General features: G+C 52.4%; 2 protein-coding genes across 2 annotated transcripts; one reads left to right on the top strand and one right to left on the bottom strand.

Annotated features, from left to right (window-relative positions):
• Positions 1 to 27,988: 27,988 nt before the first annotated feature.
• LOC144248540 (olfactory receptor 14C36-like) lies at positions 27,989 to 28,974 on the bottom strand. The gene has a single exon (XM_077790650.1). The coding sequence runs from the start codon at positions 28,919 to 28,921 to the stop codon at positions 27,989 to 27,991; it is 933 nt and encodes a 310-aa protein (XP_077646776.1). The 5' UTR covers positions 28,922 to 28,974.
• Positions 28,975 to 40,655: 11,681 nt separating this feature from the next.
• Positions 40,656 to 63,683, top strand: LOC144248539 (uncharacterized). The gene is made up of 3 exons (XM_077790649.1): positions 40,656 to 40,664; positions 41,079 to 41,838; positions 63,205 to 63,683. Exons 1-3 carry the CDS (start codon positions 40,656 to 40,658, stop codon positions 63,681 to 63,683), a joined length of 1,248 nt encoding a protein of 415 aa, XP_077646775.1.
• Positions 63,684 to 70,345: the final 6,662 nt, after the last annotated feature.

Below are 70,345 nucleotides of genomic sequence, written 5' to 3'. Positions count from 1 at the left end.
CTCCTCGTCCTCGTCCTCCTTTTCCTCCTCCTCGTCCTCCTCCTCCTCCTGGTCCTCCTCGTCCTCCTCATCCTCCTCCTCCTCGTCCTCCTCCTCATCCTCCTCCTCCTCGTCCTCGTCCTCGTCCTCCTTGTCCTCGTCCTCCTCCTCGTCCTCCTCCTCCTCGTCCTCCTCCTCTTCCTGCTCTTCCTCGTCCCCCTCCTCCTCGTCCTCCTCCTTGTCCTCCTCCTCCTCTTTGTCCTCCTCCTCCTCCTCCTCCTCCTCGTCCTCCTCCTCCTCGTCCTCCTCCTCCTCTTTGTCCTCCTCCTCCTCCTCGTCGTCCTCCTCCTCCTCCTCGTCTTCGTCCTCCTCCTCCTCTTCCTTGCCTCCTCCTCCTCCTCCTCCTCCTCCTCCTCGTCCTCCTCCTCCTCATCCTCGTCTCCTCGTCCTCCTCCTCCTCGTCCTCGTCCTCGTCCTCGTCCTCCTCCTCCTCCTCCTCGTCCTCCTCCCCCTCATCCTCATCCTCCTCGTCCACTTCCTCATCCTCGTCTTCCACGTCCTCCTCGTCCTCATCCTCCTCCTCGTCCTCCTCCTCCTCGTCCTCGTCCTCCTTTTCCTCCTCCTCGTCCTCCTCCTCCTCATCCTCGTCCTCCTCGTCCTCATCCTCGTCCTTCTCCTCCTCGTCCTCGTCCTCCTCCTCGTCCTCCTCCTCCTCGTCCTCCTCCTCCTCCTTCTCTTCTTCGTCCTCCTCCTCCTCGTCCTCCTCCTTGTCCTCCTCCTCCTCTTTGTCCTCCTCCTCCTCCTCCTCCTCCTCCTCCTCGTCCTCCTCGTCCTCGTCCTCCTCCTCCTCGTCCTCCTCCTCCTCGTCCTCGTCCTCTTCCTCGTCCTCCTCGTCCTCGTCCTCCTCCTCGTGCTCCTCCTCCTCGTCCTCCTCCTACTCATCCTCGTCCTCCTGCTCCTCATCCTCCTCCTCGTCCTCCTCCTCCTCGTCCTCCTCCTCGTCCTCCTCCTCCTCGTCCTCCTGCTTCTCGTCCTCCTCCTCCTCATCCTCATTCTCCTCGTCCTCTTCCTCATCCTCATCCTCCACGTCCTCCTCGTCCTCATCCTCCTCCTCGTCCTCCTCCTCCTCGTCCTCGTCTTCGTTTTCCTCCTCCTCGTCCTCCTCCTCCTCATCCTCGTCCTCCTCGTCCTCATCCTCATCCTTCTCCTCCTCGTCCTCCTCGTCCTCCTCGTCCTCCTCATCCTCCTCCTCGTCCTCCTCCTCCTGGTCCTCCTCCTCCTCATCCTCGTCCTCCTCCTCCTTCTCGTCCACCTCCTCCTCGTCCTCCTCGTCCTCGTCCTCCTCCTCGTCCTCCTCCTCCTCGTCCTCCTCCTCCTCGTCCTCCTCCTTGTCCTCCTCCTCCTTGTCCTCCTCCTCGTCCTCGTCCTCTTTTTCCTCCTCCTCGTCCTCTTCCTCCTCATCCTTGTGCTCCTCGTCCTCGTCCTCGTCCTAATCCTCCTCCTCCTCTTTGTCCTCCTCCTCCTCCTCCTCGTCCTCCTCCTCCTCGTCCTCCTCCTCCTCCTGCTTCTCCTCCTCCTTCTGCTCCTCGTTTTCGTCCTCGTCCTCGTCCTCCTCGTCCTCCTCCTCGTCCTCCTCCTCCTGGTCTTCGTCCTCCTCCTCTTCCTCCTCGTCCTCCTCCTCCTCGTCCTCCTCCTCGTCCTCCTCCTCCTCGTCCTCCTCCTCCTCTTTGTCCTCCTCCTCCTCCTCATCTTCCTCCTCCTCGTCCTCCTCCTCCTCGTCCTTATCCTCCTCGTCCTCGTCCTCCTCCTCCTCGTCTTCGTCCTCCTCCTCCTCCTCCTCGTCCTCCTCCTCCTCCTCCTCCTCCTCCTCCTCGTCCTCCTCCTCCTCCTCCTCCTTGTCCTCCTCCTCCTCATCCTCCTCCTCGTCGTCCTCCTCCTCCTCGTCCTCCTCCTCCTCATCCTCGTCCTCCTCCTACTCATCCTCGTCCTCCGGCTCCTCATCCTCCTCCTCGTCCTCCTCCTCCTCGTCCTCCTCCTCGTCCTCCTCCTCCTCTTTGTCGTCCTCCTCCTCCTCCTCGTCCTCGTCCTCGTCCTCGTCCTCCTCCTCCTCCTCCTCCTCCTCCTCCTCCTCCTCCTCCTCGTCCTCCTCCTCGTCCTCGTCCTCCTCGTCCTCGTCCTCGTCCTCGTCCTCGTCCTCGTCCTCCTCGTCGTCGTCGTCCTCCTCCTCCTCCTCCTCCTCCTCCTCCTCCTCCTCCTCCTCCTCCTCCTCGTCCCCGTCCTCCTCGTCCTCGTCCTCTTCCTCATCCTCGTCCTCCACGTCCTCCTCGTCCTCCTCCTCCTCGTCCTCCTCCTCCTCCTCCTACCGCTCCTCCTCCTCCTCCTCCTCCTCTGAGTGTGGTTCTCAGGATTCAATGACTCCAGGCTTCCAGGAACCTGGAACTCTGGGATTCCATGGCTCTGTGACCACATGGATGGATTCAGGACTGTCTCCAAGGCCACAAGGGAACGTTGGTGCCAGCGGGAGGGGCTGCAGTGCAGGGGCACCAACAGCTGAGAGGCGACTGCAGCTGCTGCTGCTGCTGCTGCTGCTGCTGCTGCTGCTGCTGCTTGTGGGGGTGCTGCTGGCAGGGGCAGGGCCCTGGTGTGGCTGAGCGTTCCCATCTCAGCCTGCGAGCTCCTGGGAGCTCAGTACAGGGCCAGGACTGACACAGGTTGGCACTGCACTTGAGGACAGACACAGAGAATGGAACGTGCCCAGAGTGGTTCCAATCAGGTCTGTGGGAAGGAGGAGGGAGGGAGGATGAATCCTCTGCCCAAGGCTGCCGAGGGAAGGCTTTGGGAGGGAAAGCAAGCCTTGACCTGACACTAAGTCTTTCAAGGGCTCAATTGCCCACGCTGAGCAGGATTTCATCGCGCAGAACTGACAGGGCCAGATCCAGGGATGGGGAGGACATCGAGGCAGGCTTCAGCTGAGCAAATTCTGCAGTGCTGACAAAGAGAGAGACTACAGCCAGGTGAGGGAGGCAGGTGGAAAAGGCTTTGTGCCGTCCCTGCTCAAAGGGGATCCTCACACAGCCCTGATGATCTGTACATAGGAGAAAACAATGAACACAAAACAACAAAATGATAAACTGCTAGTAACCACAACAAGCCCAAGTTCCCTGAGGTGGGAATTGGAGCAGGAGAGCTTGAGGATCTCTGGGATATCACAGAAGAACTGGCCCAGGGCATTGCCATGGCACAGGGGCAGGGAAAATGTATTGGCAGTGTGCATCAGAGCATTGAGAAAGGCACTGGCCCAGGCAGCTGCTGCCATGTGGGCACAAGCTCTGCTGCCCAGGAGGGTCCCATAGTGCAGGGGTTTGCAGATGGACACGTAGCGGTCGTAGCACATGATGGTCAGCAGGAAATATTCTGTTGCAGTACAGAAAAAAAAAAAAAAACTTGTGCAGCACATCCTGTGTAGGAGATGGTGCTTGTGTCCCAGAGGGAATTGTGCATGGCTTTGGGGACAGTGGTGCAGATGGAGCCCAGGTCGCTGAGGGCCAGGTTGAGCAGGAAGAAGAACATGGGCGTGTGCAGGTGGTGGCCGCAGGCTACGGCGCTGATGATGAGGCCGTTGCCCAGGAGGGCAGCCAGGGAGATGCCCAGGAAGAGGCAGAAGTGCAGGAGCTGCAGCTGCCGCGTGTCTGCCAGTGCCAGCAGGAGGAAGTGGCTGATGGAGCTGCTGTTGGACATTTGCTGTGGCTGCACATGGGCACCTGTTCATGGAGAAAGGACAGGGACAAGTCAGGAGAGGCTGCTTGAAGCCAAACCTGGGCCATTCCCTGCAGCCTGTCCTGCTGGGACTCACCCACCCTTGTTCCTGCTCTGGGAAAACCTTCACCCAGGTCCCTGCCTGAGCTCCAGTTGTGCTGGCTGAGTGTGCCAGGAGCAATCAAGGCTGTGTGTGGGGGCTCTCAGGGAGCCATCCCTGCCCTGCTGCCCTGGGTTTGTGGCCATTTGGCAGAGGGACAAGGCTGGATATTCAGGATTTTTTAGGGGAATCACTCCTACTGCAGAAAGGCTTGGTACCATCTGCACTCCCAGGTCAAAAGGATGGAAGGAGATGGTTTTAGGAACTGTGTTCCTACCTACACACCATTTATGGTTCTCTGAGGTCAGAAATCCCCAGCTTTCCTGCTGCACTCAGAGTTTGCCACTGAGAGATGTGAGAGGCAAAGGATTCCCTGTGGCTGAAGGAAGGTGAGGGGCTGGATGGGCTTGTTCCCCCAGCACTGCTCTGTTCAGCCCCCTCTGCTTCCCTGAGCATCTCCCTGGGCCTGGACATCCCCTCCTAAGAGGTGCCTTGTCCCTGCCAGCGCTCACAGAGCCCATCCCACCCTGTGTGCCCTCAGCCCACCCTACAGAAACCTGCCTGTGTGCAGGGCCCTGGCTGGGGCAGGCTCTGTGTGCAGCTGGGCAAGGGCAGCTCAGGAGAGCCCTGCTGGGCCCTGCAGAAGTGATGCTGCTGCTGCCCAGGGCTGAGGAGTGGCTGAAGGCCCTTTGGGAGGCTCCCAGCAGAGACACTGACCACCCAAAGTCACAGTTCTGGAGTCTCTGTAAATGTTCAAACTTTCCTTTGATGATCCTGTGTGTCCCTTTCAACTCAGAATGTTCTGTGATTCTGGGATTACAATTTCTGTTCTGCTTCTCTCAACCCCCTGCTGCCTATAATCAAAAGACAAAAAAAGAACCCTTGCAACAGTGTTAGAACAGTAAAGTAAAAACCATACCTTTATTGGAAGTTTCCAGGTGTCCCAGTGAGGATGAGGAACACCCAGCCCCTGATTTCAAAAGTTCATTAAGGTTAATTAATTAGGATATTTAACAGGAATGTCCAGTAGGAGATTCAGTTGCCCCAATTCCACACCCCTGGATCAACACATTCCAGTAAGTCCGAGGACTTCTTTGCCCCAGTTTTAGTTATGACTGTTCACATTGTGGTCAAATACCAAAATATTCTTCTTGTATACACTCTTCCTGATAATAAGACGATACAGTATTTCAGGAATATATTTAGACAGTCAATTTATTGTACTAAAATCTAAGAGAAAAGTAGGAAACATACTAGTGTCAGCAAAGATTACAGTTACATAAGTACATAATAGTAGTTTGATAAAGCTAATTAAGAGTTTAATGGAGCTAAGTAAGGATTATAATTTTATAATTATAAAATAGTAACTTACAGAGCTACAGTATATGAAAAATGTATAAAAAGCAAAAATCTTTATGTAACCACCCCAACATTCCCATCCTGCACCAAGCAGGAAATAGAAAATACTCTCAGGAAAGCTCCTGACCTTTACAGCAATCCCAGGCTTACCTCCTTTGGGAAGTGTCCTCTGGAGCTGTGCCCAGGCTGGTCTGGAGCTGGGAGCAGCCCTGCCCCAGCCAGCCCCTCTCAGCAGCAGCACCTGCCCTGCTCAGGGTGGCTCCTTCCCCCCACAGCTCCTGGCCAGCGCTGGGAGCAGCTCCAGGGCCGGCTGAGAGCTGTCCCTGGCAGGCAGCAGAGTCCCTGGCCCAGCACAGCGCCCTGGGCTGCAGGACCCTGCTCTGCAGGACAGCCCTGGGCACCCCTGGCTGCTCTGCACAGGAGATGAGCAGAGAATGCACTCACAGGGTCTGTGGGCATTGGCATGTTCCAGCTTTAGGAGATCTCTCCAGGAGCTGCAGCTGCATTGTCCTGCAGCCAGAGGTTCCTGTGCCAAGGGCTGGCAGTGATTCTGCCCCAGGCACTTCTCAGCCCCTTCCCAGCCCTGACTGATTGAAGCTCTCTGTGCCTCTGTGCTGTGCCCGCGCTGGCTGCAGGCAGTGCCCCAGCCCTGCTGGGCTGGCAGAAGAGCTGCTCAGCAAGAGAAATGTGCTTTTGAAGCTCTGCTTGGTTACCAGGATCACCCTCTGTGCCAGGAGCCTGGCCCAGCTCAGCAGCACAGACACAGCAAAAGGACTTTAATGACCCTCTGGGGCTTTGTGCTCAGGCCCTGAACATCAGGCCCTGAGAGGCAGCTGCAGAAACCTCTGCAGAACTCCAAGTCAGAATCCAACTCCAAAGTTTCTTGGACTTTTAATGTGTCCCACTGAGGGACACAACTGAGAAAGTGTCCCCAGGCCCCAGGCAGAGCAGAGAACTGGAGGCACTGATGGCAGGTGGGGACAAAGAGAAGCCAAGTCTTGGTGCCCTGGGGCACAGCAGGGTCTGTGCCACCAAGGGCTGTGAGGAGACACCTTGTCTTGAGGCCCTGGGGCCTCCTGGCACAGCCCCAGCCAGGCTGGGCACTGTCAGCCCCTGGTCCTGCCCTCAGCATCCCCCCATGCCCACATCCCAGTGGCCTCAAGGATCTGCTGGAAGGAGTCCCTGGGGAGCCTTGGTCAGGAATGGCTCTGGGGGCTCCTTCATGCTCCCAGGGACTGCAGGTTCTTCAAAGGACTTTGGCTTTTGCTTTTGCCTTGGAGTCTCTGAGAGGTTTATGCAATCATGGCCTCCAATTATCTGCTGTAATTAGTCCCGGGAGAGGCTTTGTCAGGAACAACACTCAGTGGGGCCCATTATTGCTTCAAGGTACTTCAGTTTTATTAAGGTACTTGGTGTTTGCCTTTTTATACAGACTCTGTGAGAGGTTTGTGCAATCATGGCTCCAGTTATCTGTTTTAATGAGTCCCTTCAGAGCTTTGTACAGGCACTCAGTAGGGCTCATTAATACTTTGAGATTCTTCACTTTTGTAAGGTACTTTGGATTTTCCTTTCCACATTGAGAGTTCTTTGTGCCATTTTGAGTTTCTGAGAGGTTTTTGTGCCATCCTGGCCTCCAGTTCTCTCCTCCAAGGACTCCATGAAGAGACTGTGGTATAGATGAACCTTTGTGGTTCCCATTAATGCTTTAGACCCCAACCACTTTGGGGTTTTCTTCTGACTTTGACTCTGGGAAAAGTTTTTGCAATCTCCTCTCAGGCCCTGAGGTTCCAGGGCTCAGCTCCAAATGCACCATGGGGCTCATTAGGGTCAAGTATGTCCTGACAAACCACGGGTCTGCCTCAATTTCTCTCTGCTCTCGTACAGCTTGTCATTAAGTTTCTGTAGTGATTTTGGGTCATCATTTTGAGATTTCTCGGCCAATGCTTCAATAGTGTGGTGGCTAATTACCAGTGCACTCACTAGAATATACTTACTATTTCCTGCTGTGACATAGGATTAGGAGAAAGGCAAAGTAGTCAAAAAATATTAAAAGGGTATAAATAAATTGTATTAACAATAACTAAAGAAAGAGTAATAAGAATTACAACAAAACTTTCAGAACACTTCCTCTCTCCATACAACCTGACAATGTAAAGAGACAAAACCCAAAATTTTCAGTCAGTTTACCACCTCTAAAATAGTCTTTCTTCACTTCACTTAGGGAGAGAAGTTCCTCTTGTTAATGTTATGAAGACTTCTCCACAAGAAAACAGTTATCTCATGGCTTTTCATTTCCGTGAGTAACAGCTGACTGGAAAAATCTGCAGTCATGAAGTCCCTCCCATTTTTTCACAGCTTTTCCCACAGTTGTGTTTATGGGCCATGTCAGCTTATGGGGTATTAGTATAAACATGAGCTGTTTAAGAGCAAAGGTTCTCTTCATCTATTTCTGAAATCATCATCTCTGGGAACAGAGATCTTCTCTCCCTGAGGACACAGGGTCTCATCACTCTGCTGTCCTCTGTTCAAACTTCTCATGGGATCACAGCTACTTCAACATTAGCTTACTTTAGCATGGAGGCCTTTGCTGAAACAAGTCATCTCCCCATACTTTTCAATGCATTATAGGGAAAAAGATAGTCTGATGTATCCATTATATCCTTCTCCATAGCTTTAGCAGAGGATTTCAGCCCCAAGATCAAGGCATCTCCTCATCCCTCCCATCTGGGACTCAACTTCCTCTTCCCTGCCCTTGGTGTGTCCATGTTGCTCCTCTGTGTGCCTGCCCTGTGTCCTTTTCTCTCACTGGAGGGAGGATGGCAGCACTGGCAGAGTCAATATCTCCCGGGGCTGCAGATGGTTCCGTGAGCCCGGCCGGGCTCGGTAGCCAATTCTTGTTTTGGCCATGGTCCCTGGACATGAAGACCAGTTCTTTTCTATAGGAATGAAGGAACAGAGCCCCACTGCTTTTGGGGCAAATGAGAAGTGACCACAAGCGGCAATGTCCAGCCAGAGCTTCCAGATTTTGTTCTTAGAGATACCCTTGAATATAGGAAAGATTTTAGGCAGAGTGTCAGTTTTGGCAATGGGCATCTGAAAAGACGGATGGTTCTTTTCCATACAAAGGAAACAAAGGAGCCCCATTGCACCAGGAGTTGATGAGGGGCAGCCCTTGACATCCCAGCATCAGCCAGACCTGTCAGATGGCCACTGGAAGGCCAAGCCAGCCAGACCTGTTCCATGTTCCCTCGGTTCCATGTGGCCCCACAGTGTCCCAATGGTCCCTTGCTTCCAGGAGGCCCTGAGGTGTCATAATGCCCCTTTGGTGACCCCAGGCCCTGAAGGGTCGGAGTGGTCTCCATGGTTCCATCAGGCCCCACAGAGTCATAATGGTCTCTGGGCCCATGAAGCCCCATGGTGTCACCATGGCCCCTTGGTTCCATGGGCTCCAGTGGTGCCACAATGATCCCCTTGGTTCCATGAGGTGCCCACAGTGTCACAGTGATCTCCATGGGAAGGAAAGAACCGAGCCCCAGTGTGGCAGGGGCAGCCACCAGAGACCAAAGCCATCCAGACTTGATGGTACTGGCAGATTTTGGCTGGGAGCAACCCTTGGATATAGGGAATTTTAGAGGTGGGATCCCAGTTTCAGATATGGACACCTGGAGAAGGACAGTTTTTTCCATAGGAAGGAAAGCACAGAGCCCGAGTGTTTCAAAGGCAGAAGAAGAAAGGGGTGGCTCCTGGGAGGCTCAGCCAAACAGACCTGTTCTTCCTGGCATCATTTGTCATGGAGGAATCCTTGGATAGATGGAATTTGGGAGGAGGAATCTCAATTTTGACAACAGTCACCTTGAGATAAGGGACAGTTATTTCCACTGGAGGGAAAGCACCAAGCCCCAGTGTTTCAAAAGCAGATGAGAGGCAGCTCCCAGGAGGCCAAGGGCAGCCAGACCTGTCTGTCCTGGCAGCTTTCACTTGGGAGCAATCCTTGGATGTACAGAGTTTTGGAGGAGGAATCCCAATTTTGGCCATGGCACATGGAGGAGAAGGAGAGTTCTCTCCCATAGGAAGGAGAGCCCAGAGCCCCAGGGCTTCAGGGCAGGTGAGAAGCAGCCCTCAACATGCCAAGGTGGTCAGGTGGTCTCCAGGAGGCCCAGCCAGCCAGACCTGGTCCGTGTTCCCTTGGTTTGGTGGTGATGCCTTGAGAGGCTGCCTAGAACAGAGCCAGGCAGTGTTAAAGGAATAAAGCAGGTATTTATTAAAAGGCCTTCAAGGGATACACCTTGGGCAGTACAAGAGCCTGGCCCTGGCTCCATCGTAAATGGAGTCCAGGTCACAAGTTTTCACTGGGGCAAACAGGGAGATTTGGTCTGGCAGGATGTGTAAAACAATCTCCTGTGATATCTACTTGTTCTCACACAGAGCACTTGGCTGCAGGGACACATTCCCATCGCTCCTGCCCAGGTTTCAGGATTCAAACACTGCTGTCCTTCCCAGGAGCTGTTCCTTCAGCTGCCTTGGGAGGCCTTTTGGCCTCTGGACCCACACTCTGGCTCCATTATTAGCACTGCTGGATCCAAACCCTTTATCTCCACCAACAGCAGTGATTTGAGGTGGATCTCCTTTTTTCCAAATTGTTTTAAACACTGACAATGTCAGTAATTGTGCTACCCTGACTTGGGTTTGAATAATCCAATCTTGTTCACTATTGTTTAACTAAATTACTTTAATTTTCCCTTGATAATCAGTTCCTCCTCCCATGACATGAGCACTTTGCAAGGCCAAGCTCCAGTGAGCAGTTACCAAACCAAAGTGTCCTGGAGGAATCTGGATTCCTGTTCCTGTATTGCTAACTCTCCTTTGCTTCTGATTTATCCTGACTAATTCCAGTGGATGAAGGTCCAGCCCTGCAGCCTCTGGGCTGGCCCTGCCAGGGCCATCACACCCAGAACAATTTCCCAGGCAGTCCCAGTCTCATTGTCCAGGGCTGTATTTGCACACTGGGAGCAGCCATGCACAGCCAGGGGGTTTCCATTTCCCCAGGGCCCATTGTTAAGGGCATGGAGCACATCTGGGACATGGGTTCTCCATGGGCACAGGTTCCCAGCTCCTCATTCTTTAAGTGCTCTTTGAACAACCCCTCCTCCACCTCCTCCTCCTCATCCTCCTCCTCATCCTCCTCATCTTCCTACTTCTCATCCCCATCCTTGTCCTCATCCTCGTCCTCATCCTCGTCCTCGTCCTCCTCGTCCTCCTCCTCCTCCTCCCCTCCTCCTCCTCCTCCTACTGGTCTTCCTCGTCCTCCTTGTCCTGTTCCTCCTCCTCGTTCTCCTCCTCCATTTATTGTCCTCCTACTCCTCCTCCTCCTTGTCCTCCTCCTCCTCGTCCTCCTTGTCCTCCTTGTCATCCTAGTCCTCCCCCTCCTTCTCCTCCTCCTTGTCCTGATCATCCTTATCCTCCTTCTCCTCATCATCCTACTCCACATCCTCATTCTCATTATCTTCCTCCTCCTATTCCTCCTCCTCCTCGACTTCCTCATCCTCCTCCTCCTTGTCCTCCTTGTCCTCCTTCTACTCCTTGTCCTCCTTGTCCTCCTTGTCCTCCTGGTCCTCCTCCTCCTTGTCTTTTTCTTCATCCTCGTCCTCCTCCTCCTCGTCATCCTCCTCCTTCTTATCCTCCTCATCCTTATCCTCCTCCTCCTCCTCATCGTCCTCCTCCTCATCCTCATTCTCCTCCTCCTCCTCATCTTCCTCTTCCTCCTCCTCCTCCTCCGCATCCTGCTCGTCCTCATCCTCCTCGTCCTTTTTCTCCTGGTCCTCCTCATCCTTGTCCTCCTCCTCCTTTTCTTTATTCTCCTCCTTGTCCTCCTCCTCCCCCTGTTCATCTTCCTTCTCCTCCTCATCCTCCTTCTCCTCGTCCTTGTGCTCATCCTCTTCCTTCTTCTCCTCCTCCTCCTCCTCCTCATTCTTCTCCTCATCATCATCATCCTCCTTGTCCTCGTTCTCTCTCTTCCTCCTCCTATTCCTCCTCCTCATCTTCCACCTCCTCTTCGTCCTCCTTGTCTCATCCTCCTCTTCCTCCTCCTCCTCCTCCTCTGAGTGTGGTTCTCAGGATTCAATGACTCTAGGATTCCAGGAACCTGGAACTCTGGGATTCCATGGCTCTGTGACCCCATGGATGGATTGAGAACTGTCTCCAAGGCCACAAGGGAATGTTGGTGCCAGCAGGAGTGGCTGCAGTGCAGGGGCATGAACAGCTGAGAGGCGACTGCAGCTGCTGCTGCTGCTGCTGCTGCTGCTGCTGCTGCTGCTTGTGGGGGTGTTGCTGGCTGGGGCAGGGCCCTGGTGTGGCTGAGCGTTGCCATCTCAGCCTGTGAGCTCCTGGGAGCTCAGGGCAGAGCCAGGACTGACCCAGGTTGGCACTGCACTTGAGGACAGACACAGAGAATGGAAAGTGCCCACAGAGTGGTTCCGAGCAGGTCTGTGGGAAGGAGGAGGGAGGGAGGATGAATCCCCTGCCCAAGGCTGCCAAGGGAAGGCTTTGGGAGGGAAAGCAAGCCTTGACCTGACACTAAGTCCTTCAAGGGCTCAGTTGCCCACGCTGAGCAGGATTTCATTGGGCTTTCACTCATGACAGTGGAAGGGTCAGAAGTGTTGGGAGCAGCTGGAAAGCAGGGCCGTGTATTCCCTCCCCCCAGCCCATTTGGGAACATCTGGGCAAGGTCTCCATTGTCTGCCTGCAGCCAGCTTGGGGGGCCCTTCCTCTCCTCCTCCTGCTTGGGGGACTGGGCTTGGTTTCTTCTGCTATCTGCAATGCTGAGCTTCTCTCTCCTCAAACCCAGCTGCTCAGGTTTGTGTCCCTGTGTCTCACACCTTCCTCCTCTTCCTCCTCACCACGTGCTCATGGAGCCTCTTTGGGCAGCTGGACTGGAACTGGCAGCAGCAGGCGAGCCCTGAGGAGCACCTCTGGCCTCCAGCCTTTCTGCAGGGCTGGCCAGAGCCTTCCTGCCAGGGGCAAGCCTCTTTTCTGTCTCTTCCCGAGGCAAAATAGTCTGGATCTTGGCTCTGTCCTCCTTTCTTTCTCTTTCAGGGAAGGATCAGCCATGCCTGAAGGAATCTTCCATAGGTACCTGGTGCTGATGGCCATTGTCAGCATCAACCAGCCCTCTGGAAAGAATGGGATTTCTCCTGAGGATGATAAAGGAATTGTCCAGAGGATGAAGGAACAGGAGGTGATCCTTTGGCAGCACCAGCTGCACTTGGAGGAGGAAATTGCAGACCTGGAAGCCAGACAGGACTGTCTGGCATGGCCTCTGTGGGAACTGGAAGAAAGATCCAATGGCACACATGGACGGTGGTTTGCTTGGCTGTCCCTGCCACATTCATGATCTGGAGGCAGCATAGAAATGGAGCCAGAGGGGAGCACAGAGAAGAAGAGATTGACCTGGGGCTCCTGGGGAAAGCCTGGAAAGGAGTGGCCTTCCTGACAAAGCCCTTGTGCTGCTCAGGGCCATTTGCATCTCCATGGGCAGAACTGGAGGGTATCTTCCAGCATTTGTGGATAGATTTGTTGAATTACCTCTTAAATTACTTCATTCCTGTAAGAAAATCTTGCTGCTTGAAATTCTTTAAGTTCCTTAGGTTAAGAATATCCTTATTTCTGTATATTGATTGTTAAATATTCTGTATTGATTGCTATAATCTTTGTATTGATTGTTAGAAATACTCTTTCTATTGATTGTTAGAAATACTCTCTGTATTGATTGTTAGATATACCCTGTATTGTTAGAAATACTCTGTACTGATTGTTAGAAATACTCTCTTTTGATTGCTATCATCTCTGTATTGGCTATTATACTCTATTGATTGTAAGAAATAGTTTCTGTATTGATATCAGAAATACTCTCTGTATTCATTGTTATAAATACTAGGCTTCCATTAATAAGATAGATTTAAGCAAAGGAATAAACTTTTCAGAATCGTTTGTTTGCAACCAGATGACTTCCTGTTATCTTTACCCTCTGGCATTCTCCTTGCACCCTGTGCTCCCCTTACAGGCTGAAATGCAAACACCACAGAAACAGAGACCCTGTGTGCAAAGCACAGCCAGGGGTGTGTGCTCCTCTGAAGGGACAGACATTTAGGGGAGGACGTTTCAGAAGGAGGCTGTGGACATTGTGGCTGGAAAGCAGGGAAGGAACAGTTTGGCAGGAGCTTTCCTTCAGCAGGAGGGGAGCACACAGAGGAGTTTGTGTCAAGTGGAGTCTGACACTGCCATCCAGTGCTGGCAAGAAGGGTGGAGCAGAGAAGCTGAGAAAAGGGCCTCAGCATGTTTAGTGATGATGTCTGGACTTCAGTGATGGGGAGAAAACCTTTCTAAACTGAACATTGAATCTCAAACCCATAGCATTTTGGGAAGGAATGCTACTTTCTTCACGGTATCAATGTATTTTCCTACCCATTTCAGGTAAGAAAGGATTTCAATCCTTGTCTGCATTAGTGGATGTTGGAATTCCTAGTGCTTCCTTCAGACTTCCAGGGATTGGAAGGTGCACTGCGGGCTGTGAGGAAACACTTCCCAGGCATGGCCGAGGTTGTACATCTGTTCAAACAAAGGGGAACGAAACTGGAGAGGGTTCTTTCAAAGTGTGACTCCTCCCTATTCCATCAGCAATAGACTCACAGGATTTATGGGTCAGGAACATGTACAACACATGGCAGGGAAGCTGGGCAAGCAGTGAGTGCTGTACCAGCAGGGCCAGAACGGTGCAAGAGCCAGCACCAAACAGGCTGAGGCAGCCAGGCCAATCCCATCTTTCCAGGGCTCTGGGCTGAACACACAGCTTCAATAACAGCAGGTGTGTTCCCCACAGAGCCTTCTGCAGAGCTCTGGGTTAGGACTGCCAGCTTTCCTCTTTATTTCATATCAGAAAGGGAAATTTTTCTCTTGTTTTGCCTATCTTACATATGCAGATGTGATGGGAGGCCGTGTCTCTGTTTGTGTAGGTGTTGAACCTGGGAAAGACAGTCTGTAGTGTCAGCTGGATACCTGAGGGCTGTCACATAAGCAGTAAGTGTGAGCTGTCAATTTAAATCATTATCAGGAATGTAGTATATTCCAATCCTTAACATTAAAATTCAGTGCCACCTGTGGCTCCAGTGGGATGTAGATCAGGCATGTATCTTTACCAAAAATGTAATGGTTATTATAATACTTTTCAATTGCGATATTTCCAAAAGCAGGAGGGTCTTGGTGCGAAATTAGTATTCAGCCTAATCATTACAACTAATTATGAATTTTATTGAATAAATGCACATGCACAAATGTGCCAGCAGCTAGGCTCTGTGATGAGTAGATTTGAGGCATTTTTTCATTTAGTCTGTAGTGTGAACTTCAGTGCCTGCAGGCTTACAAATTAAATTTCTCTCTTGGTCACCACTTGATGATTATCGTCACTAGAATTAAATTCTTAGTGTAGTGAGGAGGTGGGAACTAGATAAGAAAGTATGTTGGGTTTGCATGGGCAGGTTTTGGTAGGTGAAGTAATGGTTTCTGTAAGAAGCTGTTGGAAGCTCCCCCATGCCCACAGAGCAAATGCCAGCTGGCTCCAGGAGAGGCCCACTGGCCTGGGCTGGGCCCGTCAGGGATGGTGCTGATGCCTCTGTTATTGCTGTGAATATGTAAACTCACTGAAGAAGGGAAAAAGTAACTGCAGCAAAGGAATTGTGTCCAGAAAGGAGTGAGGATGTGTGAGAGGAGCAGCCCTGCAGACAGCCAGGTCCCTGCAGGAGGGGCAGGAGGTGCTCCAGGCACAGGGATGCTGAGATTGCCCTGCAGCCCTGGGGCAGCCCTGGGGAGGCAGCTGAGCCCTGAGCACAGGGAGGGCACGGGGATGCTGAGATTGCCCTGCAGCCCTGCAGGAGCACATACCCCAGCAGGAGGATGCCTGAGAGGAGGCTGTGAGCCCCTGGGAGGCCTGTGCTGGAACAGATTGCTGGCAGGGACCTGCAGACCTGTGGAGAGAGGAGCCCACCCCAGAGGAGGTTTCCCGGTTGGACGTGTGATCCTGGGGGGACCCGAGCTGGAGCAGGCTGTCCTTGAAGGACTGTGCTCTGTGGAAGAGTGATCCCCGTTGGAACAGTTTGGGAAGAACTTGTCAGGAAAATTAATCCACAAACACCAGAGGTTTATGTCATTGCCACGGGCCCCCAGCTGGGTAATAATTAGTATTGACCCCATGATTCACAGAAGGCTGATCAACCTCTTTATTATATTATATATCATTATTAAGAAACCCATTGCTTTTATATACAGTTATAATACACCTGGACCTAATTGGTCCACCAATCCAAACACCACCACCATTGGCTAATTAAAAAAACACCCTTTGGCAAACAAATCTCCATAACACATTCCACATATTCACAACAGCAAGTGCAGCAAGTGAAGATAAGGATCGTTTCTCATTCTTTTCTCTGATCTTCTCACAGCCTGCCCCCAGGACAATGCCTGGGGAAGTTGTTTCTCTCTGTGGCCAGAGAGCTGCTGCCACAGGTTTATGTCCTAAACAGAGACAGAGGAGTCCTTTCATTTTATTCAAATAAAGGGAGAGGCCATGGGGCATTCCCTTGAGGTCTTTCCAGTTTTTGGAGGATGCAGCCTCTTTTTCATCCTAATTTCCCTTCTGTCTTTCCACACTGGATGAGGTACTTAAGTGGTACAGACTTCCTGATATGCCTGATACCAAAGATTCCCCTCTAATGTATGACCCTCACTTTTAGATTTTAATTTTCATGGAATCTATTTTTTTCCCCTATCATTTATTTCATCTTTCAATATCCAGTTTCATTTATCAGTAAACCTACAGTTCGTTTGTTGTCTGAGATTGAGAGGCCAGATGTTTTCTATTGCCATCTGTGTAGCAGTTGCCTCTGGACTGTTTTCCTTATCTCCTGTGAATGGGCCCATCAATGTCTCCCCACATGGCTCAGAGATAACTCCCTCCAGAGCCATTTCTGTTTAACAGGGGATCAAGTGTTGCAGCATTTCTGAGAGACAGAGGTCATGATTTATGTTTGGAATGAGATTTGAGCTACTCCAGTCTGGGCCTCAGATTTGGGCCTTGTGAGGCCTTCCAGCCTTTGACACAGTTAGAAATTAAGTGTTTGTGGTGCATTTAGAAATTGTATTAAGGTGTGATGGGGAGCACTGGGCTGTCTGGGTGTGAAGTAGTAGAGGTTTATAGTAGAGGTTTATATTAAGGTTTATAGTAAGGTTTTGGCCACCTTAAGACAAAGATAAACAATGTTAGCTTGCCAGAGTGCCTTTGTAAATTGTAGACTATGTAGAAGTGTATAAAAACTGCCATCTTCTCTCAAACAAGAGGAGAACATTTGAGTAATAATATTGGTTGGATGTGCATTCTGTCTGCCAGCTTTCCCGTTTTATGATGTTCCTGGCTTTTTATCATGGACCGATTGTGTTACTCAGAATGACATCAGACCATGGTGAGATGCTCCACCCAGGGGGAAGAGCTAAACATTCCAACCTAGATATATCCTGGGATTTCTAGACAGAGAGGCAGCCTTCCCACAGGTTTCCAAGAGGACACAGCTGGGGTTTTCCACTGGACCGACTACACATTTTCTACAGGACCACTGCTCTCACAGAAACCAGCTTTGGCTGCCCTCTGGCAGAGAAGCCCTTTTGGGGCACAGGTTTCTGGGGCAGGAGACGGGCACCGGTGCTGCCAGGGCTCGGGGGAACTCTGCTTGGGCGGGGACTGTGCCTCACCTGCTGCTGTCAGCGCTGCCCAGGCCCCAGGGCTCAGAGCAGCATTCCTGCCCTGGCCCACACCTTCCTGGTCTGTGTCCCACGGCCGTGCTCAGGATGGCCACTGTGTGGGACGTGTCCCGAGGAGGCCGTGCCAGCTTCTGTGGAGGCCCCGTGCCCTTCCTGCCGCGGCTGCGTCGGCAGCTGCGGGGGCTCCTGCTGCTCTGAGCCCGCAGAGCAGGGCAGCGTTTGCTGATGGGCTGAGCCCTTCCTAAAGATCCTGTCTGGCTGTCTGACACACCTGGGGCAAGGCATTCCTTCCACCCTGGGCCACTCTGGGGGTCTGGGGGTGGCCCCAGGGCAGGTGGCAGTGCATGCAAGAGCCCTTTGTGACACGGTGCAGCATGGTCACCGTGGAATGGAACGGGACAGGGATTCCAAGGGCCCTTGGTGACACGGTGCAGCATGGTCACCGTGGAATGGAACGGGACAGGGATTCCAAGGGCCCTTGGTGACACGGTGCAGCATGGTCACCGTGGAATGGAACGGGACAGGGATTCCAAGGGCCCTTGGTGACACGCTCTGGCAGAGGTGTTGGCAGTTACAAGTTACAGTTACACTCCACAGTGCTCAGTGCACACGACGAGAGAGGACGCGAGAGAGCGGTGCTGTGAGGAGCCCTCGCACAGCCACTCGTTCCTTGCTGACCCAGAGCTTTTCCGAGGTATTACTCCTGCAGGTGAGCTCGTGGCCAGACCAGAGCACTTTGTGACCCCTGGCCTTCCCGAGGCATCTCTTCTGCAGCTGCCCTCGAGGGCAGACTGTGGCGTTTGCTTTTCACTGTCCTTGACAGGAGTCTCCTGTCCTTGTGGCTGGAGCCCTCAAGACCAGAGTGCAGGACTTGCTGTCCTGTAGTCTTACCAAGACTTCACTCTTGCAGGTGCCCTCAAGGCACAACTGCAGCACTTGCTGACTCGGACCTTTTCCGAGCCACCTTCTCCTACAAGTAGCCATGAATCCAGGCAGGGACGTAGAGCTCAGACCTGCGAGCATCCCATCCCATCCCATCCCATCCCATCCCATCCCATCCCATGCCATGCCATGACATGCCATGCCATGCCATGCCATGCCATGCCATGCCATGCCATGCCATGCCATGCCATGCCATGCCATCCGATCCCATCCCATCCCATCCCATCCCATCCCATCCCATCCCATCCCATCCCCTGGGGCCATGCCCATGGACAGGATGGAATAGGGGCCGGGCAGACACCCCACAGCCGTGCTCCATGCCCTGGGCCGTCGCGGGGCTGTCCCTGCCTGGGCAGCGCAGGGCTGGGCTGTGTTCTCCGGCTTCTCCCGCAGCCCCTCAGCTCGGGCTGTGCTCGCTCTTTGCCAGGTGCAGCCGTGCAGCGCACACGAGAGCAGGAACGCACCCGTGGCCGCTTCCACAGAACAGCGCAGGTACCTGCAGCCATCCCCACCTGGGCTGGGCCTGCTGGCACTGCTCAGCCCAGCAGCACACCTGGAGCACTCCATGGCTTCTTGCCCTTCTCCTACAGCTCGTTTGCAAATTCATCAAGAGAATTCGGCAGGAAGAGACCAGCGCCATGGGCCCTGGGCTCAGAGCCTACTCAGAGCTCCTCGGACATGAGACCAGTGCCACCCTGCTGGATTTGCTTGTGCAGAGGGGTGTTTCCAGAGCAGAGCAAGTAGGCAGCTGTGGCCAGGCTTCAATTCCCCCATGAGTCACACGGCTTCCCAAGCCACAGTGCTGGGCCCTGTGAGCCTTTGAGGCTATCGCAGTGCGGTGGGAAGGGAAGCACTTCTCTGGGGACCCTGGGAAACCTGCTCCCTCTGGCAGCTTTCCAAGTCTCCCTGTGCCTTCTCCAGGTGCCCGCCATGGTGAGATACATCCACCATTGGCTCATGGCCAATGATTCTGCTGAGCACTAGCTGGACAATGCCCTGCTGTATCTCACAGAAGCACAGCCAAATGACGCAGTAATGACACTCCTGCTGTGGCCCTATCCTGTGACAGGTACGGGGCCCACCTGCCCAGAGGGCTCAGGGCTCAGCAGCCCTTCCCCCTGTACAGCCTGTCCCAGGTGTCTGACCCACAGAGAGTCCCAGGGCCCTCTGGCTGCTCCCTCTGCCAGCCCTGGCACGTCAGCCCCCGAGCCTGCTGCCATGCTCCCTCACTGCCCCACAAGGGCCTGTCCCCACAGGGCTGGGCTGCCTGGCTGCTGCTGGAGAGGGGCAGTGGGCAAAGGCAGAGCCGGATGTCAACCCAGGCCCCTAGAGATGCCCAGGCCACGGTGCTGTGTCTGAAATCCCCTGAGACAGAGCTCTAACCCTGCAGAGCTGTCATGGCCATGTGGAAGAGCATCATGTGCACGCCCTGGACTGCAGAGCTGGCACAGCAGATACTCCTGGATGTGCTGGGGAGCTGGCCAGAGCACAGCACGTGCACCTCTGATGGGGACAAAACGGGTGTCTTTGTCCTGGCTGTGAGTTTCTGCCAGTGGCCTTTGCTGGCCCCAAGGCCGCCTGTCCAGCAGCTCTCCATCCTCCTTCCCCCACTGCATCTCCCTGCCTCAGGCGCTGGGCTGAAAGCTGGCCTAGGGACAGCTGCAGGGCCACCAGGCCCGCTGCTCCCCCTGTGTCTCTCTGGGTCTCTCCCTGCCACACTCAGGCCCTGCCGCATGAACACCTTGGCACTGAGCGCTGTCTCGGGGGGCTTTGTCCTTTGCAGGCAACTGTGGTGATGTGGAAGATCCTCCAGGAGCCCTGTGTCCCAGATATAGTGATGGAGCATTTATGCTGTGGGTCTGCTGGCCAGGTGAGACCCCCTTCTCCCCATTGCTCCCGGCATTTGTGCTCTGTGTCTGGGGTATCCCACTCAGTCCCCGTGGCTGTGGGCCAGAGGCACGAGGGACGGCCAAGCAGACTGGGAAAGGCTGGGAGAGGAGGGTGCCCAGTAGCAGCCACATCTCAAAGGGCCCAGGTCCCCCTGCAGGGTGGGGGGTAAAGACAAGAACTGCATCAGTCTGTCCTGGGAGGGGCTTCCCCCCCGGGTCAGGATCTTAGTTTCGTAGGAGCAGGCCCTCAGCCAGGTAATCATTATCACCGACTCCATATATTTCAGAAGTCTGATCAATAATAATCTTTAGTAAGAAACCCATTGTTCTTATGGATAGTTATGATATAGGTTGATTTTAATTGCTTTTCTTGTCTAAACAGTATCACCATTAGTTAATTAAGAAAGTACCCTTTGGTAGACAAATCTCTGTAACATATTCCACATATTCACAATACCAGGTGCAGTATGTTAAGACAAGAATGTTTTTTCATTCTTTCCTGTGATCTTCTCAGGCTTTCTCAGGCGATGCCTGGGAAGGTTGTCTGTTTCTCTCTGAGGCCAGAGAGCTGCTGCCACATCTTAGTGCCATTTCCCGCCTTCCAGGGAGATGCACAATGAATCCATCGATTTGTGTAAAAGCATCTCAGGCTGTCTCCTTGAGTTGCTCAGCAAAGAGATGCCATACTGGAACTTCCCTGCCCTGGCATTCCTTGTGGGGGTGAGTCTGAAGGCCGGCACTGCCTCCCAGCTCTCTGCCCTCTCGTAGCCACAGCTGCCTGGGACGGTGCCCACGCCCTGTGCTGCTGCCTGGTCCCCGCCCTGTGCGGTTCTGGGCTCCTGCCGGCCGGGTCCCCTGTCACTGCCCTGTGCCTTTCAGGTCTTGCATTGCCTGGACTTGAGAGCATGCAGTGACAGCATCATGGATCTCTTGTCGAGGCACTTGCTGAGTGAGTGCACAGAGATGCGCCGCCAGGTTCTGAGGGCCCTCCTCTTGCTCAGGGATAATCCCTCGCTGGTAAGGAGGGGCAGCAGCTGAAGCCGTGCAGGCAGCATGGGGCTGGGGAATACAGTCGCTGGAACTTGGCTGGGCTTCAGGCATTGGGGCAGCCGCTCCCAGCTCTCCTGCCTCCCACTTCAGCTGCCCGAGGGCTGCGGGACAGGCCTTTGGCCTCTGGGCCCTGTGGCAGCAGGGTGGCCTTTCACACACCTTTGCTCCGCACAGGCCAAAAGAATGTGGAGCCTGACCGAAAGCCTCGGGGAGCTCCTGCAGGAAAATGACAGTGATGTGGTCAGGATGGCCATTGTTCTAGTTAGTGATTTGTTCCTGAATAATGACGCCCCAATACCCAGCCCCATCGCCCTACAGCTGGCTAAGGTGCTCCTGCCACTCTTTGAACACGTAAGGCTCTGTGCCCTCAGCCACGGCCACTGGCTGCTGCCCAGACACTTGGTGCCCTGTGGAGATGCAGGCCTGCACCAACGTGGGCCAGAATCAGCTGATGCCAAGGTCTTGTTTCCTTCCTGTTCCACAGGATGATAGCCACGTGCAGCAGCTTTCCCTGTTTGTCTTTCGAACCTTGCTGTCTGCTGTAGCAGAAGAAGGAAAAAAGCCCCTGATGACACATGTGTGTCAGAGCCTGCTGCCATTCTCCTTCCACTGCCATGAGGAGAATCAGTGTGTGGCAGAGGTGAGGACACCTGGGCTGCTGCTGTTCCCCTGGGAGGGGGCTCGGCTGCCTCCTGCCCTGGCGCCTGGCGGGCTGCAGCCTCCTCCTGGCCCTGGCACAGGGATGCTGATCCTGGGCCCTGGGCTGTGGGGCCATTTCCATGTCTCTATTGCTCTCCAGGCTTCTTGGGAAACCCTGCTTTGTGTGACCAAATTCCTGAACAGGAGAGATCTTGAAAAATCTGTAAAGAAGGAGAAACTGTGGAGGTTCATTAAGATCCTGGTAAGGAGGGCCGGGAAGCCGCAGCCCCAGCCCGGAGCAGCCCCTGAGCGCGGTGCTCGGTGTGCGGGCTGGCAGCTGTGCCCCTGCCCGCTGCTGCAGCCCGAGGCTGTGCGGGCTCTGCTCCAGGCTGTCCCCATGGCGCAGCAACCCTGCATTTCCCTGCTCCAGCCTTGGTCTCCAGCACAGCCATGGACACTGATGGTTTCTGTGCCAGGCTTTCCCAGCCCAGCCCAGCTCCCTGCCAGCTCTGCCAGCTGCCCTGAGCTCTGGGCAGCACCAAGGGCCTCTCCCCAGCACAGCCCAGCCGGCTCTGGCCCCACAGCTCTGCTCAGTCCAGGCTGCTCTGGGCACTGCCCCACGGCCTCAGCCCCTGCCAAGGGCACAGCAGCAGCTGCAGCTCAGCCAGGACTCAGCCCCACCATGGGGGAAGGGGCTTGGCCAAGGCCAAAGGAGCTCCCTGGCTGCCCTGCTCCCCTCTGCCTGAGGTGCTGAGAGCTCTGCAGCCCCTCCTGCCATCCCATCTGCCCAGGCCAGCACAAGAGCCCCGGCCCTGGGGCCCTCCAGAGCTGCTCCTGCTCCAGGCCCAGGGCCCATCCCAGAGCTGGGGCAGCCACAAAGCTGTGCCCATTTCTGTTCATTGCTGCTCTGATGGGGACGGATCCTCAGCCTTGATGATGAATTTTCCTACTCCAGAGGCTTCTTCTTTCTTGAGCTTTCAGCTCAGGAATTCCTTGAGAAAATCTCAAAACCATTTGTTCAAAACATCCAAAAAAGAAAAGCCCCTGAGAATAATTAAGTTTTCAATTTTTCTGTAGTGAATTAGACAGATTTCAGAGGTGTATTCAAAGTGAATATACTGTATTGAAAACAATGAAGATGGAATTGTTTTGTCCTGTTTTATTTTCCTGTTTATAGATTTCTATCAGCAATGTCCAATAGATACTTAGCCCCATCACCTCCAAATGCAGCCTGAACAGATATGAAAATCAAGACCCTTCATGGCTGACAAGCAATCAGATTTTGTCCCCACCATTTCCCCACCAATTCCCCCATCCAACCTCTGGCACTCAGAGCAGCTGAGGAATGGAGTCACATCCAGGGGTGTCCCCAGGGCTCAGGACTGGGGCCAGGTCAGTGAAATCTCTTTATTGCTGATCTGGACAAGGCCATGGAGGGCACCCTCAGGCAGTTCCATGTGAGCCCAGGCTGGGTGGGAGTGTGGCTGTGCTGGAGGGCAGGAAGCTCTGCAGAGGGATCTGGACAGGCTGGAGCCATGGGCCCAGGACAATGGGATGAGGTTCACCAAGGCCAAGGGCCGGGTCCTGCCCTGGGCTCACAACCACCCCAAATCCCTGGCCGTGTCCTGCCCCTGATCCCCACAGCCTGTCCTGTTTCCTTCATCCCTGCATTTCCAGGGACTTTCTGGGACAAGGGAGCTCTGTACTGGAGATGGAGGGAGCTCCATGTGCCACCACTGGAGTGGGAACCACAACTCATCAGGTTTGTGTCCTTTGCGGTCAGGAACTGGTGAGACTCAGAGGCACAGAAAGTTTCTCTTCATGGCCAACAGACCACAGATGAACAGGACACAATTTAATAACAATCACGCTCTTCCCTGAGCTATTTGCTACGTCCCAGCAGTGTCTGATGAGTCCACCATCCACAAGTGATTATCATACTAGAATGAATTTGAGACAAACATGGTTCTGTGATAGATATAAACACAATTAGGTTCTTGTATCAGGATGCTCATCCTGGAGTGGGGGCAAAACAGCTCAAACAATTCCTGATTTTCAAAGCTGTCAGTGGTGGATGGAGAAGGGAGGTCAGGCTGCTTTTGGTGTTGAGGAAATGCTGAAATCAGCCTGACTCATTTCATCTCCTCCTGGCCTGGCTGATCTCCCCTCTTTCCCCTTCCACCCAATGGCTTCTGTCTCCCACCAGGCCCCCAGTGAAGAGCCTGGCTCTGTGTTCTCCATCCCCTCCTCGCTGGCACTGCCAGGCTGGGATGAGGAGCCCCTCAGCCTTCCCTGCTCCGGGCTGGACAAGCCCAGCTCCCTCAGCCTCTGCTCACAGCCCAAGGGTTCCTGCCCCACTTTGGAGGCCCTTCCCTAACCCTGCTCCAGCTGCCAGACATCTTTCCTGCCCTGGGGAACCCAACCCAGGCCACAGGGACCTGGATAATCCACGTCCTTGATGTCCTGGTCACACAGCCCTGGCCCCTTTTCCCCATGTCAGGCTCTGGGGTGGATCCTGTGGAACATCCTTGGGTGGCGGCTGTGGCTCCAGGTGGGCCAGGGGGATACCGGGGGACAGGGACCCTGCTGGGCATGAACAGCATTGGACTTGTTGGGAGAAACTGTGAGTAAGAGCTGGAGTGGAGTGACCAACCCAGTGACCTCACAGAGCCCTCCTGGGATGTCACACAGCCCCTCTGGGATGTCACACAGCCTCTCTGAGATGTCATAGCCCATTCTGTAATGTCACACAGCTGGTCTCTGATGTCACAGACAACTCTGTGATGTCACAGTCTGCTCTGCAATTTCAGAGCTCTGTCCTGTGATCTCTAAGCCTGCTCTGCGATGTCACAGAGCTGGCCTATGATGTCATAACCCCTTGATGGCCTCACATAAACCACTCTGTGATGTCATGGACCATTCTGTCATAGATCACTCATGTGATGTCATAGCCCACTCTTTGACCTCATGTAACCAGATGATAAATTGTCTCCACCAAGTGAGCCGACACCTGGAGCTTGTTCTCCAAAACCCCAGGTCTATGGAGACCCCACAATGCCCACTGTGGGACAAGGGGAACTGGAAGTTCACCAACCTCAGTGTCCTGCCAGCTCAGCCAGGCCCACAGGAACATTGGGGTCCACGACCACCAGAAACCACCAGAGAGACCCCCAGGACAGAAGAACACATGGGTAAAGGGGAGGGGAAATATGTTAATGATTTTGGGGAAATGATTATCACATGTGTGTTTAGTCCAGGACAATTAATGAATATGTGTGCAAAATACAGAATATGAACAGAAACTTTCCTGTACTCAGCATGCTCAGCTTTGGGAGGAGCTATCCCCCGTGTATGCCCCTGAATAAAGAATGCTGCTTCTTAATGCTGCACTGGTGTTAAGGAGTTTTCTGTTTTACCAAATTTTTGGTAACACTCCACTCCCAAGGAAAGCTCTGTCTGCTGCTGTTCACAAACAGAGAAGGGCTGGTGGCAGATGTGGGGGTCGGAGGCTGCCTGGGGCACCGTGACCAGGAAATTATCAAGTTTTCAATGATCTGTGAAAGAACGAGGGGCAGCAACAAAACCTCCACACTGGAAAGAGGAAGGGCAGACTTTGGCCTATTTAGGATGCAGGTTTGGGGAGTACAAAATCAGGTACTGATTTTTTTTAAGGGAAAGAGCCATTAAAAACAAAGGGGTTCAGGAACGATGGACACATTTTGAGAAAGCAATCTTAAGGAGGATGGAGCAGCCTGTCCCAGTGTGGCAAAAGATGAGATGGTGAGGAAAATCACTGTCCTGACTGCCCATGGAGCCTTTGTGGGAACTCAGGGGAAAGCAGAGAGAACGTTAACTTTGGACAAAAGGTCAGGCAACTTAGCAAGTGTTTAAGGATGTTGTTACATCATGCAGAAAGAGAAAAGGAAAGAGGTGAAATTTCAATTAAAGATTAACCTGGCCAATTCTGTGAAAAATAATAATAAACGTGTCTATGATTAATAGCAAAACATGGTATAAGGAGAACCTCTACTCTTTATTGGATGCAGTGGAAAATAGAATAACTAAAGATAAAGGGAAAGGCTGAGGTACTTAACACCTTGTTTGACTCAATTTTCAATATATGGAGAGATTCTCCTCAGGACAAGAGTTCTCCTGAGCTGGTAGATGGACACAGGGAGCAGAACAGCCCCCTGTAATCCAGGAGGAAGCAGCTGGTGACCTGCTGAGCCACTCAGCTCCCCATCATTTACCATCAGTCCTGGCTCACCAGGGAGGTCCCAGAGCACTGGAGGTGCCAGTGGGAGCCCATCCCCAAGAACGGCTAGAAGGAAGATGTGGAGAGCTCCAGGCCTGTCAGCCTGACCTCAGTGCCCGGCAAGGTTATGGAACAGATCACCTTGAGAGCCACCACAGGGCACCCACAGGATGGCCGAGGGGTCAGAGCCAGCCAGCGTGGATTTAAGAGGGGCAGGTCCTGCCTGAGCAACCTGATCTCCTTTTATAACCAGGTGACCCACCTGTGGGTGTGGAAAAGGCTGTGGATGTGTCCATCTGGACTTCAGCAGAGCCTTGGACACTGTATCTGACAGCATTCCCTGGAAAAGCTGCAGCCCACGGCTTGGGCAGGTTCCCTCCTGGCTGGGAGATGGAAGAGCTGGCTGGAGGCTGGGCCCAGAGAGGGGTGGGGATGGTGCTGCACCCAGCTGGTGTCCAGTCCCTGGTGCTGTCCCCAGGGATCTGTGTTGGGCCCAGTCCTGTTTAACATCTTCACTGATGATCTGGGTGAGGGGACTAAGCCCACCATCCCCAAATTTGCAGGTGACACCAAGCTGGGTGTGAGTGTGGATCTGCTGGAGGCCAGGACAAGAAGACACAGCCTTCAGCTGCACCAGGGGAGGTTTAGGCTGGACAAGAGGAAGAAGTTCTTCACAGAAAGGGTGAGTGGACATTGGAATGGGCAGGCCAGGGGGGAGGTGGCAGAGTCACTGTCCCTCTCCAGTGGCACTCAGTGGCATGGTCTGGGTGACAAGTCCGTATTAGGGCATTGGTTGGACTTGATGATCCCAAAGGTCTTTTCCAGCCTGTTTGATTCTGTCATTCTGTGATGATTGGGACACTCTTAGGCCATTGTGACCCTGCAGGGCCTTGTGGAACTAAGAGGACCATGGTGACACTGTGCAGCCCCATAGAACCAGGGCTCCATTGTGGTGCTCTGGGGCCCAATGGAACCAGGGAGTCCCCGTGACACTGGGTCCTGGTGGAACCACAGAGGCCATGGTGACACTGCGGGGCCTCGCGTGACCGAGGGGTTTCACCACTGTGACACTGCCAAACCAAGGAGAGCATTGGGAGAGTCCAGGGCCCAGGGGAACCAAGGGGCCATTCTGACACTGTGGGGCCTCATGGAACCAAGGGGACATTGTGACACTGCAGGACCTTGTGTAACCAAGGGGCCACTGTGACACTCTGGGGCCTCAGGGAATCTGGAAGGCCCTTGTGACACTGTGTGGGCTCATGAAAACAAGGAGTCCATTGTGACACTGAGGGGACTTGTGGAAGCACAGAGAGCATTGTGACAGTGTGGGACCTCATGTGACCATGGGGCCTTTGTGACACCCTGGGGCCCCATGGAACCAAGGGGCCACTGTGAAACTGTGGCACCAATGAGAACATTGTGACACCGTGAAGCCCATGGAACCAAGGAGTCCATTGTCACATTTTGGGGTCCCATGGAACCAAGGAGACCAGTGTGACAGTGCAGAGCCTGGTGTAACCAAAGGGACATTGTGACACAGAGGGGCCCCTTGGAACCAAGGACATCTTTGCAGATGACACCAAGCTGGATGTGTTGATATGCTGGAGGGTAGGAGAGCTCTGCACAGGGCCCTGGACAGGCTGGATCCACGGCCCAAATCCAACAAGGTGAGGTTTAACAAGTCCAAGTGCCGGGTCCTGCACTTTGGCAACAACAACCCCTGCAGTGCTACAGGCTGGGGACAGAGTGGCTGGACAGTAGCCAGGCAGAAAGGGACTTGCAGGGACTGATGGACAGCAGGCTGGACATGAGCCAGCAGTGTGCCCAGGTGGCCAAGAAGGCCAATGGCTCCTGGCCTGGATCAGGAATGGTGTGGCCAGAAGGACCAGAACTGCTGTGCCAGCACTGATCTGCCCCAGCTCTGCACACAGACATTGCTGCTGCAGCTCCAGAGAAGGCAATAAAAGAGCATATCTGCAGAAAACTTTGCTGGGAGATCCTTTAGTTCCTTGAAAGCCACCGAGAGCGCAGCCCCTCATTGACACAGTCTGTGGCTACATGGATAGTGGAGAGAATCAAATAAGAAATGGCACAAACAATGGCATTTTTTGTGGCAACATTAATATGTAAAACAAAGAAAGTCCAAAATGAAGCCAACAATAAGTATCAAAAATGAGTTTTATTACAAGTGTTTTGCAGAAATTGGCCAACAGTTTAATGTTCCTGAAAGCATCCAGTCATCAGTCTCCTCACTGCAGCCTTGAGCTCCTGGTTCCTCAGGCTGTAGATGAGGGGGTTCAGGGCTGGAGGCACCACCGAGTACAGAACTGACAGGGCCAGATCCACGGATGGGGAGGAGATGGAGGGGGGTTTTAGGTGAGCAAATATAATAGTGCTGACAAACAGGGAGACCACAGCCAGGTGAGGGAGGCAGGTGGAAAAGGCTTTGTGCCGTCCCTGCTCAGAGGGGATCCTCAGCACAGCCCTGAAGATCTGCACATAGGAGAAAACAATGAACACAAAACAGCCAAGTGATAAACAGGCACTAATAGCAAGAAGACAAATTTCCCTGAGATAGGATATGGAGCAGGAGAGCTTGAGGATCTGGGGGATTTCACAGAAGAACTGGCCCAGGGCATTGCCCTGGCACAGGGGCAGGGAAAATGTATTGGCTGTGTGCAGCAGTGAATAGAGAAAGGCACTGGCCCAGGCAGCTGCTGCCATGTGGGCACAAGCTCTGCTGCCCAGGAGGGTCCCGTAGTGCAGGGGTTTGCAGATGGACACGTAGCGGTCGTAGCACATGATGGTCAGGAGGAAATACTCTGATCCAAGGAAGAAGATAATCAGAAAAACCTGAGCAACACATCCTGTGTAGGAGATGTTCCTGATGTCCCAGAGGGAATTGTGCATGGCTTTGGGGACAGTGGGGCAGATGGAGCCCAGGTCGCTGAGGGCCAGGTTGAGCAGGAAGAAGAACATGTGTGTGTGCAGGTGGTGGCCGCAGGCTACGGCGCTGATGATGAGGCCGTTGCCCAGGAGGGCAGCCAGGGAGATGCCCAGGAAGAGGCAGAAGTGCAGGAGCTGCAGCTGCCGCGTGTCTGCCAGTGCCAGCAGGAGGAAGTGGCTGATGGAGCTGCTGTTGGACATCTGCTGTGGCTGCACATGGGCACCTGTTCATGGAGAAAGGACAGGGACAAGTCAGGAGAGGCTGCTTGGAGCTAAACCTGGGCCATTCCCTTCAGACTGTCCTGCTGCAAGGAATGGCCCTGGTTCCTGCTCTGGGAAAACCTTTACCCAGCTAAGTGTGGGAACTCTCAAGGAGCCATCCCTGCCCCGCTGTCATGGGTTTGTGGCCATGTGGCAGAGGGAAAAGGATATTCAGGATTTGTCAGGGGAATCACTTCTAAATGCAGAAAGTCTTGGTACCATCTGCGCTTCCAGGTCTAAAGGATGGCAGGAGTTGGTTTTAGGAATTGTTTTCCTACCCACTCACCATTTCTGGCCTTCTGAGGTCAGAACTCCCCAGCATTCCTGCTGCACTCAGAGTTTGCCAGTGAGAGGTGTGAGAGGCAAAGGATTCCATGTGGCTGAGGGAAGGTGAGGGGCTGGATGGGCTTGTTCCCCCAGCACTGCTCTGTTCAGCCCCCTCTGCTTCCCTGAGCATCTCCCTGGGCCTGGACATCCCCTCCTGAGATGTGCCTTGAGACTGACCAGCCAAAGTCACAGTTCTGGAGTCTCTGTAAATTTTCAAACATTCATTTAATGATCCTGTGTGTCCCTTTCACCTCAGAATATTCTTTCATCCTGGGATTACAATTCCTGTTCTGCTTTTCTCATACACTTGTGTCTGTAATCAAAAGAGAAAAAAAACCTCCTTGCAAAAGTTTTAGAACTGTAAGTTAAAAAACAGACCTTTATTGTTAGCTTCCAGTGTGGATGGGGCACACCCAGCCACTGATTTCAACAATTTATTGCGTTTGATTAATTAGGATATTTAACAGGGGAATCCAGGAGAAGATTCCGTTGCTCCAGTAGCCCACCAATAGGTCAACCCATTGGAGTAGGTCCAAGGGCTTCTTTGCCCCAATTTTTGTTATGACTGCTCACATTCCGGTCAAAATGCAAAATGTTCTTCTTTCAGGACTGCTTCTTGATAATAAGACTATACAGTATTTCAGGAATGTATTTAGATAGTCAGCTTATTGTTCTAAAATCTAAGAGCAAGGTTAGGAAATGTACTAGAGTTAATTAAGGATTATAGTGATAGAAGTATATAATAGAAGCTTAATAGAGTTAATTAAGAATTTAATAGAATAAAATTAGGATTATAATTTAAAAAGTATATAATAGTTTTTTTACATAGCTATGGCTATATGAAAAATGTATAAATAGCAAAAATCTTTCTGTCAGCAACCTTGTCTTTCCCATCCTTCTACAAGCAGGAAATTGAAAACACTCTCAGAAAAGCTCCTGATCTTTACAGCAATCCCAGGCTTACCTTCTTTGGGAAGTGTCCTCCGGAGCTGTGCCCAGGCTAGTGTGGAGCGGGGAGCAGTCCTGCCCCAGCCAGCCCCTCTCAGCAGCAGCACCTGCCCTGCTCAGGGTGGCTCCTTCCCCCCACAGCTCCTGGCCAGCGCTGGGAGCAGCTCCAGGGCCGGCTGAGAGCTGTCCCTGGCAGGCAGCAGAGTCCCTGGCCCAGCACAGCGCCCTGGGCTGCAGGACCCTGCTCTGCAGGACAGCCCTGGGCACCCCTGGCTGCTCTGCACAGGAGATGAGCAGAGAATGCACTCACAGGGGCTGTGGGCATTGGGATGTTCCAGCTTTAGGAGATCACTGCAGGAGCTGCAGCTGCCTTGTCCTGCAGCCAGAGGTTCCTGTGCCAAGGGCTGGCAGTGATTCTGCCCCAGGCACTTCTCAGCCCCTTCCCAGCCCTGACTGATTGAAGCTCTCTGTGCCTCTGTGCTGTGCCCGGGCTGGCTGCAGGCAGTGCCCCAGCCCTGCTGGGCTGGCAGAAGAGCTGCTCAGCAAGAGAAATGTGCTTTTGAAGCTCTGCTTGGTTACCAGGATCACCCTCTGTGCCAGGAGCCCGGCCCAGCTCAGCAGCACAGACACAGCACAAGGACTTTAATGACCCTCTGGGGCTTTGTGCTCAGGGCCTGAACATCAGGCCCTGAGAAGGAGGTGCAGAAACCTCTTCAGGACTCCAAGTCAGAATCCAACTCCAAAGTTTCTTGGACTTTTAATGGGTCCCACTGAGGGACACGACTGAGAAAGTGTCCCCAGGCCCCAGGCAGAGCAGAGAACTGGAGGCACTGATGCCAGGTGGGGACAAAGAGAAGCCAAGTCTTGGTGCCCTGGGGCACAGCAGGGTCTGTGCCACCAAGGGCTGTGAGGAGACACCTTGTCCTGAGGCCCTGGGGCCTCCTGGCACAGCCCCAGCCAGGCTGGGCACTGTCAGCCCCTGGTCCTGCCCTCAGCATCCCCCCCTAGCCCACATCCCAGTGGGGTCAAGGATCTGCTGGAAGGAGTCCCTGGGGAGCCTTGGTCAGGAATGGCCCTGGGGGCTCCTTCATGCTCCCAGGGACTGCAGGTTTTTCAAAGGACTTTGGGTTTTGCTTTTGCCTTGCAGTCTCTGAGAGCTTTCTGCAATCCTGGCCTCCAATTATCTGCTGTAATTAGTCCCTGGAGAGGCTTTGTCAGGAGCAACACTCATAGGGGCTCATTAATGCTTCAAGGTACTTCAGTTGTTTTAAGGTACTTGGTGTTTCCCTTTTGCTACAGACTCTGTGAGAGGTTTGTGCAATCATGGCCCCAATTATTTTCTTTAATGAGTCCCTTGAGAGCTTTGTACAGGCACTCAGTTGGGCTCGTGAATACTTTGAGATTCTTAACTTTTGTAAGGTTCTTTGGATTTTCCTTTCCACATTGAGAGTTATTTGTGCCATTTTCAGTCTCTGAGAAGTTTTTGTGCCATCCTGGCCTCCAGTTCTCTCCTCCAAGGACTCCATGAAGAGCCTGTGTTATAGATGGACCTTTGTGGTTCCCATTAATGCTTTAGACTCCAACCATTTTGGGGTTTTCCTCTGACTTTGACTCCTGGAAAGGTTTGTGCAATCTCCTCTCAGGCTCTGAGGTTCCAGGGCTCAGCTCCAAATGCACCACGGGGCTCATTAGGATCAAGCAAGTCCTGACAAACCATGGCTCTGCCTCAATTTCTCTCTGCTCTCGTGCAGTTTGTCAGGAAGTTTCTGTAGTGGTTTTGGTTCACCATTTTGAGATTTCTCAGCCAATGCTTCAATGAGTGTGTTGTATTCAGTGTTGGCTAATTACCAGTGCACTCACTAGAATATACTTACTCATTTCCAGCTGTGAGATAGGATTAGAAGAAAGGGAAAGTGGTTTCAAAATTTTAAAAGGGTATAAATAAAATTGTATTAACAATAACTAAAGAAATAGTAATAAGAATCAGAACAAAACTTTCAGAACACTTCCTCTCTCCATAAAACCTGACAATGTAAAGAGAAAAAACCTAAAATTTTCAGTCAGTTTACCACCTCTAAAATAGTCTTTTTTCACTTCACTTAGGGAGAGAAGTTCCTCTTGTTAATGTTATGGAGTCTTATCCACAAGAAAACAGTTATCTCATGAGTTTTCATTTTCACAAATAGCAGTGGCCTGGAGAAATCTGCAATCGTGAACTCCCTTCCATCTTTTCCCACTTTTTCCCACAGCTGTGTTTATGGGCCAGGCCAAGTTATGGGGTATTAGTTTCAAGATGAGCTGTTTAAGAGCAAAGGTTCTCTTCATATGTTTCTGAAATCATCTTCATCTCTGGGAACAGAGGTCTTCTTCTCTCCGTGAGCGCACAGGGTCTCATCACTGTTCTCCCTTTCTCTGTTCAAACCTCTCATTAGATCACAGCTACTTCAACATTTGCTCACTTTAGCATGGAGGCCTTTGCTGAAACAAGTCATCTCCCCATAATTTCAATGCATTATAGGGAAAAAGATAGTCTGATGCATCAGTGACATCCTTCTCCACAGCTTTACCAGGGGATTTCAGCCCCAAGATCAAGGCATCTCCTCATCCCTCCCATCTGGGACTCAACTTCCTCTTCCCTGCCCTCGGTGTGTCCATGTTGCTCCTCTGTGTGCCTGCCCTGTGTCCTTTTCTCTCTCTGGAGGGAGGATGGCAGCACTGGCAGAGTCAGTATCTCCTGGGGCTGCAGATGGTTCCGTGAGCCCGGCTGGGCTCGGTGCTTGCGGCCAGAGCTGTTTTGCCATGGAGGTTTCTGCAGCGGCTGCGCTGGGGCTGTGTCAGGCTGGGCCGCGCTGGGGCAAGGCCAGGATCTCAGCAGCCAGGCCAGAGCCCAGCAGCAGCACGGCCGGGGCCGATGGCTTCTCCTGCCCTGCCCGCCGGCTGCGGGCGAAGCCCAAGGGCGGCAGAGCCTTGGCCGAGCCGGCCCGGCCCGGGGCTGCTCCTGGGGCCCGGCGGATCCTGGCCGGGCCCGGGCTGGCGGCGGGGCAGGGCTCGGCAGGGCCAGATGTCAGCACCCGCAGCCACGGCCCGGCCTCGGCCCCACGGCCTCCCCTGCCCTGCCCGGCAGCCGATGGCGCCTGGCGGCTCCCTGGGAAGGGGCCCGGCCCCACGGCAGGAGCCGCCCGGCCCCACGGCCGAGATGGGGCTGGGCCGGCCTCGGCACCTCTGTGGGGCCAGAAGGGAGAGAGACCCAGCCAGGCTTTCTCATCTCTAACTTGTGTCTGCACAGAGGCGTCTGCAGCTTCCTTAGTGCTTTAACAGACTGTCAGCTCTCAAAGCTAATTACTGATTGGTTTTTGTCAGACACACAGGAAACTGCTAGCAGCTTCTCTCAGGACATCACTTCTGTGTTGCAAAACCACCACAGCAGCACAGAGCACAGAGCTCCTTTGTCCATATGTAGTGGCTATGTGCCTGAGGCCTCAGAACCCCTCCTTGGGAGATCTCTGGGCCTTCTCCAAGGTGTTTTCAAATGAAAATATTCAGCTCATGGTCTAAGAAAATTACCAGAGGACAGAGCCAGCCAGACCTGTCTGTCCTGGTTACTTTTGTCTGGGAGCACTCCTTGGATATACGGAATTTGGGAGGCAAATTCTAATTTTGGCCATGGTTCCTGGAGATGAAGACCCATTCTTTTCCATAGGAATAAAGGAACAGAGCCCTGGTGTTTCCCTGGGTGGATGAGAGATGATCACCAGAGGACATGGCCAGCCAGAACTGGGAGGTTTTTTCTGTAAGATAGACTTGCATATAGGAAATTTTTTATGGGGAGTACCAATTTTGACAATGGGTATGTTAAGAGATGGACAGTTCTTTTCCAAAGCAAGGAAAGCATGGAGCCCCAGTACTCCCAGAGCTGATGAGGGGCAGCCTTTGGCATCCCAAGATCAGCCAGACCTGTCAGGTGGCCCCTGGCAGGCCAAGCCAGCCACACCTGGTCCATGTTCCCTCACTTCCATGGGGCCCCACTGTGTCCCAATGGTCCCTGGCTTCCAGGAGGCCCTGAGGTGTCACAATGCCCCTTTGGTGACACCAGGCCCTGAAGGGTCGGAATGGTCTCCATGGTTCCATCAGGCCCCACAGAGTCATAATGGTCTCTGGGTCCATGAAGCCCCGCGGTGTCACCATGGCCCCTTGGTTCCATGGGCTCCAGTGGTGCCACAATGATCCCCTTGGTTCCATGAGGTGCCCACAGTGTCACAGTGATCTCCATGGGAAGGAAAGAACCGAGCCCCAGTGTGGCAGAGGCAGCCACCAGAGGCCAAGGGGAGCCAAACTTGACAGTACTGGCAGATTTTGGCTGGGAGAAACCCTTGGATATAGGGAAATTGGGAGGTGGAACCTCAGTTTTGGCCATTTCCTGTAGATAAGAAGGAGGGCTCTTTTCCATAGGAAGGAAAGTCCAGAGCCCCAGTGTTTCAAATACAGACGAGAGGCAGCCCCCAAGGGGCCAAGACCTGTCTCTCCTGTCTGATTTCACTTGAGAGCAATCCTCGGATGTACGGAGTTTTGGAGGTGGAATCCCAGTTTTGGCCATGACAGGATGAATGATTTTTTCATATAGGAAAGAGAAGTGCAAAGTCCAAGTGTTCTGGAAGAAGATGAGAGGTGGCCACCCTTAGGCCAAGCTAGCCAGACCTGTCTCTCCTGGCACCTTTTGGCTACAGGCTATCCTTGGACACTGGGCATTTTGGAGATGGAATCTCAATTTTGGCTGTGGGTTCCTGGACAGGAAGATGAGTTCTTTTCATTAGGAAGGAAAGCACAGAGCCCCAGTGTTTCTGAGGCAGATAAGTGCCAGCCCTCAGGAAGCCAAGGCCAGCCAGACTTGTCAGTCCTGGCAGCTTCTGTCTGGGAGCTATGCTTGGATATAGGGAATTCTGGAGGCACATGCCCAGTTTTGGCCATGGGTGCCTGGTCAAAATGGATGTTTTTTTCCCATAAGAAAGAAAAGCACATGGTCACAGTGTTTCATAGGCAGATGAGAAGTGGCCTCCAGGTGGCCAAGGCAGCCAGACCTGTCTTTCCAGGTTGATTTCATCTGGGAAAAATCCTTGCAATATAAGGAAATTTAGAGAACAAATCCCACTTTTGGCCCTGGGTCCCTGAAGGAGAAGAAGAGTTCTCTCCCATAGGAAGGAAAGCCCAGAGCCCCAGGGCTTCAGGAACAGATCAGAAGCAGCCTTCGACATGCCAAGGTCAGCCAGACCTGTCAGGTGGTCCCCAGGAGGCCCAGCCAGCCAGAACTGTTCCATGTTCCCTTGGTTCTGTGGAACCCCACAGTGTCACAATGGTCTCCTTGGTTCCATGAGGCCCTGGAGTGTCACAATGTTCCTCTTGCTTCTGCAGTGTCACAATGGCCACGTGCTTCCATGAGGCCTTGCAATGTCACAATGGCTTTGTGGTTCCACAGAGCCCTGATGTGTCACAATGGCCCCTCGGCTCCGTGTGCCCTCGCTGTGTCACAGCGGCTCCTCTGTGACACTGCGGCTGCACAAGGTCACCATGGACCCTTGGTTCCTTGGGGTCTCTGAGTTCACAATGGTCTCCTTGATTCCATGAGGCAGCACAGTGCCACAATGGCCACTTGGTTCCATGAAGATCTGCAGGGTCACACAGGTTTGTGACATTTGTCCTTGCTGCCCCTCACATTCCCCTGCCCTACAAACAGCCCCGAGCCACCCATGAGGGACAGGCCCTGCTGTGCCAGGCTGGGCTCAGGGCTTGGCCCTTCTGCTTCCCCCAGCCAGCCCAGGCCTTGCTCAGCATTGCAGTTCCCTGCTCTGAGCCTTGGGCTCCCTGCAATCCTGGCCTCAAGGATCTGCTCTCACCAGTCCCTGGGGAGCCTTTGGCAGTCCCTGCCCTCAGTGGGGCCGAGTGATGCTCCAAGGGACTTGGAGTTTTGCTTCTGACTCCTTGAGCAGCTTCTTCAGCTTTCTCTCAGTGCCTGAGGGTCCTGGACTCAGCCCCAAATCCACCGTGGGGAACATCAAAATACAGAAAGCCCTCAGGGGCGCTTTGTCTTCATTCAATGGTCTGCAAATCTCCAGGGCTTGTGCAGCTTATTGGAGTCAGTTTGGAGTTCTTGGAAGGAGGAGGATTTCAAAGTGCACCTCATGACTTTTTTTTTTTTAAGTGAGTATTCTTAGTTTCCAGTTCAGAGAAGAGCTGACACAAGCATTCCCCAGGTGACCTTGATGCTCAGTGTCTCCTTAGGAGGTCTGGGCATGTAGAAGTATCAGCCCCGTGAGAGCAGACCCTGTTTGGACAAGCTGCTCCTCACCCCCAGCCTCACCATGTCTGACATCGCCCACCTGGCACTGACATCCCTGAGCCCTGCAGCTCCATGTCCCAGCCCATTGCACTGTGTCTCACCAGCTCTCCTCAGGGCTCTGCCTGCACACAGGCCCAGGAGAAGTTTTCCTGGGAAAGAAAGACTGGAAAACCCTGAGCAGATTTCCTAAACAACAAACCCCACTCAGGAGCCACCTGCTCAGTACAGGTTGCCTGGAATGGTGTCACCTTTCTACAAGGGACAGTGTGACCAGAAATGATCTCTGGAAGCAGAATTCTCTGAGTCTCCCAGCTGAACTCTCTGTTCCTGTCCTTTCCCTGGATCTCTGTTGCAGATGGAAGCTGCTGGTGCCATCCTCATGTTTAACCTCTCTTTAGAATGCAAACAGATGTTCCCAGCTGTGTTAAGCTGGATTTGCTCAATGTTTCTATAAATCTTTTGTGTTCCCCATGGAATGAAGGGGACATTTTGGCACTGAGGGGGTGACGTGGAAGCAAGGAGTCAATTGTGACCCTGGGGTCCCATGGAACCAAGGGGCCACGGTGACACAACAGGGCCACGTGGATCCAGTGGTCCATTGTGACACTGTGGATCCAAGGAGACCATGGAGACACCCCCAGAACCTCATGGAACCAAGGAGTCCATGGTGACCCAGCGGGGCTGCATGGAGCCAATGGTCCATGGTGACACTGCCCATCCAAGGAGGCCATTTGGACACTGTGGAAGCTCATGGAGCAAGGTGGCCATTGTGACACTGAAGAACTTCATGACACCAAATATCCATGGGGACACAGCAGGGCATCATGGAACCCAGGAACCGCTCTTGGCAGTGTGGAAACTCATGGAACCAGGGGCTGTTGCGGCTCTGCAGAACCAACACAGCTGCTGCACCTTGTCCCCTGCCCTGCACAGCTCCTTGGGAGGCATGGCAGGAGCATGCCCCTCTGGGATCCATGGCACACACTGCCAGGGGCTGGAATTCCAGTTCCCAGCCAGGAAAATATGTGCCTGCCCTTGAAGGAAAAGCTCTTATGAAAGAGCCAAAAGCCAAGTGGAGCAGGATCCTACAGTGATATTTCACTGCCAGCCTTCATAACTTCACCCATGGTTGTCATAGCTCATGGATTGGGAATGAAATCAGGGCAGGTCCCTGGGTCAAGGGAGACACTGAAAGAGAAACAGAGCAGGCAAAGGAAGGCAGGAGAGAAAGGAAATGTTTTGGTTTGGAAAGACAGGTGTTTTCTAAGGAAGGCAGGAGCCTCCCCTGATATTTAAAAATGTAGACTCTTTCAGAATTGTTATAAATTTGAAATTAAGGGGGCCTGTCAGGCAAAACTATGGAAGCAGAAATAACAGTTTTTTATTAGGGAAGAAAATTAAAAGATAAAATAAACAATGCAGTAAACTAAAACAACACTGACAGAGTCAGAATACAACCTGACACCCTGTTGGACAGGGTGTTGGCCGCAGTCCAATTGGAATTGTGGCTGCAGTCCTCCTGGAATGTCAGGTGTGGTTCTGTTGGAGAAGTGATCCTGTAGGAATGGGAGTCATCTTCTGAAGAGGAAGAGGCAGCTGTTTCTCTGGGAAAATCCAGCCCAGAAAAAGCTGTGTTGGTGGGCCAGAATCTCAAGACTAGATGCAGGTAGGAATGCTTGGCTCCTCCCCCTGGGTAGCACATCTCACAATGGGATGTTACAGTTCCTATCAGTCATGCAGTGACATTCAATAGCCCATTATCAGCAGATGTCTCCCCCGAGGGAGGATTGATTGTGGAAGAGATAAGGAAAAACTGCCCACTTAACACAGGACAACTGCCATACAGATGGCAAATAGAACACATCTTGCTTTTCAGTCTGGGACAGGACGACACAAACAAAATCAGCTGAGAAGGCAGCACTCTGAAAAGCAAACCAGAACTGACAGAAAATGAATGGGACAGAAATCAATAATTCTGATAATTTTACTTATTATCAAAATAAATCACACCCACCCAGCCCCGCACAATCCTGATCCCACAACCTCAAATTTGGATCTCACTTCTCCCGATCTCCTTCAAATCCCATCTCACCCCGGAGGCTGAGGAATTGAGTAATTTTGGCACTGGGCTGAGGTGGAAACCAGCCATTTTGAGTGGGATTGAGTAATTTTGAGGTGAAAGAGCAATACACCTTGGATTTTGGAAGATAAAGATATGGAGAATACTACCAGATATCCCCCAAAACCAACAGATCCTCCAGAATATGTTCCCAAACAGTAAATTCCACCTCAAATACCTCTTAAATGGTGGGACTTTTGACATCTCTGGTCAATACTCTTTTTAGTCATTTTTCAGGTGTTTTTAAGTGATAAAGACAAATCAGAAGTAAATTAGGGCTAAACCAAAACCAGAGACCCCTTGAGCAACCCCTGGGAACTGGACAAAACAAACTCAGCAGAAATCAAATTTAACCCTCCATAAAATGCCTTGAGGAAGATTTGCTCTTCCCACAAGTCACTTGTGATGGAAATGCAAACAAATCCCAAACATTAATAAACCAACAACAGAAGCAATTCTGTGGCAATTCCAAATTTCATCACTTCCAGCACAGTTCCAAGTCAGATGCTGGCAGGTTCCAAAAAAAGAAACATGGAAATTTGGCCAAATACAGATTATTAAAAGGAAGGGAAAGGTCTGTGTAGCTGTCACAAAGGTGACAGGGACGAAGAATATAGTGATTCTCATATTTGTCAAAGCCCCAAGCCTGTGAATTCAGGAGTTATTTGGTGATTTAGCTACTTGAGCTGGGCTTTTGTAGGATTTAAATACCTTTGCGGTCCTCACCTTGGAGTGAATGATCCTTGTCAGTCTCACTGGTATCATTTATTCCCTTTCTTCCAGTGATTTCAACAAACTTTTCAGGGAAGGACAAAAAAATATTTTCTTTACAATGGCCACCCACAACAGCCATTTTCCTTGTAAGTTCTCCCAAACGTTGCTCAGAGGAAGCTGCATCCAAGTTTTTAAGAATTCCTCCAGAAAGAGCCACAAGCTCCTCAGAGGAGGGAACCAGACTGTTGTCAAAATTACCTGGGGTCAGTAAACAGTGCCCTCAACTCCCTGTGCCAAAATAATGTTGCAATCTGGTTAATAAAATTGTTAGAGAGATTCCTCTGCCCCAATTCAGGTGCTAACAAGACCAAATCCAAAGTGGATTTTATTGACCAGTTAATGTGAGGTAGAGAGAGATGGAAAGAAGTAGAAAAGGGGGGAAAGCAAGGGAGTGACAGGGACAGAGATCTCCCGTGGGGAAGGGCAAGTGTGACATTGTCCCCTGTGTGCGTGGCCTTCCCAGGGTGGGGGTTTTACACCGGAGCCAGTTTGGGTAAGGGGGGTGGTGTTCACCCCCCAACCCTGAGCAGGGATTGCCTCACTGTTTCAGGTTACAGTGTCAGATGTAACCAAAAGTGTTTTCAGTCCCCATCTCCATAAACTGTTATCAACAGGTGGGGCAGTGTTCTTTATCTCTTCCATGGCTCAGCCCTGATAACGCCCACCAGGGGCCATCTTCTGTTAATGGGCCATTGAGTGTCACTGCAGGACTGATAAAATTACATCATCCCATTGTGGGATGCTCCGCCTAGGGGAGGAACCAAGCATTCCTACCTGGATATAATCTCACCCTTGCAACACCACAATCACCTTGCCTGCTGCATTCCCAGAGGACAAGAGCTCCATAACCACCACCGGACCTTCCGAGCAAGACCATACTGTTCTACAGGATCACTGCTTTGACAGAATCACATTCATCACTCCAGCTGGACTGCAGCCACCATCTCATCAGACTGCTACCACCACCCTGAGCAACGGGGTGTCAGGTTATATCCTGACTCTGTGAGTTTAAACCAGTGTTTCTGTATCATTGTCGTGATCTTAATTTTCTTATTCAATTGTCATTCTGGCTTAGACTCTCTCCCTGGTTTGCTTTGAAGCCAGTACAAAACTCACTATGCTCATCCCTTGTTTTTCTCCCAAAACAGGATTTCCCATACCCAAACATTCACCAGATGGAGAAGGTTGCGAGGAAGAGGAAGATGCCCTGGGACACTGAGGCAGGTGAGGAGGAGGTCAGTGCCCCTTTCCCCCTCTCTCCTGCTCCATCTCCCAGCCCAGCATGGCCCCCAGCTGCAGGACAGCCCCACTGCCGGTGCCCTCCTGCTGGGGATGCACTGGGGGGATCTCCTTGCCCTTCCCTGTGGCACGGAGGCAAATCCCATCCTCTCCTTGTCCTTCCTCCCCCAGATCAGGAGCTAAGGATGGAGACCAGGAAGGACAAATCCCTGCAGCAGAACCTCATGGAAGAGGCCGTTTTGAGCAACTCCACAGCACAGGAATCCAACAGGGAGGAAAATCCCTGGAGATCTCACAGGAGGAGGGGCTGCAAGCCCAGCCCAGGATGCTCTGAGGAGGAAAGACCCACTCTGGGCCAGGAAGGTGGGCAGAGCTTCAGCCAGAGCTCGGAGCTGGTGGTCCCTGAGCAGCTTCCTGATGGGGAGAAGCCCTACAAGTGCTTGGAGTGTGGGAAGAGCTTCAGGCAGAGCAACAATCTGAAACGACACCTGATGATCCACACAGGGGAATGGCCCTACAAGTGTGGGGAGTGTGGGAAGGGCTTCAGCTGCAACTCCCACCTTGTCCGCCACTTACACATCCACACTGGGGAGAGGCCCTACAAGTGTGGGGAGTGTGGGAAGGGATTCAGCTCCAACTCTCACCTTGTCAGCCACCAACACATCCACACTGGGGAATGGCCCTACGAGTGTGGGGAATGTGGGAAGGGATTCAGACGGAGCTCTGACCTCATCATCCACCAACGCATCCACACTGGGGAGAGGCCCTACAAGTGTCCTGAGTGTCTGAAGAGGTTTCACAGCAGCTCTGGTCTCCTCAGACACCAGCGGATTCACATGGATGAGAGGCCCTACCGCTGCCCTGACTGCAGGAAGGGCTTCAAGCGCAACTCCACCCTCGTCACACACCAGCGCATCCACACCGGGGAGAGGCCCTACATGTGCCCCACCTGTGGGAAGGGGTTTAACAGCAGCTCAGATCTCCTCCGGCATGAGCGGATTCACTCCGAGGAGAGGCATTTCCTCTGCCCCGACTGCGGCAAGGGCTTCAAGCAAAAGTCCAATCTTGTCAGCCACCAACGCATCCACACTGGGGAGAGGCCCTACTTGTGTCCCCAGTGTGAGAAGAGCTTCACCTGGAGCTCTGACTTGACCAAACACCAACGGAGTCACCAGTAAGGGAAATCCTGAAAGTTCCCCAGCTGCAGGAAGAGCTTTGTGCACTGCTCCAGCTTCATCCCGCATTGGAAGACCATGTTGGGAAGAGCCTAGGTGATCCATGTTCCCTGTGATCCATGCTGGGAAGACACCTGTCCCTTTTCCTGCCCCTACCAATGGCCTGATATTGGATTGAAGGACATGAGGGTCTGGCCATGGCCCTGTCACTACATTCACTCCTGCCTCAGGTCATTGCCAGGGGCAGGAAAGGGACTCTCTCTCTCTTTCCCTGAGGAGACGGGTGTCCTTTCCATGCAACAGGAAACATGTGGCCAGGAAGATACAATTGATGGTGATGTAGTTTTCCCTGTAAATAGTTTTTCTTATCCCTTCTGTTGTCAATATTTTTTCTGTTTCTGTTTGTTCCTTATCTTGTTGCTGTTCCCAGTAAATTGTGCTTATCCCAGCTAGGGATCTTTCCCTCTTTTCTTTCAATGGAAGGTGGGAGGGCAATGAGTTCCAGTGGGGTTTTAGTGGGAGTAGGAAATTGGGGAATCCCATTCCTGAACCCCAGCCCCTGGAAATGGAGCATCCCAGCTGGTGCCAGCCCTGGTGGCCATGGCAGCAGCCTTGGGAGCCGGTCCCTGGATGGGGCTGAGGGAACCTCTTCACTCTGGTGCCCAGGGACAGGAGTGGAGGGAGCGGCTGCAGTTGAGTCAGGGCAGGCTTAGGTTGGATCTCAGGAAAAGGTTTTTGCCCAGAGGCTGCTGGGGCACTGCCCAGGCTCCCCAGGGAAGGGCCGCAGCTCCAGGGCTCTCTGAGCTCCAGCAGCGTTTGGACAGCGCTGCCAGGCCCAGGCTGGCAGTGTTGGGGTGTCCTGTGCAGGGCCAGCAGTTGGAATCGGGGATCCTGATGTGTCCCTCCCAGCTCAGCCAATTCTGTGTTCTGGGATCCATGACCCTGGGGATGGGAGTGCCAATGGTTGCCATGGCAACGGGCTCTGGCTCCAGGCCTGAGCTGGTGTCCATGGCAACCACCCCTGGCATGGGGTCTCCATGGAGCTGCCCAGGGACTGACCATAGCAACAGGGGCTGGAGATGGTTGCCATGGAAACTGACCATAGAAAAATGTTTCCTGGAGATGGTTGCCATGGAAACTGACCATAGCAACAGGGTTTCCTGGTGATGGTTGCCTCCTTAGAATGAGATTTGTCACAGGATCTCAGAGGGGTTCCATGGGGACTTTCCAAGAGTCTCCAGGCTGTTCAAGAGCTGGAATGTCGCACACAGAGACAGGGGCTCCATGGAGCCCTCCCAAGGGTTTCTGGGGATGGCAAAGAGCCGTGTGGTCAGAGGCAGTCACAGCCATTCCATGGTGACATCCCAGGGCACCTTGGGCTGCAGAGGCACTGATCTGTCACAGGCACTCACGGGGGCTCCACAGTGACATCCCAGGAGTCCCCAGGCTGCCAAAGAGCCAGGATGTCACACACACTCCTGTCATGTGCAGAGTGGGAGCTTCAGGCAAAAGCTTTATTTCATTATTGGAGAAACTCCTGCTGAGTCATGAGATGGAGACACCCAGCAGCCACCATGGGTTCTAAAAGCCCTGCAGAGCCTCCAGACTTCTAAATTTCCTTTTAAGAGAGGAGACTGGGAGTGACTGGATCCAATCCTGGCCCCAAGAATTTGTCAAAGGTTTATGTATAAACGATTGGACAGGTAGAATTGAACAATCTGTCAATGCAATTTGTCCCACAGGATTAATGATGGAATACCAGATATATTTATATAAATACAATCAGATCATGACTAGACAGTAAGCTTTTAACCAGAGTTATTTACTCCACAGTCCAGAATCTATAACACCTATAGGATATTCTGCTCTAGGAAGAAATTTTGAAGTCAGCAGGGCCTTGCTGGAGTGGTTTGAGCCCATTGCAGGCAGAGCCTCCTGCTCCAGCAGGAACTGCCTTTCCTGTGCCAGGAGCAGGGCAGGTCCCACTGCAGGAACAGCCCCAGGCCAGCCCCAGCACAGGGAAGGCCTCGGGCACAAGGGCAGAGTGCCGTGCTGGGAGCTGTGCCAGGGACAGCCCGAGGCACCAGAGGCACCTTGGCAGCAGCAGCTGCTTGCAGGGCATGGCCAGAAGCCTCCCTTGGCACCCAGCCTGGTGGCCAGCGCTGCAGAGCTGCTGCCTCAGGGCTCATTTCTGGCTGGGCTCTGAAAAGCCACTTCTGCTCCAGGAGCCTGACTGGGAAGCCATTGGCCCAGCACCTTGGGGACAAGATATTATCAACAAAACTCTTCATGCCAGCAGAGACAAGGCAGGGGCAGAGGAAAGGGGAGAGCCAGGCCCAGGGGACAGGGCTGCCATGGTGATGGCTGTGAGGTCACTGCCCTGCAGCAGCCTGGCTGCCCTCAGCAGACATTCAGGCCAGAATTGTTGTGAGGGCACCCAGCACATCCGAGAACCCACACAACAGGAATTCCATCCTTGGGGAGGGGATTTCACTGGGTCAGGTTGCACACACGCCCTGATTTTTGAGCATTTCTAGGATGGGAAATCCACTTCTATAGAAAAACAGTTGCTGTTTCATGCCACTCTCATCACTGTAAAATATTTCCTCCTTCTAACAAATTTAAATCCACTCTCGTTCAGTTTAGAGATATTGACCATTATTCTGTCACTGCTAGACTTGGGAGAAAATAACTTTGATAACTATTTTTCCATTTTCACAGACCTTGGGGAGGACCCAAATATCTCCCAAGATGGGTTTTGAAGGCTTCATCACGTAACCAGCAGGTAGAGGCTGCAGGCTCTGGGCTCAGTTGTGTGCAGACTGAGGACAGAACAGGAGTAGCCTGGGAAGGATTGAAGGGTGGTTCCACAGATGCTGGAGTTTTATTTCATTGTATAAAACAGCCAGAGAAAGAAATAATGGCACCAAAGGTGTAGAGTGCCCCTGCCCAATGAGGCGGGGATTTTACCCAGACACAGCATCCGGCGAGAGTATGACTTAAAGAAGATTCCACCCCTCCATGCTGTGAGGTGTGCCCTGAAAGCCCAGGAAAAGACACTCCACCCTATCTGATCAAATTAGGAATGGGCCCAGAATGTTCTTTTTCTGTACCCTTATTGTCTAAAATTGTGCTGCAATGTCCCCACTGTAGTTTTTTCCATTGATTGTCCTCCTCGATCCACCCCTTTGCAGTCTCCTTCTCTTAATATTGCACCTTGATCCTAAACTCCACCCCTACCCTGTAATATAAAAATGTTGACCCTACCACCTTGTTTCTTGTGTTGATCCCTGGGAAAATGAAGAATCCTCGGTTTTCTACACCAAGACCTGTCCTGTTGCCTTCCTTTCCCTGTTGGTCATTGGTGTCTGCCTGAGGTCTGAGACTCTGGGGCCTGGGGCAGTTGTTGTGCCTTTTGCTGTAGCAGAACACAACAGTGCTTTCCTCCCTATGGAAAAAAGCACCGTCCTTATCTATGCAGACATGGCTGAAATTTGGCTTCCACCTCCCAAATTCCCTATATCCAAGGGTTGCTTTCAGACAAAAGCTACCAGGAAAGCGAGGTCTGGCTGCCCTTGGCCTCTGATGTCTGCCTTGCATCTGCCCCTCAAACACCGGTGTTCTGTCCTTTCCTTCCTATGGAAAAGAACCATCCTCCTCCAAGTGTCCATGACTGAAATTGGGATTCCACCTCTAAAATTACCTATATCCAAGGGTTGCTCCCAGCCAAAATCTGCCAGTACTGTCAAGTTTGGCTCCACTTGGCCTCTGGTGGCTGCCCCTGCCACACTGGGGCTCGGTTCTTTCCTTCCCATGGAGATCACTGTGACACTGTGGGCACCTCATGGAACCAAGGGGATCATTGTGGCACCACTGGAGCCCATGGAACCAAGGGGCCATGGTGACACCGTGGGGCTTCATGGACGCAGAGACCATTATGACTCTGTGGGGCCTGATGGAACCATGGAGACCATTCCGACCCTTCAGGGCCTGGTGTCACCAAGGGGGCATTGTGACACCTCAGGGCCTCCTGGAAGCCAGGGACCATTGGGACACTGTGGGGCCCCATGGGATAGGAGAACATGGACCAGGTCTGGCTGGCTTGGCCTCCCAGGGGCCACCTGACAGGTCTGGCTGATCTTGGAATGCCAAGGGCTGCCTCTCATCAGCTCCTGGAGCACTGGTGCTCTGTGATTTCCTTGCTATGGAAAAAGCCACCCCTCTTTTCAGATGCCCATTGTCAAAACTTGTATTCTCCCTAAAAAATTTCCTATTTGTATGGGTATCTCTCAGAACAAAACCTGGCATCTATGGCTGGTCTTTGCCTCTGCTTGTCACCTCACATCTGCTCCTGAAACACTGAGGCTCTGTTCCTTCCTTTTGATGGACAAAAAACAACCATCTTGCCAAGAAACCATGGCCAAAATTAGAATTTGGCCTCTCAAATTCCATATATCCAAGGATTGCTCCCTGGCAAAAGTAGCCGGGACAGACAGGTCAGGCTGGCCCTGTCCTCTGATGATTTTCTTAGACTCTGAGCTGAATGTTTTCATTTGAAAACACCTTCGAGAGGGTCCAGAGATCTTCCAAGGACGGGTTCTGAGGCCTCGGGCACAGGACCACTATATATGGACAAAGGAGCTCTGAGCTCTGTGCTGCTGTGGTGGTTTTGCATCACAGAAGTGATGTCCTGAGAGAAGCTGCTAGCAGTTTCCTCTGTGTCTGACAAAAAACAATCAGTAATTAGCTTTGAGAATGGACAATCAGTTAAACTTAAGGAACTAAGGAATGCCTCTGTGCAGACACAAGTTAAAGGACGAGAAAGCCTGGCTGGGTCTCTTTCCCTTCTGGCCATAAAGAGGTGCCAGGGCCGGCCCAGCCCCATCTCAGCCTTCTGGCCTGGCTGCTGAGATCCTGGCCCTGCCCCAGCGCGGCCCAGCCTGACACAGCCCCAGCGCAGCCGCTGCAGAAACCTCCATGGCAAAACAGCTCCGGCCGCAAGCACCGAGCCCGGCCGGGCTCACGGAACCATCTGCAGCCCCGGGAGATATTGACTCTGCCAGTGCTGCCATCCTCCCTCCAGTGAGAGAAAAGGACACAGGGCAGGCACACAGAGGAGCAGCATGGACACACCGAGGGCAGGGAAGAGGAAGTTGAGTCCCAGATGGGAGGGATGAGGAGATGCCTTGATCTTGGGGCTGAAATCCCCTGGTAAAGCTGTGGAGAAGGATGTCATTGATACATCAGACTCTCTTTTTCCCTGTAAGGCATTGAAAAGTATGGGGCTATGACTTGTTTCAGCAAAGGCCTCCATGCTAAAGTAAACAAAATTTGCAGTAGCTGTGATCTCCTGTGAGAGGTTTGAACAGAGAAAGGGAGAACAGTGATGAGACCCTGTGCCCTCAGGGAGAGAAGAAGACCTCTGTTCCCAGAGATGAAGATGATTTCAGAAACATATGAAGAGAACCTTTGCTCTTAAACAGCTCATCTTGAAACTAATATCCCATAACTTGGCATTGCCCATAAGTACAGCTCTGGGAAAAGGTGGGAAAAGCTGGGAGGGAGTTCACAATTGCAGATTTCTCCAGGCAGCTGCTATTTGTGGAAATGAAAAGCCATGATATAACTGTGTTCTTGTGGAGAAGTCTCCATAACATTAACAAGAAGAACTTCTCTCCCTAAGTGAAATGAAGAAAGACTATTTTAGAGGTGGCAAACCAACTGAAAATTTTAGGTTTTTTCTCTTTACATTGTCAGGTTTTATGGAGAGAGGAAGTGTTCTGAAAGTTTTGTTCTAATTCTTATCACTCTTTCTTTAGTTATTGTTATTAAAATTTTATTTATACCCTTTTAAAATTTTGTGACCACTTTGCCTTTCTCCTAATCCTATCTCACAGCAGGAAATGAGTAAGTATACTCTAGTGAGTGCACTGGTAATTAGCCAACACTGAACCCACCACACTAATTGAAGCATTGGCCGAGAAATCTCAAAATGGTGAACCAAAACCACTACAGAAACTTCCTGACAAACTGCACGAGAGCAGAGAGAAATTGAGGCAGAGCCATGGTTTATCAGGACTTGCTTGATCCTAATGAGCCCTGTGGTGCATTTGGAGCTGAGCCTTGGAACCTCAGGGCCTGAGAGGAGATTGCACAAACCTTTCCCGAAGTCAAAGTCAGAGGAAAACCCCAAGGTGGTTGGAGTCTAAAGCATTAATGAGACCCACAAAGGTCCATCTATACCACAGGCCCTTCATGGAGTCCTTGGAGGAGAGAACTGGAGGCCAGAATGGCACAAAAGCCTCTCAGAGACTGCAAATAGCACAAAGAACTCTCAATGTGGATAGGAAAATCCAAAGTACCTTACAAAAGTTAAGAATCTCAAAGTATTCATGAGCCCCACTGAGTGTCAGTACAAAGCTCTCAAGGGACACATTAAAGCAGATAATTGGGGCCATGATTGCACAAACCTATCACAGAGTAGATCAAAAGGCAAACACCAAGTACCTTAATAAAACTGAAGTACCGTGAAGCATTAATGGGCCCCACTGAGTGTTGTTCCTGACAAAGCCTCTCCAGGAAGTAATTAAAGCAGATAATTGGAGGCCAGGATTGCATAAACCTCTCAGAGACTCCAAGGCAAAAGCAAAAGCCAAAGTCCTTTGAAAAACCTGCAGTCCCTGGGAGCATGAAGGAGCCCCCAAGGCCATTCCTGACCAAGGCTCCCTAGGGACTCCTTCCAGCAGATCCTTGACCCCACTGGGATGTGGGCTAGGGGGGGATGCTGAGGGCAGGACCAGGGGCTGACAGTGCCCAGACTGGCTGGGACTGTGCCAGGAGGCCCCAGGGCCTCAGGACAAGGTGTCTCCTCACAGCCCTTGGTGGCACAGACCCTGCTGTGCCCCAGGGCACCAAGACTTGGCTTCTCTTTATCCCCACCTGGCATCAGTGCCTCCAGTTCTCTGCTCTGCCTGGGGTCTGGGGACACTTTCTCAGTCGTGTCCCTCAGTGGGACACATTAAAAGTCCCAGAAACTTTGGAGTTGGATTCTGACTTGGAGTTCTGGAGAGGTTTCTGCAGCTCCCTCTCAGGGCCTGATGTTCAGGGCCTGAGCACAAAGCCCCAGAGGGTCATTAAAGTCCTTGTGCTGTGTCTGTGCTGCTGAGCTGGGCCGGGCTTCTGGCACAGAGGGAGATCCTGGTAACCAAGCAGAGCTTCAAAAGCACATTTCTCTTGCTGAGCAGCTCTTCTGCCAGCCCAGCAGGGCTGGGGCACTGCCTGCAGCCAGCCCGGGCACAGCACAGAGGCACAGAGAGCTTCAATCAGTCAGGGCTGGGAAGGGGCTGAGAAGTGCCTGGGGCAGAATCACTGCCAGCCCTTGGCACAGGAACCTCTGGCTGCAGGACAATGCAGCTGCAGCTCCTGGAGAGATCTCCTAAAGCTGGAACATCCCAATGCCCACAGACCCTGTGAGTGCATTCTCTGCTCATCTCCTGTGCAGAGCAGCCAGGGGTGCCCAGGGCTGTCCTGCAGAGCAGGGTCCTGCAGCCCAGGGCGCTGTGCTGGGCCAGGGACTCTGCTGCCTGCCAGGGACAGCTCTCAGCCGGCCCTGGAGCTGCTCCCAGCACTGGCCAGGAGCTGTGGGGGGAAGGAGCCACCCTGAGCAGGGCAGGTGCTGCTGCTGAGAGGGGCTGGCTGGGGCAGGGCTGCTCCCAGCTCCAGACCAGCCTGGGCACAGCTCCGGAGGACACTTCCCAAAGAAGGTAAGTTTGGGATTGCTGTAAATATCAGGAGCTTTCCTGAGAGTGTTTTCAATTTCCTGCTTGGAGCAGGATGGGAAAGACAAGGCTGCTGACAAAGATTTTTGCTATTTATACATTTTTCATATAGCCATAGCTCTGTAAAGAACTATTATATACTTATAAAATTATAATCTTTGCTTTACTCTATTAAACTCTTAATTAACACTATTAAATCACTATTATATAGTTCTATCACTATAATCCTTAATTAACTCTACTACATTTCTTAAACTTTCTCTTAGATTTTATAACAATAAGTTGACTGTCTAAGTATATTCCTGAAATACTGTATAGTCTTATTATCAGGAAGCAGACCTGAAAGAGGAACATTTTGCGTTTTGACCGGAATGTGAGCAGTCATAACAAAAATTGGGGCAAGGAAGCCCTTGGATGTATACCACAATGGGTTGACCTATTGATGGGCTACTGGGGTAACAGAATCTTCTCCTGGATGCCCCTCTTAAGTATCCTAATTAATTAACCTTAATAAATTGTTGAAATCAGGGGCTGGGTGTGCCCCATCCCCACTGGGAGACCTGGAAGCTTACAATAAATTTCTGTTTTTTACCTTACTGTTCTAACACTGTTGCAAAGAGGTTTTTTTTCTCTTTTGATTACAGACACAGGTGGAAGAGAGAAGCAGAGCAAGAATTGTAATCCCAGGATGAAAGAATATTCTGAGTTTAAAGAGACACACAGGATCATCAAAGGAATGTTTGAACATTTACAGAGACTCCAGAACTGTGACTTTGGCTGGTCAGTCTCACGGCACCTCTCAGGAGGGGATGTCCAGGCCCAGGGAGATGCTCAGGGAAGCAGAGGGGGCTGGGCAGAGCAGTGCTGGGGGAACAAACCCATCCAGACCCTCACCTTCCCTCAGCCACAGGGAATCCTTTGCCTCTCTCATCTCTCAGTGGCAAACACTGAGTGCAGCAGTAATGCTGGGGAGTTCTGAACTGAGAGAGCCAGCAATGATGTGGGGGTAGGAAAATAATTCCTAAAATCAGTTCCTGCCATCCTTTAGACCTGGAAGTGCAGATTGTACCAATCCTTTCTTCAGTAAGAGTGATTCCCCTGACAAATCCTGAATATCCAAACTTGTCCCTCTGCCACAGGGCCACAAATCCAGGGCAGCAGGGCAGGGATGGCTCCTTGAGATCCCCCACACATAGATGGGTGAAGGTTTTCCCAGAGCAGGAACCAGGGCCATTCCCTGCAGCAGGACAGGCTGCAGGGAATGGCCCAGGTTTGGCTCCAAGCAGCCTCTCCTGACTTGTCCCTGTCCTTTCTCCATGAACAGGTGCCCATGTGCAGCCACAGCAAATGTCCAACAGCAGCTCCATCAGCCACTTCCTCCTGCTGGCACTGGCAGACACGCGGCAGCTGCAGCTCCTGCACTTCTGCCTCTTCCTGGGCATCTCCCTGGCTGCCCTCCTGGGCAACGGCCTCATCATCAGCGCCGTAGCCTGCGGCCACCACCTGCACACGCCCATGTTCTTCTTCCTGCTCAACCTGGCCCTCAGCGACCTGGGCTCCATCTGCACCACTGTCCCCAAAGCCATGCACAATTCCCTCTGGGACACCAGGAACATCTCCTACTCAGGATGTGCTGCCCAGCTATTTTTTTTTGCCTTCTTCATCTCAGGAGGGTTTTGCCTCCTGACCATCATGTGCTACGACCGCTACGTGTCCATCTGCAAACCCCTGCACTACGGGACCCTCCTGGGCAGCAGAGCTTGTGCCCACATGGCAGCAGCTGCCTGGGCCAGTGCCTTTCTCAATGCTCTGCGGCACACAGCCAATACATTTTCCCTGCCCCTGTGCCATGGCAATACCCTGGGCCAGTTCTTCTGTGAAATCCCAGAGATCCTCAAGCTCTCCTGCTCCAAATCCTATCTCAGGGAACTTGGGCTCATTGCAGTTAATGCCTGTTTAGGATTTGGATGTTTTGTGTTCATTGTTTTCTCCTATGTGCAGATATTGAGGGCTGTGCTGAGGATCCCCTCTGAGCAGGGACGGCACAAAGCCTTTTCCACCTGCCTCCCTCACCTGGCTGTGGTCTCTCTGTTTCTCAGCACTCTAATATTTGCTCACCTGAAGCTCCCCTCCATCTCCTCCCCATCCCTGGATCTGGCCCTATCAGTTCTGTACTCAGTGGTGCCTCCAGCCCTGAACCCTCTCATCTACAGTCTGAGGAACCAGGAGCTCAAGGCTGCAGTGCGGAAACTGATGACTGGATGCTTTCAGGAACATTAAACTGCTGCCCAATTTCTACAAATCAATTGTAATAAAAATAATCTGTGATACTTCCTGTTAGTTTGGTTCTGAATTGTTTTTTGTTTGTTTTGGTTTTTTCATATTTCCACAATAAATATCATTGTTTGTGCCATTTCTCATTTTTGGTGGTTCTAAATGTACTAAATGATGTCCCGGCAAATTTTTCTGCAGAGATGCCCTTTTGTTGCCTTCTCTGGGGCTGCAGCAGCAATGTCTGTGTGCAGAGCTGGGGCAGATCAGGGCTGGCACAGCAGCTGTGCCCAGGAGCAGCAGCACTTGGTGCTGCCAGTGCTGCTCCCGTGGCCCTGCCCCGCTGCCCTGGTGGCCCTGGTGTTGCTGCAGGGCCTGAGTGCTCTCGGGGCCGGGCACAGTCCTGGGGGTGGCAGTGCTGGGGCTGCAGCAGGGACAGGCCATGGGCACTGCTGGGGCAGCGCTGACGCCTCAGGCCAGGGCCTGGGGGCTCCAGGCTCCTTGCCCAGGCTCTCTCAAGAACACGGCCAGGCCAATGCTCAGCACAGAAAACCCCCGTGAGCAGCCCCAGGCTGGCCGTGGGCAGGCTGGGGACAAACAGCATGGCTGGTGCTCTGCAAGGGCCCTGGGAGAGATGGGAAGGAGCAGCAGAGCAGGGGCTGATCCATCCCCAGTGCGCTGCACAGCCCAGGGCAGCGTCCCAGAGCGTCCTCATGGAGCTGCCAACAACATCCCCCCTCTGCAGCCCTGGCCTCTCCCCAGCTCACAGAGGTGCCGCATCCTTGCAGGCACAGACACGGCAACGAGGGAGCCTGGGCCGATCCCCCCACTCCTCCAGGCTCAACCCTTCCCTGCTGGGGAGATGCCAAAGCATCCTCAGGGAGCATTTCCCTGCCCTCAGGGGAATTTCTCACAGGTGCCTTGCACTGACTCTCTGTGTCTGTGTGCACACAGGAGTGCCTGTGCTGGGGAAATGTGGCAGGAATGCTGCTCTCTGAGGGGTCTGACTGCCTTGGATAGCAGAGCCAGTCAGGCCTGTAGGTAAGGCTAAATCACGAGGTCTAAGCTAAGTTAAACGCTGCTAAGAGTTGTTCTTTTGCTAAGTTCATATGTTTAATATAAGTTATATGTTAAGTTAAATATTGTTAAATGTTATTCCTGTTTTAAATTGCATAGTTATAGGTTATAAGTTAGGTTAAATACTGTTAAGCTCTGTTCTTTTGCTAAATTGTTAAGTTTAATGTAGAAATTAAGGTAAAGGTATAAGGTAATTCCTATTAGGTTTTAGGTCTGTTAAGGTTTTGGGCCATATTCCTTTTATCCTTGCCCTCATTTTTTTTGTGTCACACACACCGGAACAGCTCTCAATTCATTTCTGGTTTGATTGCCTGGATTTTGTTTGGTTTTGTTGTTGCTTTGTTTCCTTGCTGTGCCTGAAGTGTCCAGTCAGGAGCAGAGTGACTCTTGCCAAGGAACTTTGTGCTGCTGTCACTTTAATATTAAATCTGGTTTTTGCTGGGGATTTTTTCAGCGCTCTCAAGCCCTCGTTGGTAACAGGGTGAAGGAGCCCTGGCCCAGGCTCTGGCCCTGGGGGACACGGGGACACTGCCGGGGGGTCCCTGTGCCCCTGTCCCACCCCCCATGGCTCCTGCCCCTGTCCCCGTGTCAGGCTCTGGGGTCGATCTCATGGAACATCCTCTGGGGGAGGCTGCGGCGCCAGGGGCAGGGGGACTTGGGGGCACAGGGGACCCCGCTGTGCACGAGCAGCGTTGGACTTCTCTGGGGGAACTGGGAGGGGGCTGGGGTAGAGTGACCTCCCCAGTGACCTCACACAGCCTCTCAGATGTCACATAGCCATCTCTGTGATGTCACACAGCCCAGTCTGTAATGTCATACAGGCCCTGTGATGCTGGGCAGTTCCGGCGCCATCCCAGCAGTGGCCTCTCCCTCCTGCCCTGTCCTCAGCCACTGCCACCCTTGGGGCTCTGGACTATGACTTCTTCTCCCTGGGCATCCCCTGCTGCCCGCCCAGGTTTTCCCGAGGAGCTGCTGCCCCTGAGCCAGGGGCTCTGCTCTGCTGCCCTGGGTACCCCGGGGCTCCCAAAACACCCCACGGCCAGGCTGGGCCCAGAGTGTCACAATGTCCCCTTGGATCCATCAGGCCCCGCAGTGTCACAATGCTCCCTGCGCTCTCTGAGGCCCCACATCACCCAGCCCAGGCCATTGCTGTGGTTCCAGTCCCTCCCAGTATGATCCCAGTGATTCCCAGTCTCTCTCAGTATATCCCACTTGATCCCAGCATGCTCCCAGTCACACCCACTTCCTCCCAGTTGCTTCCAGCATAATTCCAGTTGCCCAGAACCACTTCTAGCCACCCTCAGTGCAGTACCAGTTGCTCCCAGTATATCCCAGTTGCACCGACCATGGTCCAAACTGCCCTCAGAATGTTCCTGGTCACTCCCAGTATGATCCCAGTCCCCCTCAGTGTTGTTCCAGTTCCACCCAGTATGTTCCCAGTTGTACCTAGTCACCCCTAGTACATTCCCGCTCACTGCCAGTATGACCTCAGTGGCCCCCATTACAGACACGGTCACTCGCAGTTGCCCTCACTTGCCACCAGAATGGTCCCAGCTGTTACAAGTGTTGTCCCCTCCAGTATGGTGCCAGACACTTCCAGTATATTCCAATTGCCCCCAGCATGCTCGATCCCAGTCACCCCAGAGTCCCCAGTATGGTTCCAGTTGCCCCCAGGATGACCTCACTCATTCCCAGTATATCCCAGTTACCTCCAGCAGGCCCCCAAACCCCCTCCCAGCACCACAAATGGCCCCAAGAGCCACAACAGCCTCTCTCAGTCCCACCAGGAGTCCCTAAAACCCCTCCCAGCCCTCCATGGAGCTGAGCGGGAAAGGTTGGTGGACAGGAACATCCCCAGCAAGGGTCAGCTAGGACACTTCAGCAGCAATTTGGGCATTTTGTGGGGAACACTTGGACTGGGCAGACGCAGGCCAGGGACTGGGACAGACAGCCGGAATTCCTGGAGAACAGATGAGGTTAGATGGACCCGTTCTGCTGGAACAACTACAAGAACATGGCCATGTCCCTTGGCTTGGATGGTCCCAGAAGAACCAAATCCTCCCCTTAACCTCAAATTCACATTCAAATCCCAGTAAAATGATTCAGCTTTAGATCTCTTTACTTGATTTCTTTATTTTTACCCCAATTCTAGGTGTTTTGATGGGATAAACAAGGAGATTATTCAGGTGGGAAAAGATCTCCATGATCATCCATTATTGCTTGATGCCACCAGAAGAAGAAGTGACACAGCAGGTAAGAATTTCTTGGGCTTTAAAGTCAAAGAAACAGCTCTTCCCAATTAATTTTCAATGTTGATCAGAGTCCCGATGGATTTTCCTGGTCTGTGTTCATCCAGGTGTCTATGGGCATCCAGGAGGATTTGAAGACCACTTTCCAGGTGTCTTCTCATCAGAGATCACAAGGAATGTGGGTCACCAGGGCTCTGACCAACATGGGTCTTCTAAAGGGGGATGGAGTGGGAGCAGCGCATGAAGCTCTTCCTGCAGTCGGGGCAGTCACAGGGCTTCCCTTACCTGTGCCTAAGTTGGTGTCGAGTCAAGTGAAAGCTCCTGGAGAAGCTCTTCCCACACTGGGGACACTCATAGGGCCTCTGCCTGGTGTGGATGTGCCGGTGCCGGACAAGGTGGGAGTTTTGCTTGAAGCCCCTCCTGCAGTCAGGGCAGCGGAAGGGCCTCTCCCCGTTGTGAATCCGCTGGTGCTTGCAGAGAGCAGAGCTCCACCTAAACCTCTTCTGACACTCGGGACACTCATAGGGCCTCTCCCCAGTGTGGATGCGTTGGTGGATGATGAGTTCTGAGCTCCAGCCGAAGCCCTTCCCACACTCCCCACACTTGTAGGGCCATTCCCCGGTGTGGATCATCTGGTGGCGGATCAGGTGGGATTTCCGCCTGAAGCTCTTCCCACACTCCGAGCACTTGTACGGCTTCTCCCCATCATGAAGCTGCTCATGGACCACCAGCTCTGAGCTCTGGCTGAAGCTCTGCCCACCTTCCTGACACTGGGTGTGTCTTTCCTCCTCAGATGACCTTGGGCTGGTTTTGCAGCCCCTCCTCCTGCGGGATCTCTGGGGCTTTTCCTCCCCGTTGGGTTCCTGTGCTGTGGAGCCGCTCAAAATGGCCTCTTCCATGAGGTTCTGCTGCGGGGATTTGTCCTTCCTGGTCTCCATCTGCAGCTCCTGCTCTGGGGGAGGAAGGACAAGGAGAGGATGGGATTTGCCAGTGGGAAGGGCAGGGAGATCCCCCGAGTGCATCCCCAGCAGGAGGACACCGGTAGCAGGGCTGTCCTGCAGCTGGGAGCCAGGCTGGGCTGGGAGATGGAGCAGGAGAGAGGTGGAAAGGGGCACTGACTTCCTCCTCACCTGCCTGGGCATCCCAGGGCATCTTCCTCTTCCTTGCAGCCTCCTCCTCCATCTGGAAGATATTTGGAGATGAGAAATCCTGTTTTGAAAGGAAAACAAGGGATGAGCACAGAGAGTTTTGTACTGGTTTCAAAGCAAACCTGGGAGAGAGTCTAAGCCAGAAGGACAATTTAATAGGAAAATTAAGATCAAAGCTATGATACAGAAAGACTGGTTTAAACTCAGAGAGTCAGGATATAACCTGACACCCTGATAATCAGGGTGGTGGTAGCAGGCTGATGAAATGGTGGCTGCAGTCCGGCTGGAGTGATGAACGTGATTCTGCCAAAGCAGTGATCCTGTAGAAGGGTCTGGTCTTCCTCTGAATGTCCAGTGATGCTTATGGAGCTCTTGTCCTCTGGGAATGCAGCAGGCAAGGTGATTGTGGTGTTGCAGAGGTGAGATTATATCCAGGCAGGAATGCTTCGTTCCTCCCCCTGGGCGGAGCATCCCACAATGGGATGATGTAATTTTATCAGTCCTGCAGTGACACTCAATGGCCCATTAAGAGAAGATGGCCCCTGGAGGGCGTTATCAGGGCTGAGCCATGGAAGAGATAAAGAACACTGCCCCACCTGTTGATAACAGTTTTTGGAGATGGGGACTGAAAACACTTTTGGTTACATCTGACATTGTAACCTGAAACAGTGAGGCAATCCCTGCTCGGGGTGGGGGGTGAACACCACCCCCCTTACCCAAACTGGCTCAGGTGTAAAACCCCCACCCTGGGAAGGCCACGCACACAGGGGACAATGTCACACTTGCCCTGTCCCAGGGGAGATCTCTGTTCCTGTCAGTCCCTTGCTCTCCCCCCTTTTCTCTTTCTTTCTATCTATCTCTCTACATCACATTTACTGTCAATAAAATCCACTTTGGATTTTGTCTCCTTAGCAGCTTAATTGCGGCAGAGGCATCTCTCTAACAATTTTGTTAACCAGATTGTGACATTATTTTTGCACAGTGAGTTCAGGGCACTGTTGTCTGACCCCAAGCATGTTTGACAGAAGCGTGGTTCCCTCCTCTGAGGAGTTTGTGGCTCTTTCTGGAGGAACTCTTGGAAACTTGGATGCAGCTTCCTCTGAGTGACTTTTGGGAGAATTTATGAGGAAAATGGCTCTTGTGGGTGGCCAGTGTAGAGAAAATATTTTGTTTTCCTTCTTTGAAAAGTCTGTTAAAATCACTGGAAGAAAGGGATAAAATCATACCAGCAAGACTGGCAAGGATCATTCACCACGCAGTGAGGAACAAAAGGTTACTAACGTCCCACAAGAAGTCCTGCTAAAGTAGCTAAATGCCAAATAACTCCTGAATACACAAGCTTTGGGGCTTTGCCAAACGTGAGAATCATTTTCTCTTGCTACCTGTCTCCTTTGTGACAGCTGCACTGAGCTTTCCCTCCCTTTTAATAACCTGTATTGGGCTAAATGTCCACTTTTATCACAACCTGCCAGCAGCTGAGCTGGAGTTGTGCTGGAAGTGGTGAAATTTGAAATTGCCACAGAATTGCTTCTATTGTCAGTTTATTAATGTTTGGGATTTGTTTGCATTTTCATCACAAGTGACTTGTGGGAAGAGCAAATATTCCTCAAGGCATTTTTTGTAGGGTTAAGTTTGATTTCTGGCAAGTTTGTTTAACCTGGTCCCCAGGGGATGCTCGAGTGGTCTCTGTGCTTCTCACCCTGGGGGATGCTTGGGAGGGGCTTGGATGGGTTGTCCCTTTCCCTGTCACTCCAGGCCATTCCCCAGGGGTGTCCCTGGCCCTGTTACCCCAGGGCATTCCCTGAGGGGTTGTCCCCATCTCTTTCACCCCAGGCTATTCCACAGGGGCTGTCCCTGTCCCTATCCCTGTTACCCCAGGCCATTCCTGAGGAGGTGTCTCTCTCCCCGTCACCCCAAGCCATTCCCCAGGGGGTCTCCATCATTCTCACCCCTATGCCAGGGGAGTGCTCTGTCCCTCTCAGGCAAGATGTGCTTGGGCGTTGAAACAGGGTATTTTACAGGTTAAATTTAACAGGGTAGAAATCCATTTGGATTTAGGTGAAATGTGCTGTTTTGAAGTATTAGCAGCTTGCTAACATAGGTAAAATGTGCTGTTTAATCTGCTAGCTCTGTTGCTGAAACGCAGATAGAAAATCAATCCCCACAAATCCTGTAAGGAGTTGTATGGACGGTATGTTTATTGCAGCGCTGGACGCATGTGGGGATCGTTCCCCTTCAAAGGACATCAGCACCCTGTGTAAGAGACGGTCCCAAGTTCCCCTCATTTTTGCCTCATGTTTGCCGCAATGGCAGAGACTGAGATCCTGGAGACCCTGATTGGAGTTCCGGCTTGGAGAGGTGATTTTTGCAGGTGTATTTGCTGTACCACCACAGACCACTGCTTCGAGCAGGGCCTGGCAAGGACCTGGCAAGGAGTGGCTTGTTCTACGCGCTCACACCGGCTTCATGATACCTGCTGAACCCACGGATTTTCCCACCTCTTGGCCAAATGAACTTTGGGGTAACTCTGGTGATCTCTCATGGAAGACCCCTCATCTCTCTCGTGACCACTGTGACAGACAGAGATCGAAGCCCCTCCCAAGGACTGAGACTGAGACCCCCACCACAGAGAGGAGGGCTGGCCTGATCAATGTGAGATGTTTCCCAGGTGTGGTTGATGGACTAAGAAGACAATGTCTCTCTTTCACAGCTGAAAACATGACCTGTTCCTCCTCGGTGGCTTCAATGGACTTATTCTTCATTCTACCTGTTCCCCCTCAATTACTTCAATAGACTTTCATTTTCTTTTGCCTGTTTCCCCCACTTAGACAGAGGACCATGAAAGACCCCTGAGATTACCAAGATTTTGAGATTCTCCCTGACACAAGAAAATAGATTGTCATTGTCTGGACCAGAGAGGATTTTGTCTGCTTTGAAACTATAAACCTCTTTCCCCTCCTTTTCTTTCTATCCTTTATTTCCCTTCTGTCCCCTCCATTGCATTTGCTGTTGGCACTCTATAATTAAGATGCATTTGTTGTGATTAAAGTGATGGTCCCCTGCTGTTTGCCTTTTTGCATTTTCGGGATTAGTAAATGAAACATCATGACACCCTGCTCCTCCAAACGGATCTTGACACTCCCTCACGGGATTGGGACCTGCAGGCAGGGTCCCTTCCTACCCCAATAGTTCTGGGATTCTGTCAGGGACTCGCTTCCCTTTCCTTCTTCCCTCTGCTTCCAGCTGTGAATGTGTCAGAAAATGCCCAGCAAATCCACCTTTGCTGTGTGCTTTGGGAGCTCACACAGCTGCTGCACCTTGTCCCCTGCCCTGCACAGCTCCTTGGGAGGCACGGCAGGAGCAGCACCCTGAGAGCCTCAGGAATGCCCCTATGGGATCCATGTCACACACTCCCAGGGGCTGGAATTCCAGTTCCCAGCCAGGAAAAGATGTTCCTGCCCTTGAAGGAAAAGCTCTTAACAAGGACCCAAAAGCCAAGTGGAGCAAGATCCTACAGTGACATTTCACTGCCAGCCTTCATAACTTCACCCATGGTTGTTGTAGCTCATGGATTGGGAATGAAATCAGGGCAGGGTCTTTTGTAAGAGCTGCCCTGGGTCAAGGGAGACACTGAGAGAGAAACAGAGCAGGTGAAGGAAGGCAGGAGAGAAAGGAGGACACAAACACAATCAGCTGAGAAGGTGGCACTCTGAAAACAGAAATGCCATGGACTGAAAATGAATGGGATGAAAAGAAATAATTTTGTATCTTGTATTTCCAATCAAAACACAATTTCCTCACTTTTTCACCAACCTCCTCCTGGTGTCATTCAGCAGGGCTGTCAGAAAGTTCTTCATTCTGAGCGGATGCTCCAGGCTGCAGCCACAAGGAAACAGGGAATGGGGATTTTCCTACTCCTGGGGAGTTTGACATCATCAGCTGAGGAGAGAAGGAGGCAGCAGCAGAAAAGGACAGCTGGGCTTCACCCTTCCAGAATAAAGAGGAGGGGAAAAATCTCTCATCATGTTTGCAGCTGCTCCCACAGGGATGTGAGGGCTGATCCCAGAGCCCCAAGGATCACATTCAGGGCAGCCCTCAGGGAATGTTCACCTGGTATTGGGGGGCTGCATGGGAGAACCTGGATCTTGGAGCACCCAGCTGCCCCCCATGTTTGGAGGTGCCTGAGGAGGGCTGGGATGATGCCAGGGACATCCTGCAGTGACATCCCCCCTGTGTGTGCTCAGTCCCAACCCTGACCCTGATCCTGGTCTCAATCTCACTCCACGGTTAGACACACTCAGAGTTCCGTATTTAATCTCAGCCCAGTGCCAAACTTATCTAGGCCCAGACCCAATCCCAGCCTCAGCCCTAAAGCCAATCCCATGTTTTGCCTTAACCCCAATCCCAGCTCTAATCCAAATCTCAGCCACAACTCCAACCCCAGACCCAATTCCAGCCCTTTCCTAAATCCTCAGCCCCAAACCAAATCCCAGGCTCAGCCCTTCTGGGGGTTTGGGGGTGTCTCTGTCCCTCTGACCCCAATGATGTTTGGGTGGGGTCACACCAGGGCTGAGAGGGACAGAGACCCCCCAGCCTCCCCAAGGATGAGAAGGTCGGAGAGCCCCCCCAGCCCCGAGCACCCTCAGCGGTGAGAGGGACACAGAGCCCCTGGTCCCCAGCCCTGCACAAACTTTCCCGGAGGTCAGAGGGATGAAGACCCCCTGAGCATCCCCCAGGGTGAGGGGACAGAGACCCCTTGAATATCCCCTGGGAACCAGACAAAATAAACTTGCAGAAATCAAACATAACTCTGCATAAAGTACTTTGATGAATATTTCATTTTCCCACAAGTCACTTGTGATGGAAACGCAAACAAATCCCAAACATTAATAAACCAAGAATAGAAGCGATTCTGTGGCAATTCCAAGTTTCATCAGTTCCCATGCAGCTCCAGCTCAGCTGCTGGCAGGTTCAAATAAAAGAAAAGTGAAAATTTGGCCCAATACAGATTATTAAAAGGAAGGGACTGCGCTGTGTAGCTATGACAAAGGTGACAGGGAGGAAAAAGATATTGATTCTCATATTTGGACAAAACCTCCAAACCTGTGAATTTGGGAGTTATTCAGGAATTTAGTGAGAGCTGGGCTTCTTGTAGGACTTGTCAGTCTTGCTGGTATCATTTGTTACCTTTCTTTCAGTGATTTTAACAGACTTTGCAGGGAAGGACAAGAAAATATTATCTTTACACTGGGCACCTACAACAGCCATTCTCCTCATAAGTTCTTCCATAAGTTGCTCAGAGAAAGATGCATCCAAGTTTCCAAGAGATCCTCCAGAAAGAGGCAAAACCTTCTCAGAGGAGGGAACCACGCTGCTGTCAAACACGCTTGGGGTCAGACAACAGTGCCCTGAACTCACTGTGCAAAAATAATGTCACAATCTGGTTAACAAAATTGTTAGAGAGATGCCTCTGCCGCAATTAAGCTGCTAAGGAGACCAAATCCAAAGTGGATTTTATTGACAGTAAATGTGAGGTAGAGAGAGAGATGGAAAGAAAGAGAAAAGGGGAGAGAGCAAGGGACTGACAGGAACAGAGATCTCCCCTGGGACAGGGCAAGTGTGACATTGTCCCCTGTGTGCGTGGCCTTCCCAGGGTGGGGGTTTTACACCTGAGCCAGTTTGGGTAAGGGGGGTGGTGTTCACCCCCCAACCCAAGCAGGTATTCCCTCACTGTTTCAGGTTACAGTGTCAGATGTAACCAAAAGTGTTTTCAGTCCCCATCTCCAAAAACTGTTATCAACAGGTGGGGCAGTGTTCTTTATCTCTTCCATGGCTCAGCCCTGATAACGCCCTTCAGGGGCCATCTTCTCTTAATGGGCCATTGAGTATCACTGCAGCACTGATAAAATTACATCATCCCATTGTGGGATGCTCCGCCCAGGGGGAGGAACCAAGCATTCCTACCTGGATATAATCTCACCCTTGCAACACCACGATCACCTTGCCTGCTGCATTCCCAGAGGACAAGAGCTCCATAAGCACCATTGGACCTTCAGAGGAAGACCAGACCCTTCTACAGGATCACTGCTTTGACAGAATCACGTTCATCACTCCAGCCGGACTGCAGCCACCATTTCATCAGCCTGCTACCACCACCCTGATTATCAGGGTGTCAGGTTATATCCTGACTCTGTGAGTTTAAACCAGTCTTTCTGTATCATAGCTTTGATCTTAATTTTCCTATTAAATTGTCCTTCTGGCTTAGACTCTCTCCCAGGTTTGCTTTGAAACCAGTACAAAACTCACTGTGCTCATCCCTTGTTTTCCTTTCAAAACAGGATTTCCCATCTCCAAATGTCTTCCAGATGGAGGAGGAGGCTGCAAGGAAGAGGAAGATGCCCTGGGATGCCCAGGCAGGTGAGGAGGAAGTCAGTGCCCCTTTCCCTCTCTCTCCTGCTCCATCTCCCAGCCCAGCCTGGCCCCCAGCTGCAGGACAGCCCCGCTGCCGGTGTCCTCCTGCTGGGGACGCACTCGGGGGATCTCCCTGCCCTTCCCTCTGGCAAATCCCATCCTCTCCTTGTCCTTCCTCCCCCAGAGCAGGAGCTGCAGATGGAGACCAGGAAGGACAAATCCCCGCAGCAGAACCTCATGGAAGAGGCCATTTTGACTGGCTCCACAGCACAGGAACCCAACGGGGAGGAAAAGCCCCAGAGATCCCGCAGGAGGAGGGGCTGCAAAACCAGCCCAAGGTCATCTGAGGAGGAAAGACACACCCAGTGTCAGGAAGGTGGGCAGAGCTTCAGCCAGAGCTCAGAGCTGGTGGTCCATGAGCAGCTTCATGATGGGGAGAAGCCGTACAAGTGCTCGGAGTGTGGGAAGAGCTTCAGGCGGAAATCCCACCTGATCCGCCACCAGATGATCCACACCGGGGAATGGCCCTACAAGTGTGGGGAGTGTGGGAAGGGCTTCGGCTGGAGCTCAGAACTCATCATCCACCAACGCATCCACACTGGGGAGAGGCCCTATGAGTGTCCCGAGTGTCAGAAGAGGTTTAGGTGGAGCTCTGCTCTCTGCAAGCACCAGCAGATTCACACCGGGGAGAGGCCCTTCCACTGCCCCGACTGCAGGAGGGGCTTCAAGCAAAACTCCCACCTTGTCCGGCACCGGCACATCCACACCAGGCAGAGGCCCTATGAGTGTCCCCTGTGTGGGAAGAGCTTCTCCAGGAGCTTTCACTTGACTCGACACCAACTTAGGCACAGGTAAGGGAAGCCCTGTGACTGCCCCGACTGCAGGAAGAGCTTCATGCGCTGCTCCCACTCCATCCCCCTTTAGAAGACCCATGTTGGTCAGAGCCCTGGTGACCCACATTCCTTGTGATCTCTGATGAGAAGACACCTGGAAAGTGGTCTTCAAATCCTCCTGGATGCCCATAGACACCTGGATGAACACAGACCAGGAAAATCCATCGGGACTCTGATCAACATTGAAAATTAATTGAGAAGAGCTGTTTCTTTGACTTTAAAGCCCAAGAAATTCTTACCTGCTGTGTCACTTTTTCTTCTGGTGGCATCAAGCAATAATGGATGATCATGGAGATCTTTTCCCACCTGAATAATCTCCTTGTTTATCCCATCAGAACATATAGAATTGGGGTAAAAATAAAGAAATCAATAAAAGAGATCTAAAGCTGAATCATTTTACTGGGATTTGAATGTGAATTTGAGGTTAAGGGGAGGATTTGGTTCTTCTGGGACCATCCAAGCCAAGGGACATGGCCATGTTCTTGTAGTTGTTCCAGCAGAATGGGTCCATCTAACCTCATCTGTTCTCCAGGAATTCCGGCTGTCTGTCCCAGTCCCTGGCCTGCGTCTGCCCAGTCCAAGTGTTCCCCACAAAATGCCCAAATTGCTGCTGAAGTGTCCTAGCTGACCCTTGCTGGGGATGTTCCTGTCCACCAACCTTTCCCGCTCAGCTCCATGGAGGGCTGGGAGGGGTTTTAGGGACTCCTGGTGGGACTGAGAGAGGCTGTTGTGGCTCTTGGGGCCATTTGTGGTGCTGGGAGGGGGTTTGGGGGCCTGCTGGAGGTAACTGGGATATACTGGGAATGAGTGAGGTCATCCTGGGGGCAACTGGAACCATACTGGGGACTCTGGGGTGACTGGGATCGAGCATGCTGGGGGCAGTTGGAATATACTGGAAGTGTCTGGCACCATACTGGAGGGGACAAAACTGGGAACAGCTGGGACCATTTTGGGGGCAAGTTAGGGCAACTGCGAGTGACTGTGTCTGTAATGGGGGCCACTGAGGTCATACTGGCAGTGAGCGGGACTGTACTAGGGGTGACTAGGTGCAACTGGGAACATACTGGGTGGAACTGGAACAACACCGAGGGGGACTGGGATCATACTGGGAGTGACCAGGAACATTCTGAGGGCAGTTTGGACCATGGTCGGTGCAACTGGGATATACTGGGAGCAACTGGTACTGCACTGAGGGTGGCTAGAAGTGGTTCTGGGCAACTGGAATTATGCTGGAAGCAACTGGGAGGAAGTGGGTGTGACTGAGAGCATGCTGGGATCAAGTGGGATATACTGAGAGAGACTGGGAATCACTGGGATCATACTGGGAGGGACTGGAACCACAGCAATGGCCTGGGCTGGGTGATGTGGGGCCTCAGAGAGCGCAGGGAGCATTGTGACACTGCGGGGCCTGATGGATCCAAGGGGACATTGTGACACTCTGGGCCCAGCCTAGCCGTGGGGTGTTTTGGGAGCCCCGGGGTACCCAGGGCAGCAGAGCAGAGCCTCTGGCTCAGGGGCAGCAGCTCCTCGGGAAAACCTGGGCGGGCAGCAGGGGATGCCCAGGGAGAAGAAGTCATAGCCCAGAGCCCCAAGGGTGGCACTGGCTGAGGGACGGGGCAGGAGGGAGAGGCCACTGCTGGGACGGCGCCGGAACTGCCCAGCATCACAGGGCCTGTATGACATTACAGACTGGGCTGTGTGACATCACAGAGATGGCTATGTGACATCTGAGAGGCTGTGTGAGGTCACTGGGGAGGTCACTCTGCCCCAGCCCCCCTCCCAGTTCCCCCAGAGAAGTCCAACACTGCTCATGCACAGCGGGGTCCCCTGTCCCCCCAAGTCCCCCCGCCCCTGGCGCCGCAGCCTCCCCCAGAGGATGTTCCACGAGATCGACCCCAGAGCCTGACACGGGGACGGGGGCTGGAGCCATGGGGGGTGGGACAGGGGGACAGGGACCCCCCGGCAGTGTCCCCGTGTCCCCCAGGGCCAGAGCCTGAGCCAGGGCTCCTTCACCCTGTTACCAACGAGGGCTTGAGAGCGCTGAAAAAATCCCCAGCAAAAACCAGATTTAATATTAAAGTGACAGCAGCACAAAGTTCCTTGGCAAGAGTCACTCTGTTCCTGACTGGACACTTCAGGCACAGCAAGGAAACAAAGCAACAACAAAACCAAACAAAATCTAGGCAATCAAACCAGATATGAACTGAGAACTGTCCCTGTGTGTCTGACACAAAAAAAATGAGGGCAAGGATAAAAGGAATATGGCCCAAAACCTTAACAGACCTAAAACCTAATAGGAGTTACCTTATACCTTTACCTTAATTTCTACATTAAACTTAACAATTTAGCAAAAGAACAGAGCTTAACAGTATTTAACCTAACTTATAACCTATAACTATGCAATTTAAAACAGGAATAACATTTAACAATATTTAACTTAACATATAACTTATATTAAACATATGAACTTAGCAAAAGAACAACTCTTAGCAGCGTTTAACTTAGCTTAGACCTCGTGATTTAGCCTTACCTACAGGCCTGACTGGCTCTGCTATCCAAGGCACTCAGACCCCTCAGGGAGCAGCATTCCTGCCACATTTCCCCAGCACAGGCACTCCTGTGTACACACAGACACAGAGAGTCAGTGCAAGGCACCTGTGAGAAATTCCCCTGAGGGCAGGGAAATGCTCCCTGGGGATGCTTTGGCATCTCCCCAGCAGGGAAGGGTTGAGCCTGGAGGAGGGGGATCGGCCCAGGCTCCCTCGTTGTTGGGGATCCCTGAGTGCAGCAAACGGGAGAGTTCCCGGCTCGGAGAGGCCCCACTCAGAGGGAGTCGCTGGCCCAGGAGAGCTCCAAGGGCTCCTTTTGGAGCACTGTTTGTAGGGCCCCAAGAGAGGGGCTGCAGTCCCACCCATGTTTCACCCTGGCCGCACTTGGCATCAGCAGCTTTCTTTGGCAGGCTGAGAACAGGGATGTTGTGCCACTGAGGGAACACAAACAGTTCCCAGGGCTGCTCCTAAAGCAGCCAGGAGCTGGCTGGGCAGCAGCAGTGCCTGGAGCAGAGCGTGTTTGTGCTGAGCTCCAGAGGAGCTGAGCCCAGGGGCTGCTGGCCAAGGCTGAGGCCAGCGAGCATTTCTCAGCTGGCAGAGAGGCCTAAGAAGGGGAGGGGGGAATGCACCAGCACAGGAACCATGGAACCAAGGGACCATTGTGACACTGTGGGGCACCATGGAACCAAGAGGCCATTGCGGTGGTGTGTTTTTCTTTAATTTGATATTTGTTTAATATCTGTTTCCCCCCCCCCCATCCCTAATCTCCTCCTCTCCCCAGTGTCAGTCTTCCCTAGCTCTCCCCTAACCCCTTCATCTCCAGGTTGCCAATCCTCCCTTTCCCTGCCCCTTTCCCTGGAACCTTCCCTGTCATTCATCCTAGCCCCTTCCTCAGCTTCCAGACCATTCCCTGTCTATTTAGTGAGGCTCAACACTCTATTGATCCATTTGTACTATTCCACTCCCCTGTTTCCCCTGATAGGTTTGTGATATGTTAGTTCTGCCCTAAACTCCTCCCCTGCTATTCCCTTAGTGGTTACTGTTCCTACACCCGTCCTCCTGAGTTCTGTATAAAACCTCTGCTCCCGCCCCCGAGGGGGTCTTGGGGCTCACTGAATAAAACCATCCTGTTCACCCCCAAGTCCCGTGTCGCCTTCGTCTGTCCCCGCGCGCCACGAACTGAGACTGTAGAGCTTGCAGGGGGAAGCGGCCGCCCGTTCTCTTTCCTCACCGCCCAGCCCGGCACGGCTCGGAGTGCCGCGGCGAGAGGAGCGCATGCCGCGCCACAACAAGGCCATTGTGACCCTGTGGGGCACCATGGAACCAAGGGGCCATTGTGACCCTGTGTGGCTCCATGGAATGTAGGGATCATTGTGACGCTGAGAGGCCCCATCAAACCAAGGGTCCATTGTGACACTGTGTGGCCTCATGGAACTGTGGAGACCATTATGACACTTTGAGGTTTCATGGGACCAAGGGACCATTGTGACACTGCGTGACCCCAGGGAGCCAAAAGTCCATTGTGACACTGGAAGGCCTCATGGAGTCACGGAGACACCATGAAGAGACTTCACAGCCTCATGGAAACACAGGGCCATTGTGACACTGTGAGGCACCATGGAACCAAGGAGACCATTGTGACACTGAGGCGACTCATGGGATCATGGAGAGGATTGGGACACTATGAGGCCCCATGGAATAAGCACAGCATTGTGAACTGTGAGGCCTCATGGCACCAGTGTGACCACTGTGACCCTGGGGGTCCCCACAGAACCAAGGGGACCATTGTGACACTGTGGGGCCTCGTGAAATCAAGAGGCCTTTGTGGCACTGCAGGGCTGCAGGGAACCAAAGGTCCATTGTGACACTGCAGGGCCTCGTGTCATCAGTGTTCCATTGTGACACTGTGGAGCCAAAGGAGACCATTGTGACACCACAAACCCCAGGGCCCAAAGATCCATTGTGACATTGTGGCCTCATGGAACAGAGGAGTCCCATGTCATTGTGGGGCCTGGGGAACCATGGAGACCACTGGGACACTGCGGGGCCCCAAGGAACCAAGGGAACATGGAACAGGTCTGGCTGGTTTGGCCTCCAGGGGCTGCCTGACAGCTTGGCACCTGGAGGGTCTCTTCCCATCTGCTATTGAAGCACTGGGGCTCGGGGCTTTCCTTCCTATGGAAAAGAACTCTCCTTCTCCTCTAGGCACACATGGCCTGAATTGGGATTTCACCTCCATTTCCTTATATCCAGGGATTGTTCCCATGGACATATTGCCAGGAAAAATCAGGCTGGCAGTCATTTCTTAAGGGTCACTGCTTACCTGTCCACAAAAGACTAGGGAAGGCTCCATGCTTTCCCTCCTATGGGGAAGAACTGTGCTGCTTCTCCAGGTGCCCATGGATGAAATTGGGATTGTCTCCAAAATTCCCTATATCCAAAGACTGCCCCCAGACAAAATCTGCCATTCCTGAAAAGTCTGGCTGGCCTTGGCCTAATGAGGCTCTCACCTGCCTTCCAAACAGTGGGAGTCTGTGCTTTCCTTCCTATGGAGAAGAACTGTCCTTCTCAGCCAGGTGCCCATGGCCATATTGGGATTTCACCTCCAATGTTGACTGTTGTGACAGACTGGGGGAGATTGTTGTCTGGAAACATTTCATGTGTGGGGGAGGAAGGGACAGGTCCAGCCCTGCCCTGCCCTGGAACCCCAGCACTGCCCAGGAACCCCAATCCCCCCAGAGCCTCTATCCCAGCCCAGCAGTGTCTGCCAGTCCCTGGCACAGCACAGGCAATGCTCCACAGGCACCTCTGGAGCCCCAGCCCAGCTCCTGAGTGACAAAATGACCCCAAGTTCCACCTGGGGGAAGGGCCCAGGAAGATCAACGGGTATTGATGGCTGACCACAAGGCAAGCACACAGCTTGACCTTACCTCCTCTTGGAATTTCCAGCTGAACACCACTGTAATCAAAGAGCTGGTACCTTTGTGTGCTTCCCTGTATCTATTCTGTCTTTCTCTCTTTCTGTGTCTTCATCTTCTACTTCTCTCCTCTTGAACATTTTGATTAACTTAAAATAGAACAGGCCTAAAGTTGATGAAGCTGAATCAAGACCCTTTGTGGCTGACAATCCATCAGACTCTGTCCCTACCCCCACTCTGCCATTTCCCCCATTCAAGCCCTGGCACTCAGAGAAGCCTTGTGCAAATCTGAGCTCCCTCCAGCCCAGGCTGCACATGCAGCTTTCAGCTCCTTGGCTCCAACTCCCACCTGCTTTCCTTGGAGAAGAAGCTGCCCCAAACAGAGGGATGTTCATTTATTGCCAGCCAACAAAGCCAAGGGAAGGCACAGCTCCATCCAATGCAAAAGTCATTCCTGTGCTGGCTATTAAATCCACTGTGCACAAGCAGACAGTCTCAGAGCAATGGAAAACACCTTCTGTGCCCAACACAGATCCCAAGGTCCCCCCAAACCCTCCCTGCCCTGATTCTGCCCAGATTTGCTCTTTGCACACATGAGTCACAGGCTGAAGTCAGGAGCTCCCTCCATGCCCAGAGGGAGGAAAAGAGGGAAAGTGGATGAAGAGCTCTCCTGTGCAGAGCCAAGGTCCAAGTGCAGCCCCTGCAGTGGGAACCACAACTCATCAGGTTTGTGTCCTTTGGGCTCAGGGATGGTGACACTCAGAGGCACAGAAAGGTTTCTTGCCAACAAACATATGTTGAATATTTGAACAGTTTAATAACCATCACATCTCTTCCCTCAGCTCTCTGTGATGTCCCAGCATCTGACATGTCCCCATCCCCAAGGGATTTCTGTACAGGAACAGTTTTAGACAGAGATATAAGAAAATGTAATTCTGTGATAGATATAAATCTAAGTAAGATGTTGACTAATGTGATATTTATTTGAACTTTGAAAAGAAACTTTCAAGCTCACAGCATGTAACCAATCAGTTGAGAGGCCCTCCAATGACCAGAGAGCACCTAGAGGAAGAAATCTGGGAGTAACAGGAAGTACATAGATCCAGCTGATCTAGTGAAGAGATGTCCTTAGACATGGTCATTTTAAAAGGAGAGTG

This window comes from Lonchura striata, unplaced genomic scaffold (genome assembly GCF_046129695.1).
Source record: "Lonchura striata isolate bLonStr1 unplaced genomic scaffold, bLonStr1.mat Scaffold_165, whole genome shotgun sequence".
Classification (NCBI taxonomy): Eukaryota; Metazoa; Chordata; class Aves; order Passeriformes; family Estrildidae; genus Lonchura; species Lonchura striata.
Note: the sequence above shows the minus strand (reverse complement) of the source record. Positions and strands in the feature narration are given on the sequence as shown.

Coding starts and splice junctions, on each gene's coding strand:
- LOC144248540 (XM_077790650.1), bottom strand. CDS start 28,921: ATGTCCAACAGCAGCTCCATCAGCCACTTCCTCCTGCTGGCACTGGCA.
- LOC144248539 (XM_077790649.1), top strand. Junction 41,839..63,204: donor GCCCTACTTGTGTCCCCAGT/GTGAGAAGAGCT, acceptor AGTGTCAGGAAG/GTGGGCAGAGCTTCAGCCAG.